Source organism: Vanessa atalanta, chromosome 4 (assembly GCF_905147765.1).
Source record: "Vanessa atalanta chromosome 4, ilVanAtal1.2, whole genome shotgun sequence".
Lineage (NCBI taxonomy): Eukaryota > Metazoa > Arthropoda > Insecta > Lepidoptera > Nymphalidae > Vanessa > Vanessa atalanta.
Window position 1 is genome coordinate 6,423,894 of NC_061874.1, and position 54,270 is coordinate 6,478,163.

Below are 54,270 nucleotides of genomic sequence, written 5' to 3' on the forward strand. Positions count from 1 at the left end.
AACAATATTAAAAAAAAAAAATAGTTATATTCTTTGTAAAAAACAAATGTCTATAATTCGATCTGAAGCTGGAAGCAAATGAACATGTAAGATTTATTTCTTCATTTTCATTATATATATAATTGATTATATGAGATATATAAACAAATATTAATATGAAATATCGAGCGAAATCCAATATTTCCACTAAATTAGTTACTTTTCACCCTTTTATTAATAAGTACCTCTATTCTATATCAACTTATGCATTGTTTTTTTTTTATAAACAATTATATAATGCATAAATTAAGTTTAGTATTAATTCTAGTAGGGTTAGTATTTTGTGAGAAAAAGGTCACTGCAATATCTATAAAACGATATAGCCTTGGCGAGCTTTGCTTGCTTCTAATAGTTTTTAAATCAATAAACTTAAGAAGTAATACTTTATCTAAACAAATAATAAGAGACTACTCTTATTAAGAACAAGCATAGGTAAGCATAGGTAAGCATATATATATATATAGATTTTCAAAACGACTACTGAAAATTCCACGACAGAAATCTCAGGTACAAGCATTGGTAAGCATAGGTAAGCATATATATATATACCTGAGATTTCTGTCGTGGAATTTTCAGTAGTCGTTTTGAAATTCTAAAATATAAGATGCAGTCTTGTATTCTGAGCAATATTGCGACGCACACTCTATCACTTAAAAACAAGTATAAACTTGTTAACCCGATTTTATTAAATGTATATTTTTAATTCACTCTCTTTTATAACAGTCGCAGAAAACTGTTAAATATTTTAAAACCTTTTTAGGTCTAAAGACTTTCTTATATTATTTTTGTATTAATAATTTTTATTTGGTACGTTTTACATACACATATTACCTAAATTGATGTTATAATATTCATTCTATAACAATGTAAATATTCACGTATAAATTATATATTCTTTTCTTATTTGGTTCTTGGGTTTCCAACATTGGGTTTTTATTCTTCTTTGGTTTCTCTTCGCTTTGGTCGGCAACTTAAGATATATTAAAATAATAAAATGTAAACCGAGCTCATTTTCGCTTTTATTCTTTGTATTGTTTTAGCTTTATGTTGCTTGATGGTTAGAACAATAGAGACCCAGGGGGCGGCACCGGGCGGGGCCATTGAGGTAAGCGCAACGTTAGCACGTGATCATTTTGCGAAAAAGCGAAAAAAAGTCGGTTTAACTCAAAGACATAATTCTGAAAAGGCGTTCAAGTCAAAATATATACAAACGCTGACCGTAATGGCCTAAACAATAAAAAAATGGAGATCTTATTTAAGTCTTAACAATAAGCGCGGTGCATTTCGTGCGGGGCTGCCTCGTACAATAGTTACTTTTATGGTGCCATAAAAGCCAGCGTCTTTGTCCACGACTCGGTCAATAAACGTGCTTCGAAGTTACCCTCTCACCGAAATGCAAACTGATCGCCTAAAATGTTCTCGAATAGTAGGTCCTTATAACCCAATTAAAATTTATTGAGATTTTTATTTTAGCTATTTACTATTCCTGAAGAGTTAAAAAAATACTGTTAAAATTAAGTAAGAAGTTAAAAAATACAATAATTAAGTTTAGTATGTAATCATGTTTATATCATGTTTAACCACTTATTATACACATTGTAGACATATTTACGTTTTCTATAAATCAAACTAATATTGCCGTCAAAACTTTTCTGTTATCCTTAAAAATTATTGAATTCCAGAAGGTATTCCCCGCTGGTACAAAAAATGCAGCTTCTCATTAGAAATAATAAACAAAACAATATTGTCAATGGGTTCAAAAGACACCGACGTTATCTTTAAGAAATCCGTTATTGCTAAGCTTCATTATACTACATAATTGTATTACATGAAAATATTTTAAATAACAATGGAATTTATTTGTTTTTAGCAGAGATAATGTCATTAGTAAGACGAGTATTTTTATTTTAAATGCTTTCTTAACTTTCAGTAGAAGCTGCAATATAAATAAGTATAAATAGAAAAAGTTATTAACTTTTTATTCAACTATTAGGTTAAAATAAATTATGCATATTTTTCAATTTGTATCCTACTTAAATAAAGTATAATGATTTTGATTTAAAACAGTTTTTGTATGAAAATTAATTTGACAAGTTACAAAGACACAAACATATTTTTCTTATGTATTGTAGTTGGACATACAATTATAATTATTTATTAACATTAAAATTATTAACATTAATGCCTTAATCGCATACCACAAAAAATAAAAACAGTTCAGTACAAATAAGGACCGTATGGAATGTTTGCAAGAGAAGTTTTTTAGATATTTACGGCTTTGACTTTAATTTGGTGGTAGGGTTTTGTGCAGTCTGGGTAGCTGGGTACCACCTACTCCTCAGATATTCTACCGCCACACAGCAATTGTATATTTATATTATTGTGTTCCGATTTGAATGACGCAATTAAGGTTAAGGTAAGGAATGTTTAATATTTCCTACAGTGTCAGTTTCTCTGGGCTGTAGTAACGACTTAACATCAGATGGCCCATTTGCCAGACCGCCTACCTATATCATAAAAAAAAAACTTTCAATTTCCATGACCACACAGTCGCGTGATCAGCGAATAACGGACCCTTTAATTGTCTTAAAAAATCCGTAATTAATTGTTATTAAAACCCTTTCAATATCAATTTAGAATCCCGCGACAAGAGTGGCTCTAGGGAATTTTATTTTAATTTCCGTTGCGAATCGTCATATAATCATATAATCGACATAACTTGAAGCAGTGTTGGAATTAAGAGAAACCGATATTTTCATTTACGAGCACAGGTTCAAATATTATGTATGATTAAGAAGTTCAAATCATTCATGGTATTATAAGTAGTGAACATTACTGTAATTTCATTATAACCAGTCATATCGCAGTCAAGTAGCCTTATCATTACCAGTCTAGGAATTTTACTTAACGACGCCGTTCAACAAGCCGCATGGATGACAGTTAGACCAGTAGCTCCCAGACGTTTTTCTCTCATAGACCACTTTCAAAATTGAGCTGATTCCGGTGGACCCCCTGCAGCTACATTTCTATCATATTCCCAGAACTCGACTAAAAATGTGAAGGTTAGATCTAACCATGGAAATTTGCGTTGGGGCTAACTTCCAACCAAGCATTAATAGTTTTTGAACGTTGCCCTGAATATAGAATATGTAAGTTTTTACAAGTAACAGTCGCTGAGCTTCTTAAAACGTATCTTCTTAAATTGATAGGTTAAGTCAAGCCAACTTTTAATCTCTTTATTTACGAAAGTCGATAAATTTTCGTATACCATTTACCCCACCGTTTATATATTATGAACTCCCATTTTTTTGTCACGTCAACGTAGACCCATTCGAGTCTCCCGTGGGACCCTGGGAGTCCAGCTGGACCACTTTGGGAACTAAGACTAGACTTAGACTCTTCTGAAAGTAGATATATTTATACTAAAATGTGCTGAAAGTATAATTTATAAAATATTATTGAACCGATTAATTATATACGTTATTACCTAAACTAATATTATTTAACAGTTAAGTTACAAAAAACAGTGGTAATTGGCCGTATTTGCTTCCACGATATCCGTTTAAAATTCTTGCAATAATGTCTTGTATTGATGCTTGTGTATTGAATGAGCCTGCCCGCTTCGCTGGACATTAAATAAACCTGAAAAAAGGGGAAATATCAACAAAATATCCGTCATAGTCTCATACGTTCTCTCGATAAGTTCAGTTATTTTCGTGTGATTGACGCACAAAGAAAAAAGAAAAATAAATAACAGTATATATTAGGATTTCTTGTCTACATAAAGTCCACAGGAAACTTTTAATTGGTATTATATAATATGAAAACGCCTACCGTTCGCAGGAACATAATTACATAACTGAATACTGTAAATGCACGTAAGGTTTCGTTATCGACTAACCAAGAAAAGGAAATGATTTAAATTTTAATAAGAACAGCGATTATGTATCATAAAATGTTATAAATGTGTAGTTAGTGGGGCTCCCTTACGGCGCGGCGGGTAATTTGCGACGATCGCGTTTTCTGCATAGCTTATAGTATATTTAAGTACATCAATCGTAATTTGTTCGACTTATATATATAAATATATAGCAAACCTGTACGTGCATAAGTACTTGAAGTCTCCTCTGAAACGTATACTCAACAATAAACGTATACAAAAAAACGTATATTCATTATTTATACCAATTTCACTTGTAACTTTTTGTAGTACTTACTATGCAGTAACAATTTTATTATAAGTACGTACATAAGGTTGTATTTTAGGATAATTATGTTTCCCTTAATATATTACAGTTTAGATCATCTTGAACTTAATCAAAATGCGTTACAGGCTATAGTTGGGCAGACCAGACCACGCCTCGTACCATTTTGTTGCAGTTCTTACTTAAATACTCGGCTATGAAAGTTATGTCACACTTTTACCGTTACTATGTGTAAACAATAAATAATTACAATTAATATCTTAGACATAAAGTAGTGGAATTTTAGGTATGACGCGACCACAAAGGAATGTAAAATAATATTTTATCGAACATTCTCTGGATAATGGAAGCACTCGGCTAATGGAATCCTGCGGAGCTATGCTACGAACAAATTTGAAACCGACAAAGAATTTGGTTCTATTTTAAAGTTTAATATTTATAAGATACATGTATCGAAATAGCATAGCACCGTGACTTTTTCAACAGTTTATGAACGGGTCGAGCGCCGAGCTTCAATGTTACATAATAATTATACTAAAAGTAGTATATGTAACTATACTCTATTCTAATCATAAGAGGAGAAATGCCGAAAAAACAACGTTTGAGATTAAATTGTCATCTTGAATTATCTTTGATATTCGAAATGAATTTGCGAATAAATGGCGTATACCGGAGTTTTGCAATTGAAATTAAATTGAATATAAGTATCGAAGTGGAATACTTATGTATTTTATTTAACGATATATTAATCTAGAACTCTTTGTAGTGCATAATAGTAGCAGAGTTAAAAGCAAATCACTTTGAATATATTAATGTGAGGTTTATTTATGTTTACTCCTTCGATTGGAATAGAGTACTTGGCAAAATATGTATACTTATAAAGAATAAAAATATCAAACTTAATACCGAATTTTTAAATGAATTGCAGGCTCATACCTATTTAAAATCTTTACATAGCAGCGCAAATACATATAACGAAATATAAAGTATTGGATAAATATTACTAAAACATTTCTTGCAAAATTAAGTTGCTAATCAATGTCAGATAGCAAGTATTGTTATTGTCCGACCAATAAAAAAAGAAAATTTTCTATTTTAAATCGCAAAACAAAATAAATTCATTAATTTCTAGTTTAAATTATTATGTCTGTGTTCGTGATACGTAAGAGAGACACATTAAAGTTTGTTTACTAAGTTTATTTTTTTTTAAATATATATATTTTAGCGGATAATTATTACCTAAGCTATTTTTTATCAAAAAAACAAACATGGCTAATTTAATTTATTCGTTTTCGTTATAGTTATCATCAGCACACATGTCCACGAGGATAATATATAGAGGGCATTATTAGCGGGCTCGGGACAATCAAACGTAGTGATAGCGGATTTGTCGGCGCGTTTCATGTCCGCCTTTGTCCATTGTAATCCGCCGCCCGGGCCTTCTAAACGTACCACCATTGACTCCGCCTATGTTATCTGAAACTGAATTAAATCTTATTTAAGCCCACTTTATATACAATATAAGGATCGAAATTTTAAATAATTTCAAAATATGAAATGAATTAATAAGGAAAGATACAAAGCTTAAGACTATGTTATGGTAAGTAACCATATTTTATTATTTTTTTAATGTAGAATAACAAACTTTATTTACTGAATTAAAGAAAAGCGTCATGTGTTTATTTTGCGAAGCGTCTTTTATATTCATACTAGCTTCTTATCCCGGATTCACACGAATATAATAATGATCTATACACAACTTTTGCATTGAAGAATACCTAAACATAAAAAGAAAAAATATTAGTTTTTACTGATTAGGAAAGTTGAACATTTTCTAGGCTATTTTCTACTATGATATGTATAAATTATACACATAAACCTTGCTTTTGAATTTTTTGAAAATTATTGATGAAAACCCCATTAAATCATCCGTTGCGTGGTTAAAAACATCTAAGCGTACAAACGGAGGGAAGCGAATTTGTTTTATACTACGTATAGATACACATAAGTAGACAGATCTTACTTATTTTATAATTAAATATGATAAATATTAATATCAACTGTTTTGATTTGTGGCAAAGAAATCTTTATCGAATTATTTGAAAGGCTTTTTGATTTTTACATTTGTACTTGTTGCGTTGAATACATCTATCTACCTAAGTTATAAAACAAGTCAGAAGAAACTAATAACAGAACAAGGCGTGGGTAGTGCGATAAATACATTAGCGTTCTCTAAATAGACTTACCTTTAGCCATACAATGAGTTCGTATGGCATAATGCTGAATGTATAAAAATATTAATAAGGATGTATCTATGCTAACTCAGGATGGGTAGCTAGGACATAACTATACAGAAAATGGTTACCTATCAATCGCGTTTTATATGTGAATGTAATACCTATATAAAACATTGAAGCATAAATAAAGCATTTAGACTATAGAGGTAAGTACTCGACAATTTTCTTTTCGAAAGAGCAAAAGTCAAAAATGTAGCTAGTATTTTAAGGAACTTAAATTAAACTTTTCTTTTTTTCTGGTTATTTTACATGAAGATTGTAGGGCCGTGGGAGGTGTCGTTTACCCGGGCCCCTCTGTAGAAGCTACACCCATGCTTAAGTTAATGTATACGTAGATTTAATTTCTACGATATAATTTTAAAGAGGACCGAAAAAAGCAATATTAATTAAGGTCTAAACGTCAAATAAAAATGATGTATTCATATAAATTCACCTAGTGTTAATTATTTTATTACCCACAAGTTTTAATACCGCTTTGATTTACTGAACATTTCATCAAACAATTTATTTACGTATACAATTTTATGGAGTAGGTATTTTGGCGTCAATTAATTCGTGGTCGCATTCAATTAAAATTTTATATGTATTTAATTAGCATAAGTCTATTAACTGGCTTCAGATATTAAACGGAAAGCGACTCATTAATGTCAAGGTGAATCTTTGTTTACCAACTAGGTAATCGGGCACATTTAGAGTCGCTAAACCTAATAGTCTCTTATTCAGAAATTTCACGGCAATCATCGCTGAGTCGTCGAAAGAATATGATGGCTAGGCAATTATGTGTCCAAAGAACAATGTGAAGGCGCGCGTGGTGCGTAAGGAAGTTCATAAAACGAGGCGACGCCGTTTTGTTTCCAAGCACCATTTTTATTGTGCACTATATAAATTTATGGAATCATCATCGAGTTGTATGGACTCCTCTATCCGTTCGCAGCGGGTCCATAACCATTACGGATTGTATTTAGATAAAAGTTTATAAAACCTCGTTTGCACGGTCATTTTTAAGGTCATGATCATTCGTTATGATATTACTTTCTAGGAATTTAATGTAGTACATTAACTATTTCATCTTTTACTCTTTTATATAACTTTTGACATCACTCTTTATGAATGTAAAGATAAAATATAAGTATTACGTATTAATAAGTACACCTATATGTAATTCTTAATATATTTAATTCTTGAATTTTTGCGAGTTGCGAGACTTATGAAATCTAATATCAAGTTTAGAATAGTACTTCCTTTATTTAATATTTATTATTCAAGTTATTAAAATATATATATATATTGACAATTTGTTATGCTAATTCGACCATTTTGCAGCGCTATGTAAAAGTAAATATAATTTAAGGTTAAAATGATAGTATATATGCCCAGTTATAATTAAAAAGTAAATATTTTAGAATAATATAACTTCTCAACACCCGGCAGCTGTAAAAAGGAGGCATGTGTGTAGTATATATCGAACTGCGAGCGAGGGCTCGTTATTTTCTGGTCAATTGCCGCTTTACTGCGCCCGCGCATCCTCACTTCCAATTACTACCCAGCCGCCAACGCTATAAAATAAGATTCTATCGAGATATGCCATAAATATATTTATATTCCATTCAATTTTAATCTTATTTCACACGTATTAGGGATCGTTTTTCAACGGAACGAATTATGTAAATACGTCTCGATATCATAGCAGATGCAAATTATACTTAGGTAAAACGTGTTTGTTGTCCGTCTTGAGTTTTATTTTTTACAATTATATCGGATCGGTTACTTGGAAATGCATTCAAAGAAATCGAGGACGGTTCGGTGATGTTTAATAGGCTTAGATTAGAAGTTAAAAGCCGGGCCGTGGGCTGGCATCAAGGAACCATTAAAGTGTTCTCAGGACTTGGGCTATGTAACGTTGTAATAAATAATATACGGTCTATGTAGAGCTAATAAAATATAAAGCATTTTATTGTATGTACTAATGAAAAAATAAAAGTTAGTTTTTAAGATTGTGCATAAGAATATAATTATTATTAAAACAAATTTTCTAGTTATATATAGGTACAGTTACTTTCAAACTTTAAATAAAACAGTTATTTCTTTAAAATGCTGCACACAAATGTGCGAAAGGTTTTCAATTCAACGGCGATTTAATTGTTTTAGAACTTTGTGTCCTTTTTGCTGATATCTCAGGTTCGTAATGGGATAATAAACAATTAGTTTTGCAAGCGCAATTAAGCTGGGATGCCGACAAAGGGCTCGAATACTTTGAAGACGCCGATTTCAGCATCCGCTTTCTCTCCATAGATAATACCGGATATGACGTGGCCTTGCTGTGAGAGCTTTTCACGATTACGTGATAAATTCCAGTTTTCGGATAAAAAGCTTCAACTGTTTGCGTAACGACCCCGCTTTGTGATTCAGACAATTAATGGTTGTTGCTTAGAGCAAATAATGGATGAGATACAATATAAAACACTTATTTACATTTAACTTTTTTCACAGCGGTATTTAATTACGATCACTGATTATTTTAGTTCTACGTACAAGTTATAGAAAAAAATTAAATCTTTACATCAGCAGTCACAGAATAATTAATTGATTAAGAATTATTTCTGTTATCTCATGAGTATAAAATATTAAGTACCTATATACTGGGGCCGTCGGCTTATTAGTTAGTTATTCAGAACTTATGTAAAATTCAGTTGATTTTTTTTTATACATAAACTCATAAATATATACTTTTAAACAGGTTGGTAACTTACTAATATATAAAAAATAAGGATTTTGCTTCATATTACCTACTATAATAATTTTCTGTTGACAATTATTTTCTTTATAGCTTTTTTACGACTAAATCCGTTAAAATTACGAGGCACTATCTTTTGCATAGAACTTTAATGTAGTTTATTAGTGATGCATTTTCTATTTATTTTCCCAAATAAAAGGAGGGAAAGGCTAAAAGTGGGGGACGAAGGGCGGAGAGTGGGGTACGTACGTAGCGGGCCAATAAAGGCGCGCAGTAAATCTACGTAATTTAGAGCGGTCGTAAATTAAAGTTCCGCTATAAACGTGGCCCGGCCGCGTACCTGCCGCGCCCGCGCCGCGCCGCCGCCGCTGCGTCACGCCATCGCGTATAAATCAACCGACTGCCGCGTCCTAAGAACTTACTGCATAACCTGCCTTTTATATATAATATTATATTTATTGTACTACTGAATATGTCTCTGATATGTGTCCTATTAATTATAAGAGCGTATATTCACAGCGAAATTATAGGTACTACTTATATTTCTTTTGCAAATTCCTTGTTATATTTGATATTTGAATTATTACTAACGTATGTACGATGCCAATAATATTCTTACACATACTTTTGTAAGTTTTCTTGTGATGGTAAGTAAAAAATCAGTTTATTATATAATTTGGCTTATTAGAAAATATTTTTTCACATATTAAACATTCTCAGAAATGTTTCTATGCGACGCGACCTAATGGCGACTTGTAGCTATGATGCACGAAAATGTCACGGTCGTATTTTTAAAAATAATGGACTGTTGTAGTTGTTTGTTGTTGCATGCTGATTGTTGTAAGGAATATATTGTAATGTGTAAAATACTAGGTATAGGTAAGTAAGTAACCATATTTATTTAATTATCCTTTCTGGCGAGATAAACTGTTTCAATGTAAAGTGAGTAGAATATAAGTTAAGATTGAAAAGTAACGAGACATTTACAAGTTATATAAGTAGATATTTATTAAAAAATACTCGAACATCTTAACATTTAAAGTCATATACTATTCGAATGATATACAATCATACTCAAAACAATCTCGATGTGTATTCTTAAGTACATTTGAAATTTAAAAAATATCTAGAATATTTCGAACAATAAAACGAGTTGAGGGACATTTGGAATCAGTTATCTCTTTATATAGATGTAGGGTTATAAAATCCTTCTAACACGTGATGCTGAGTGATTTACTACGCGTTCGGGACATAATATATCTTAGGTTTACTTTAGACAATCCGAGGGAACGATACACAATACTTTGAATAATTTATTTACACACGTAAACTAGGAACCCTTTATCTCTTTGTTGGGTTTTAGGTTAGATAAAATAGATAATGTGTTTCTTTATGGGCGAAATCGTAAAACGGAACGGCCGCGTTACGGCACCATGGGGTTGGATTTGTGTGTACCTTAGGGGTAATCTACGGGATGAGGAAATGAAAATCGTTGCTAATTTAGTTACTTATTAGCTACTAATTTGGGATGTGACTTTTTTCTATTTCATATCTACTATGATTGTACTGTATTAGGGTATAATAATTATGTACCCGTATAAGCAGGATATACCTACGTCTACATACCTACTTAGTTCAGGGACTTCATTAGTAGGTTTGATTATTCAATTTACTATTATTATTAAGTACATACTACCATGAATAATTTCATGCTCAAAGATATACAGGATAGAAGCGACAGAATGTTTTTTCAGTTTTGTTAAAAATATATTAAGATTGTAGTCACTTAAAAGGAAAAGTACCTATAAGTATATAAATACATCGGCCTTGTATATATTTAAAGTGTAATATGTACTTAGGTTACAAGTTATTATTATATAATAACACAGTACATGAGGTCTTCATAAATATCAACCTCCATAATGTATATAGGTATAATATATTGCATATAGGTACCTATATAATTTAAGAAAATATCAACTTAATGAAATGAAAATATTATTTAATTTTAAACTGAAAAATAAAATCTTAGGACAGTAGGAATGTACTAAATAACATAATAATTATATAAAAAATATTTTGAATGATAAAATGTGCAGGTAATTAAGACTAATAATTTATCTTTGGTATTTTATTTTAGCACCTCATTAAAAAGATACAAGAAAAGAAGGAATGAATTATCAATGTGTAAAATCCCAGAAAGGTCATGCATCAAAGAGCCGTCAAATCGTGCAACGCCTTTCAATATCTCCAAAGGATATATTAGGTAAAAACATTGACGGATAAGAGGCAGGTAGAAGGCGGTGGCCGGTGTTGCAGGGAGCAACATAGCGAGCTTCGAGCCTTTGTTATCTGTGGCCCCGCCCTGGCGGCGACTCTACCGCGCTCGCATTCAACATGGCGGCACGACCGGCGCGCCGACGTATATAGACCTAATGAAAACCACTTTTAATTAATTCACAGCAATCACATGCGTCGCGCACGCCGCTGCTTTTATGTTTATTGTTTCCATATCATTTTAAAGCTTCACATTTGATTTCTCTAGAGTGTCACTGTTGTGATGTTTTGTTTGGTAAATTTTGGTAATAAATAGGACGTACCTACGTTGTTTTGTCATTATTAAGTCATAACGCGCCTCCTCAATTAATGTGATTGCAGTATTGTACTAATACGATGTTATGTGTATGCTCTATTTTTTTATATTTTTTTATTTTACTACATACTATTCCAGGAGATTTTAATTAATGCTCGTATTTGCTCGTAAGTTACTTATAAAATAAACAATATGGTTGTACTGACTAATTTTGGACTTGATTTTAATAAGAATATCTATAGGTTGGTAGTATCGACTTTCTTTGAGGTTCATTTATCAATAGCAATGAAATAATTAAAAATTACCAGTCATATAAAAATCGAAGGTAGGTATTACGGAATATATTAGCTAGATTACTTTATAATAGTATCTGGATAGGTACCATTAATTATAGATTAGAATGTATATTGCCATTAGTACTTAATTTTTTTATGCAAACAGTCATTAAAGTTCGTTAGACAGGCAACGATTTAAGCTTTTACAACCGACTGCAATGTCAATGTATAAAATCAAAATTCAATTTTGACTCCTTGTTGGTACTTTACGTCATTATAAAATGTTCTTTAGAGTAAAAGTAGTAGAGAAATGTAGATTTTATTGAGATAAAAGTCTATAAACATATTATTTTACGTTAGTTCCATGATAACAAAGAGTCAGCAACACTCGTGTGTTGCAATATATAGTTTCATTTATTACATTTAAAAATATATTAGAGACGTGTATAATGTATACAAAAAGTTATTTAACGATAATTAATTTATCGGTGACAACACACCTCGTTAATGATTTAATAAACGATCATGATTTTTTTTTAAAAGCCGTTAAGTATTTTTTGTTTGGTTATTTTTGGATGTTTTCTTTTAAGGAGATCACTTATATTTTTATGAAATATTCAAGTTCTAAAGTCAAACGGATATTTAAAAAGACCATTTTCGGTTTCGTATAAGAAGGATACCAGTTTTACAACTTTCTATTATTTATTTTGGGTTAGTTCTCCGAATGACGAATGTCAACAATTTTATCTGTCAAACATAAGTGCTATTTTTCTGTAATGAATCTTTGCGAATAGTTAATTGAAGTGTATTAAATTAAATGTTAATTAAAAAATATCAACGAATAGATTTGAAATAATATTTGGAGGCGAATAGAAATAAATTACAAAATGAGTTACAAGTTTCAAATGTCATTGAGTTGACTATCATGTAAATCTTGAAATGATAAAAAAAAACGTAACTGAGAAATTAGATTAATTTAACGTTAATTACGAATATCATTTTATTAAACCTTTTTTGATACGAAAATTGCGAAAAATGTTAACTTATATGTTGATACAAAATCAATAGATGCGTTTTACAACAACATACATCGAGCAAAATACAACTAACTATACAACGAGCAAAATTACGCTTTCAACGAGATTTAAGCAAATACTAAGCCATGCGATGTCTGTCCCCCTGTTCGGTGCCGATGTATAAGTATAGCCTAGTTCTAGTTTGGCTTGTCTTTCCTACGCATTAAATTACGTTAAATAATCTTGTAATGTTTTTATAAGAACTGGTTGAAATTTCAAAATGTAGAAGTAAATTTTTGCTTACATTAATAGCCTGTTTTATATAGGTACTTATTTAAGTTTTCATTATTCATCACTTACATATTCGGACTTGCAAATGATGGTAAGTGGTCACATGCCCATAGAATAGGCACCGTAATACATTTTAACCTTTCTTTACATCTGCAATGCGCTATTAACTCATCTTTCTAATCGGAACACAACAATACAAAAAAATGCTGCTTGGTGGTAGAAAATTTGACGGAACTTACCTACTTTCTTACTTACCCCAGAAGGGCTTGCACAAAGCCTCACCATGAAGAAAATTTACTTTTACGTAGTTTCAATATTGCATGACAGATAGTTTTAATCATAAAATGTACACTTATCTATGAGCGCTACCAAAATATTTATTTTCGCAGCCTTTTCTAATGGACATTGGAGAGATCGACAGGACTTAGCTATTATAGTTAAGCCGGCAGCTTTTGGAAATGTAAGTAATTATTATTCTAACCTTGTCCCTTGATAATTTTATATCTTTGCGACTTAGTATTAGATACATTGCAGTTTCTGTTCAACACTATACCACAATAATAAACTATCACATTAATCGAAAAAGACTAACAAAACTTACGCATTCTTAGAATTATTATTGCTACTAGTAAATACCTAGTACTAGGCAATTACTAAAATAATTATAACTGTACTTTAAATATTGCAATGCTTAAGCGAACTATGTAGTTTCTATTCGTATACCTTCCTGTTACTATGCCGACTTTAGTTGGCAAATCATACATAAGATATGAGATTATGCAAAATATAAAGGTAGTATAAACCACATTTATAAATAATTATTATACTTATTTCACAAGACAATTTGACTGGTAAAGGATAGTTTGAATATTGTGTGTAGTGTGTGAGTGTAGTGGTACTTAGTAAGTTGTTATATTGCAGTAAGGGTAAGTACCCTAAACTTAAGGTTCCACTGATAGCTTAAGGCTTATTTCACCACCAAGATTTGCTCCAATGCGTGTCGGTGGCTACACGTGTGCCATGTGAATGTGCTGAAAGAAAGTTAACACCTAGCACATACAGAATTCCTTACGATATTTCTTTATATTTTCATTGTCGGTAACGAAATGGGTTATACCCTCAAATTAAATAGGTACAAACAATTTTAGTGATTCTTACTCTAAAAATACATTTAAAAAAAAGAAACAAGTGGTTTCGACGTAATTGCTAGGCTATCTGGGCTCAGGGGTATCCTGTATAATTGCAGACACAAAGCCTATAATAGGTATCATATTATTAGATATAGATTTCAGGTTTGGTGACACATTGATTGTGTAAGGATTGGATCATACTTCTAAATCCTAACATTGACATGGTGGTTCATTTGCTCGTCTATCTTTTTTAAATAAGTAAATAAAAAGGAAAAAAGGTGACACATAAATGTCAACTTGTTTGGTTATCGGTATAATCTGTGGCGCGAGGCGTGACGTTTTTTGAATAAAAAGCAATGTAAGCACAAATAAATTAAGAATGTTACAAAATGGTCTAAGATTTAGTAGTAAGATCGCCCTTTGCCTTTGGGTTTAAATCTATTCTGCATCTATTTATTTACGTTGTATTTTATTTTTATACCTGGATTTTAGTGCCAATTCTGTTGTAAATTATTTTTTTTAAAAGTTAAATAAGGAAGTTTCTGCTATAATCTACGTTGATTACGAAGCTTAGATAAGTATTTTTATCTAGGGTTCGAGCTAATAGATAATTATTTAAGACGTTTTTTTTTTTATAATGTAAGGAAACTCTTAAGTTTTCTTCATACAAATGTAACTGAATATTTGACATAATCACAGATAATAAGGATAAATAAACATTTAAAATAAATTTCTTAATTTAAGACACCAATGTAATTTAAGATAATGAAAAATATACATATTTAACTCGAAATAACATTTGTTTTGAATACAACAAGAGTATTAAATTTCTAACTTTCAAATTGGTTTTGCATTCATATTGCGGTCGCGGTTATCCCCCGCGGCCATTTGTCGCGAGTCCCAGAGGTGCCGTTAGCGACATCTCACGTTAACTTGATTTATCCCCGTGCATATCCCGCGACACAACTGACACATAAATGTCGCTTTTGTTTCTCTTTACTGGGTGATTTAGGAATAGAGAATAATATTTATGAATATAAGTGTTCTTTAGATGGTAAGCAAAACTCCCAATACAAATATACCTTCCAAAAGTAGGCCATTACATCTAAATCGGTCAATTTAAATAAAATTGGTGGATTTGCCTCCTAATTTTTACTTTACTACTAAAAGTAAGATATAGTTACGAAAGGGTCCTGCATTTGGGGTCCACCTTGTAAAATCTTAAAAAAGTAAACTCAATAAAAAAAATCCGTAAATCACCCGTTTTTCCGAGATTACTTACGAAACACGAAATATTTAATGTTTCGGGGAAGCTGTATGTATGGTTATGTGATGGACATAACCATACATACAGCTTTCTTAACACGCTTAGTTATAGGTATCATTCATGTATGGTTTCCGTGATATCAAAGATATGGAAGGCTTGGTATTTATTATTTCTAGCTTTGTTTGGTGGCTATACGAAAAAAATTAATCTAAGCCTACAAAACTTAAATAATTTACGGAAAACCTGAGAACATTAAAAAAATACAAACTAAAAATAATATACACATAAGGCATGTACAATGTGTTTGTAAATATAACACTAAAAAAAATGCATTACATAAATGAAATGAAAGAACTTAGATATTATTAATAGGGTTGAATACTTACATATTTTATTTATTTTATCATTATCACCACAAACATTTAAGTGCATTTAGTTGCATCTTTATTTTTAATTTTGCTCTGTATTTAAAATAACAATTTTATTAATCATTGATTTAAATACGATTAACGCACACATTTAAGTGCCTTTAGTTGCATCTTTATTTTTAATTTTGCTCTGTATTTAAAACAAACATTTTATTAATCATTGATTTAAATACGCTTAACGTACATGGGCAAACTTGTATAAAATTTATTCAGAATTAATCAACATGTTTTCATACACTTACCAATAGTCTATTCAAATAGCAGGAGTAAAGATAAATAAAGAAGTTTGAACCTTGAATTGACTTGATATCATTGGTCGAGATCGAAAAAAATATGGTATTCATATGGAAATAAAGTTTTGGATCTCGGTGAATTTGTCATCGGAATTTTGCCAGTAAAATAAACCTGAGTAGAAGTAGTTAAATAGAATAGTGTTATAAATAAATAAGGTAATTTTAATGAAGAGCTGTTGTTTGTTAAATCGCGTAGAATACGTATATCTAAGGTTTTATTTTATATCTACTCATTCTACCATTGAATTACACACCTTACATTTGATACCTTAAACAAACAGTTTATTTACGCGACACCACAAAATTTATATTATGTACATATATAGTGAAATTGAAGTTTTATTTTTGGGCTAGCGATTAAAATGACTTGATTGAATATTTAAGGCCTAAGGAGAGAAATTGGGTTAACATTCCGTATACAGGTTCGTCTGGAAGTCTGTTATTTTTTTAAGTTAGAAGCAGGAAACTTTATTTTGGGGCTACTGATTAAAAATGAGTAGATACGTATCTGAGCGTTTCTTGATATTTTACGCCTTAAGAGAAAAATAGGAATTGACATTTCTTATACAGGTTAGTCTGGAAGTCCGTCATTATGAAGTTGAAATTTTATTTTTGGGCTACCTATTAAAAATGAGTAGATTCGCATTTAAGCGTTTTTGGATATTTTACGTCTAAGGAGAGAAATTGGATTAACATTTCGCATATAGGATAGTCTGGAAGACCATCATTTTAGAAGTTAGAAGCATGAAACTTTATTTTTGGGCTAGCGATTAAAAATGAGTAGATACTGTTTCAGCGTTTCTGAATATTCTGCCCTAAGGACTAAAATACACACCAATGTGGTATACAAAGATGTCTTACATTAACGTAATATTATAAGTTAATTTGTAAATATATTCATATTCTACGCAGGCAAAGCCGCGGGTAACAGCTAGTAAAAAATATATTTGGTTTTATCAAGATATTCTCATAAGCATTGTAATACGATTGTGTTTGGGTGCAAAAAGTTCAACAAGTGAGTTAACCTTGGAAATGTAACAACCTCCTGGCTATTTATATACTATAAGTAAGTAATGTAATTTCTTGAGCAACTTGAAAAAAAAAAAAACTTCTACTTAGGTCGAATCATTTTCTTTTTCAAAACGTTGATAATTTCTACTTTGACTTTAAATAGTATAATGGTTCCATATTGAAGAAAGGAATCCTAATATTCATTTTAAAAAATGAGCTAGCTATTGTATATGATGATGAGCAATAATTAATATCACATTTGAAGTTTAAAATCACTGAAAACATCAGAAAATACTTCTAAAACAAACGTGTCACTTCCTTCTTTTACTTATTGATTTGAACAATGCGTTTAATATTGTGGATCATGATTTGGCGTAGTAGCTAAACAATATCTAAGATTCTACTGTTAAGTTTTATTCTACTATTGAGGTCATCGGCAGGCTATTCGTCCTGACGAGGACCATTCTTGACCATTGATGTAGTGTAGTCGGCGGCGTTCCCCAAGGCGGAATTTTATCTCATTTATTTCTTCCTCTTTTCATTTACTCAAAAACATAATTATATTGCTAGTACTATGATAAATTGTAACTTTTTATATAAACTAAACATAGATAGCCGTAGCCATTAGGTCTTTGTCTATATTGAGATCATATACTTGTTTGGGACAAACTATGGGAATTCCACAAAAGTAGCTATGTAGCTAATAATACCTACAATAATTGCTGGCTAAATGGCTATTTAGCCAGCAATTATTGTAGGTATTATTAACCTATTGTAGGTATTATTAACCTATTGTACCACCTACAATAATTGCTGGCTAGCAATTATTGTAGGTGGTACAATAGGTTCAATAGGTTTTCTATTCGAGTCTTGACCTCCAGCTATATAATTCCACTGAAATAACTATTGGTCACTATGCTGACGGATGTCATAGTGACCAAATAAGTTTCTTTCTACTATCGCGTACCTACAGTGTTAATTCTCTTTTTTGTTTGCTTTGCATAACAAAGTAGTTCACTTATCTAAGAACTTTCTACTTATAACTTAGTACTCCTCTTCATTGGTTCGGAGTTTCATACGACTCAATGGCTATATCATATGTTCATCTTCGGAAAAAATACTAGAGTCTATAAGAAAAACTCCTTTACGTCACACCATTAAATGACAAGTTATGCAATTACTTTTGGTTTATTTATTTTTTCCTCATATCATGTAATTTTAAGTTTACAACGTATGTATTAATATATGAGTATTTGTACCTATGTACGAACTACGAACACGAGTAAAATGATCTTTCCTACATTCCCTAAGGCTGACTGGTAGATGATGGTTTTAGCAACGAACAAACATACATTGTCTTTTTAAAATAAAGTATGCAAAACCTTTTGAAAAGTACACACTTGGTGAGTATTAATGATTAACAATCTGCTAATGTTAAAACTAATGGTATTTTAGTAGATAAATTCGACACTGAATTATCCAAGCACTGTGAATGATAATTAATATTTTATCATTTGTTAAAGACAAGATGCATATTATTATATAATTAAGTATTGTAACAAGTATAATAGTATAACAAGTATACCTAGATAATCTACATATACTTATTATAAAACGGCTACCCTTGTTCAATAAAATTGTAAGAAATTGCAGTTTCAAGATAGGTATGAATTACCTATGTCTATCTATTGTTGTGTATTTTCGTTCATATCGTATATTAATAATAATCATTCAATCAAAATAAATTAATTAATAAGTCACTTAGATCGGTTATTTAGAAATTATAATAATAAAACCTGAATCAAATATCAAATATATAGATATATATGTCGGAGAAGCAGGATGCCGAACAGTTGGGTTCGGGGATTGATCCGACATTTGTAAGACTATGTGGGCGTGCAATGGATATATTCACAAAATAAAACGTATTTAATATCGTCTAATCATTGTATTCATTGATTCAATAATCGTACACCACAATAATATCATAGGATTACAATAATTCATCTCGATTAAGAGCAAATGGGTTTGCAAGCAACCATCGCATTCGAGAACAAAGTTCGAGAAGCTTGTCAAAACATAACGACTCGCGTTGCCATGACACTTACAAGTCCATTCGGGGTGACCCGCTCTTATAAGTAAATCAGCCATCAAACATTATTGCCAACTACTCGATTCATTAATTATCCAAATCAACAACTAAAGTAACCACGCTCCGATATATATATCGGAGCGTGGTTACGTGGTGTGGTAGCGTGGTAATAGATTATTGTAACTACTTAGTACCTAATTAGAATTTACTGTATACATTAAACATCAACACACTTAGAATATTGTACGTATAAGTACCTATATCATTGCAATCGTAATTCGAAAATAGTTGTTAGTTACTTAGTAAAGAGTAACTTATTATTTACCACACATATGAAACATATTACTTTTTGTTACTTGAATAACAATTAGAATAAAATTTAAAGTATTATAATTAATTATATGTCAACCACCAATATTATCATCACATTTTGTGCGTAAATGTTACCTAAGTGCATATTGTAAAATTGTTTAGTTTTGCAAATTTATTTTTTATAATATTATTATTTAACGACGATGATAATGTCTATGAAATGTACTATGGCAGTCGATTTTTCGATAGAACATCGAATATAGGTAGTATATGTTTTTATTTTTATTTTAATCAATAATGGGTAATCAAAATAAATTAGGTACGTTTGGCTGGAAGTCCAGCATTTAAAGCTAGAAAAGAAAAGTTGTAGACACTAATTTGTCAAATGTTAGAAAATTTAAAAGATACCGTACCTACAAGTTAAATATTTAAGTAAGTATTATTGTCATTACTATAACAGCAGTTAGGATAAATGTGTCATTGTTATTTGAACTAATGACCTTGTGCGATAGCATTTTCATTCGATAAGAGACATTGGCCTCAGTTTCGTCTGTACTTCTGTAACATTAACGCATAGCATAATATTATAACATGGAAGGTTTAATTAGCATTTCCGAAGTAAATTCTATGAATGATGAGAGATTTGAGTGGGTGTTTAGGAATGTGATAGAACTATGCAGCGAGGCGGCGGCGCACGTAAAGCACATGCGTCCGTTTAAAGACGTTACTGACCTATGTGCTGCGTTCTCTAAATATTTGAACGAAGTGAGTTATGAAGGTAAGTAAATATTTGTATCTATAGTACAATTGTTTGAGGATCAGTGTTTACAGGACTGCTTTTGATTTAAGCTGTCACCCATGTTGGAATGTTTAAATCATCAATTTTTTACGGTCATTAGGATTGCTTATGATGTGAGATTCATTGTTTATTTTATTTTTGATATTAAGTTTTAAAATTTAGTAGAAACAAGCCAAATTAGTCCTGATATCCTAAGAACTTTGAGGATATTGTTGTAATAAATATGAGCCGTAAGTGTCAAACTACCTAGTAATAAAAGTCACTACTAATAAGTACTCGACACTCGTACCTCTTAATATTATGTAGATATACCTATATATACTGCATTCCAACCAAAATAGGAATAAAGTCAAATAAACAACATTTGACAGCAAACTGACGCGATATCTTTTGTTGAGAGCTTGATTTATCCATGATATTTGAATCACCTAATAACTGAATATTCACTGTGGATTTGCACAATTTACAAAACAATTAAAAAACAGGTAGTCTTTAATACTAAAATTTGAATTGATGGTTTATAAAGGATTTTATTTTTAGAAAAGTTAAAAGTACTAATGTCTCATCCTGATTTGGCGGGACGCTTAGCAGCGCAAGTAGAGCTGACACAAGAATCTGCGTCTGAGCAACATAGTGCCGGTCTGAGCGATCTTAGTAATGCCCAGAAAGCAATCATCGATTCAAGTAACAAAAGGTATTTATTTTAATGATATTTTAGTAAGTAGATATCAGAAATATTTGTTATTGTAACTACGTAGTTATTTCAAGAATATATATTCTTGATACTACCTACCTATATAAAATATGGTTTATTTAATAGCAAGCCAGTATATTTTTCTACTTCTCGTTCTCTGTTGCCAATACGTTGTTTGTTGTGAGAACAAGAAAATGTTTTCGATATCCAATTAAATTCTTCTGAGACTACTAGCGACATCTATGTGTACACGAGCGATTTACAATATATAATGTTTTACTGTCATGGTTTACTGTAGTCACCGCTAGATGTCAGCAATAAAAAATATTTTGTTGCTTGCGTTGCTTGTAGTATATAATTTTGTATAATTAAACTTTTATTGCTACTTTCTGCCTCGTGTCATAATACATAAACTTTTAACATTTACTGTGTATTATTAGATAAATGGTGTCTGTTTATTTTAAATATTTGTTCTTAATTACAGATATAAAGAAAAATTTGGTTTCCCTTTTATAATATGTGCAAGGGAAAACAAAGTGCAATCAATAATTGATGGTTTGAATTTACGATATGGAAATACCAGAGATGAGGAAATCAATATAGGTATAAATGAAGTAAAGAAAATATGTAAACTGCGAATACTTGATATTGTAAAGAATGAATAGGAAACATAAAGGATTCAATAACATATTTGTGTTTTACTAATATTTATTTAAAAACTTAAGTGAATAAGATGTTATTAGATAGCATCATAGCGCATTTAAAGTATGCCTAAAGATCTTTCAATCACAGCATGAGGTTGTCCGCTGACTTCACAAAATTCTGAGGTGTTGAGAATGTCTTCAAAACCTATGTCTAAATATCTGCCCGTGAATACATCATGCTGAAGGTTTGAACTGGGTAGGAAGGGAAGATGGCCAACCTGAAATAGATATAAGTAATGGTACTTGTTAACACATTTTCTCTATTTTATTGGTAATTAATTTGGAGATTATAAAATTTTTGTGAAATCCATGTGCCCCTAACAAATTCAGCTACATACAAGTTCCAGCTTGACAGCATATGCTGTTAGAAAAATCAGACAAATTACCTACTTCTTAATTAGTAATTACTTCCATACAATTTTTTTCTAAAGTCTATTTATTAATAATGTATAGTTCCATTTCGCTGTACAGGTTCTTATAGAGTTAGTCTTGATTAATATTTTTTAAAAAGGAGCTGTCCATTTTCTTTAACGCACAGTAGGAATATTTAGTGTGAATGTTTAGTGTGAAGTGACAACACCATCAATAATATAGATCATTATAATAGTATTAGTGGTATAATAGTAAACTAATAACAACCAAATTTCAAAATCCTCAAAGAAGAATACATCCATTTGAACGATAAGATTCTACAGATATTTTTAAGTTTGCCTATTAATAAATACACACATAGTATATAATTGTATGTAGTTGACAATGTATTTTTAATTAATTTTACAAAAAATAATAACTACTGAGTTTCTTGCTGGTAATAAATGTATTCAATGAAACATATAACATGCCAATTCAAAAGTGCTTATGAGCACTTACTTGACTAAAGAATATTTTAAATTGTAAAAATACAACTTTCATCTTCTATGGTTACACTGAAAAAATTCAACATTATTCCTTAGTAGGTAATAATAATGTGAGAGTGAATAGCTCAGTTATAAAAACCATTTAGACTTATGGTAGCAAGCTATGGTTCACGGCCAGTGAATAAATAAAAATGAAATTTTGTTAATAGAAATTCTCAAGAAACAATAAGTGTGTTAATTTATAATTAGTAGTGAATGTTGTTTAAAATTGAAGATAATAAGTTTGAGATCAAACAATAATAGCAAAATTAAATTTAAAAGGCACCTCAAACATCCTTGTCTTCAAGCAATATTTTAAGAACTATAAGTAGAATAGTCTGGTTCACTCGTAATTCAGAGATTCACGAGAACCTTGACATGAAAACTGTGATAGAAGTAAAACATGATTATATCTTAACTTTAAGATCTCATACTTTGTCATTTTTATGTGATGGTATCATAAGGTACTTGTTATTATTAGAGCCTAAGCAATTATTGTATCTTCATACTCTTGAAGTAAATGTTAAGGTAAACATATATTATCAAAAGTAGGAAATGACATTGTTCACTTTAATCTTTCTCTATTGATATGAGTTGAGTTCAACCACAACAGGTCTGTTATGCAGTTCTGTCTAAACTTAGGGTACTATATTTACAATGTTTACATTAAATAGATTTATTTGTACATTTCTAATATCATTATATTTTAGGAATAAAGTATCCTGTATTTGGCTAATTGCTTAGTACATCACAAATTTACTAAGAATGCATATATTGTATTTTAAATAATAAAAATTGGACATAAAGCCTGTGCAAATATTAAATGTTATGGCATAGCTTAGCCAGTTATTATAGTTGGACTTTTCTAATACTAACCTTGCTAGCAAACTTTCTCTCCATTGAAAGCTTCATAGGAGCATGAAGACCTTGGATGTTGCGAAGCATTGCCATATTCATCTTTTCTTCATTTAAATGATACTGAAGTATGAAAGTAAAAAATATATTTATCATCAGTGCATAAATAAAATTTGTTGAAGTAAACACATTTTATTGAACTTTGACCTGGAACAATATTTTTTGAATACTCAGGCAGGACTCTTCTCTTTATAATTATAATGGTAACCCTAATTGTCATATGTAATTTTATATTTTTGGGAATTTATTCACGGGTACCCATATTTTATGGGGTAACTTGACCAGTTCCAATATAGTTCAATAACTCATGATTTTACTTATCAGTTATATGACAAAACAATTTGCTATAAAATTTTGGTTTACGAATCATGTCCGATGATGATTGAGATGTTCATAAATTATTTGTTTAAAATTAACAAACAACTAATTTTTTAACAAACAGCTTAAGCCACAGTTTGATATATTTACTATAAGGCATAAGTTGACAAAACCCAAAAAGATATTCCACAATTACTACAATTACTTGGTAGATTGTAGTTGAAGATCACTGATTATCCTTCGCCAGTAAAGACAGTACAGTACAAATAAATTACATGACATCTGCATAAAACTAAAATTGTCACATTAAGTTCATACAACAATCAATTTTTAAATATTTTTTGCTGTATCTTAACTGAAATAATAGTAATGCTGTTTGGAACATATATGGTTCACACATACTTACATTTTTTTCTGACACCTGCAATGGATGTGACATGCCTAATTTATTTTTTGTAGATCCGAGTCCAGCAACCATAGGGCTTGGTACCCCAAAGGGGCCTTCTTGGATGTTGATATTACCAGCATTTTCTGGTTTAACTTTAAGAGAAGGGAGTCCAAAACTCTGAAAATTGAGAATATTTCGTTAATACAATGCCATTGTAGTTCACGATGATATTAACAATAGTGATTAAATCGAAAGCGTTATATTATAGTATTCATCAAGATACCGGTTATGTTATATTTATAATAACTAAAACATTTAAAGCTCAAAGGATGAATTGTATTTGTTATTCTTACCATTTTCAATTATTGCGTTTTTTAGGAATTATTCGATGAAAATAATTAGTTTATTTGTCGATGTATTTTAAAATTAAGTTAAGTAGTTTCTTGAATAATGCAAGGCAATACTGTCAAATTTTAAGTGTCAATATTTGTCAAATCATGTTCTGTTTTACAGATAACACAAACTAAAAGAAATAAATGGGACACAATGTAAGCAACAAAAGGACATTTTGTTATATTATAATAAGAAATATAATAAAATATTCATTGGGAATATAAGTAGTAAAGCATTTTTGAATGAATAGTACGATTTGAAAATATTTGCAAAATCTTAAGAATCTATGGCAGTACATTATATTAAATAAAAAAAACAATGTCATCACGCGCCTATTTTAAATATAATATAAAAAACTTAATTCTTTTAAGTCTTTTTTTATATAATTAACACTAATTATTTACAAATAGGATTCATTGATATTTTATGTGTTTTATGTACTATCTGCACTGTGTTTTGAATTAGAATAAAAAAGTCATAGTAAAAAGAAAAGTAGTCACTGAAATTTAGTATTGACCACTATTTAAACAGAAACTATTTAATTTAGTTTTTTTTTTTTATATCAAAGTTATATTGTTTTTATATGATTTAGATTTTCGCAATATTAATTTGAAAAATCTTGTCTTCGAAAGGCATTTTTGATAACGTGTTGTGTAACGGATATTAATAAATAATCATGGCTTCGCGAGGCGGTGCGAAGAAAGAATTGGTAAAATTATAATATCGAATGTATATTTTAATAAAATAATCCGAAAAATAATGTATGGTTAAAAATATTTTTTATTAAATGTTTGTATTCAATTATTTTTTTTGTTTCAGGATCCTGAAGAGCAAATGAAAAGAAAGTTTCGTGCAAAATGTTTGTTCCGAGCACTGGGTCGTTTAGTAATGGCTAATGCGTATTGGTTGATTGAAGGGGTTGATCATTATGAAGGTTTAGATGATGTGAGACGGAGAGTCGAACAGGCAGTTCGAGGAAAGACTAAGAAAAAGCAATTACTGAGCATAAACGTTAGTTAAAATACTCATTCATTATAACCCTTTGTAACAACAAAACATACAATACATTTTTAGATTTTCATTTACTGAACGACAATTAAACATACTTTTAAAGTATTTATTAGGTAATAGGTACCCTTTTATTAATTATAACGACACTTATGTTTATTTAATATATTTACGCGCGATTATAATATAGACAACAGTCTATAAATGACCCACTGATTCGAGCTTATTACACCACGCTGCTCCAACCCATGTTGGTGGATACAATTTCATTTAAATTAGACACAAGACGGTCACGATGTGTTCGTTCACTGAGCATTCAAATTCAGCGGTGTTTGCCAGGGTTGAACCCACAATCATCGGTTAGTAAGCACGTTCAAACCACTGGGCCATTTCGATTTAATCCATGTTGGACGGCGAGGGTCACGGTCGGCTATTTTTATAGAAAAAAAAATAAAGCTATTATTAAATAATTTTATGACAGAATAGTTTAAAGGTACGAAACAATTGAAATTTATTCGTTATACTTGAAATGTACTTTTTTCGATTAGCATTCATACACATATTTAGATTTCGTCGTTTTAGGATAAGGCACTATTGAATAAACCGGCAGAAGAAAGAACAGACCAAGAGAAAAAATACATATTTCGTATTATTGGCGGACTTAAATGTTTTAAGCGATATCCCAATGTAAGTTTAATAATAATCATAATAATATCAAAATCGTAATAAAAAGCAATCTTTACGCATTTCCTTACAATTTTATCAGCACGTCAAAAAGAAACTAGCCGCCGTAACATATTTCAAGTACTATGGTCCAGGACGTACTATAGTTCGTCAGCATCACGAGGCTCATGCTCTATATTTTATTATAAATGGTGACGTGACTGTGAGTCAGCTTGTTTATGATGAACTGCTACAGCAATATGTGTCAGTGGATGTGGGGGTGATGCACCCCGGTGATATGTTCGGGGAAGTTTCATTGCTGCACAACATTCCGAGAACCGCTACATGCACAACAAATGGTTAGACGTTAACAGACTTATAAATGGTTAGATGTATTAAGAATGCATTAACAACATTCTCTCGTTGACTTGAATACTCAGTGATTAGATATGATCCTATTCTTTTATACTTTCGTTGAATAGCAGAAACATACCTATTATAATATATTTTTTATTCTACGTAAATATTTTCAATTGTAGTGTTTATGTTAAAATTGTTGTTGTTGTTTCACTATTAGAAATGTTTAGTTAGAGATAATGCTGTACTACTCGTACAGCATTTTGCATCATTATCTACTATAGTATTAAATTTTAATATAATATAAAATAATTAGTGGACTATAATTACAATTACTTTTGTGTCGGCGTTTAACTCAGTAGATTATTTTTTTTCATTAATCATATATAAAATACTTGATTGGTTGTAAATGATTTTAATAAAATCAAACAAATCTATCCGGAGTTATACGTAACAAGGTCGCTGTTTTATCTTCATCGTAAAATGAAAACTACAATTATGTTTAAGGATTTGCAATAAACAAAGGTACAATTTGTAATCAGTGATTTTGTGTCGATCAAACACAATCGTATCATAGTAACGGGAGCTCGTAAAATGTTAAGAGCTTTGTTTGTCCTCAGTCCACGGTGTATTAAGTATTGTATTTATTATAAATCTGTTCCGACAATTAGATCATTGTGAGGTGTTGGTTCTCATGAAGGAAGACTTCAAGAATGTTCTGCAAGCGTCCATACAGAAGCAATGGGATGAAGTCAGGCGTGCTATGTCAGCTTTTACGTATTTTGATGCATTGGACGAGGTGGTTAAAAATATATATATAATATAAAACCTATTTATATTAAATAATATTTTTTTCATTACTTTTAAATTAATTGTACTAGGTAGCACGTCGTGAAGGTTGTATTGTTGCAAAGATGAAATCATATGAACCGAATGAAACACTCCTCGGGGACGGTGTGGGCGTTGCGAATTTTGTATATTTCATACTGTCAGGACGATGTCAAATGATTGAGTCTTTACAAGTGATCGTAACGACGAGACTTGGCAAACATTATTATGCCTTATATGATCCTTACGTAAGTATTATATTCAATTTAGTTATTAAACATATTCATCAGCGGTAGCTTCAATTAATATAGGTACTTAATTTTGTAAAATGACGAATCAGTAGTGCCTGTAAAAGCCTACTTGAATAAAGTATAGTTTGATTTTGATACGAGCAAGTGTTCATATTACTCATAAATAGTTTTCGCCTATGTGATCATCTGTAATGATCAGGTGGTAATATATATATCGTTGTATTAATCGGATAAAATTTTTAGAATCGTAGTATTTTCCAAACAGACAACGAACCACAACACGAACAGTTACTAATAATAATTACGACCAAGATACACCTTAACTTTTACGAACATGTTATGAGAGTTAAATAGTAAGGAACAAATACTTTCATTAATCGTATAATACAAAAATAATACAGCTTATAATATAAAACTTGAGAATTTATTGCTGTCATAAATTATGTAAATTAGTTTTTTTTTTTCGTAAAATTATAAAGTTTTATGTATCGTGACAGTTTGTAGTGTAAAGTAAAATAAGTAGTTCTATTCCAAGTGAATTTGTAGGTACCAAAACCGGAGAGCGAGCAAGACTTTGACACGAAATATTTTGGCGCATATAAGAATTTAAATAAAGGAGAAGCAGAATCGGAGACCGATGGTAAAGAACGAAGTCAAAGTGCTGAGGCCAAAAGAGATTCCGGGAAAAGCATAACGTTAGCAAGTTCCTTAAAAAGAGAAAATTCGTCGAGTGCTATGAAATTACCAACCATTAAAGCCAAGAGTGAAAGAGAGCCCGAACGATACAGCAGAGGGAGCGTTGATTTCGAAATTCCAGAACCTTCCACATCTCAAGAACTTTTGCGACCATCCTTTCACAAGGAACAGCGGGAATCAGTTAGGTAATCAAATTTTTTAATATTGACGTAGAGGAAAATTCTATACTAATTGTATATATTGTAAGACAATTAAACTTAAAATAGCGTATAGGCAAAGTAGACGTACAAGAACCAAGAGATGACCTTATCGATAAGAAAGCGACCTTTTCCAGACAAACTTTAAGCCCAGGTAGGTTGTACGTATCATAAAAATAACTATAGAATTTCTTTATAGACTAAGTATCGTACCTGAAGTGATTGGAGGGCAAGCGGGCAAGCCGGTGCCGTTGCAAAACCTCAAAACATACTTCATGCAGGTGCGTTCAGAAACTAATCAATAATGTAATATGTACCAATTCAACATTACATATATATAAACCGAGCAACCCGTTCCGGCTTCGCACAAGTAAATAATAAAAACATACTAAGAAATTTCGGCCACGGCTATCGCTGGCTTACGCGCAACACCTCACCAAAATTGAACACAATCAGATGAATAGTTTAGAAATGCAGAGAAAACTAAAATACAAACATTCATTTTTATTTATACAAAGAATGAAATGTAACGTTATTAGTCACAGCCTGACTTGCTTTTAAAACTAAAACGGAGAAAGGTTAAATGTTGTAATAAACTCAAACTCAAACTCAAATTCCTTTATTCAATATAGAAGCATTACACTTACTTGTTGATAGTCAAATTAATCACTACCACCGGTTCGGAAAAGGAAACAGCCTGACCTGAGAATAACCGGCGAAAGAAACTTAGCGGGTCATACTTTTTTTTGGTCAATCTAATAAATATACCACGTTACAACTTTGAATCTTTATCCTTTTTAGTTCCTATCTGCTATGGTGTCACGTAATATTGAGGCCAAGCTAGTATTTTTACGCGTTCATGTATTTTAATGTAGATTCAAGTACTGGTTGAAAGACAATTTAAAACATGTTTTCATTGAATACAGGTTTGCCAACTAAATCCAGGTTCTAGTTTTGGCTTTGGTGAGAACATGCGCGATCGACGTATAGTGGCCCTAACTCCCGTCAGTTGTATGCTACTACCAAAGATATGGCTTCTTCAACGAAATACTGCCAATATTTGGTCGAGAATACAACACTATTTAGAGAAAAAGGTAACTGACAATTATAATTATATTTGCTAAGTTATGATTTCAACGTATAAATTACATACATCCTAAAGGATAGATTGCGCTCTAGAAAAGATAAGTACTTTATTTTATAGATAATAGTTATGTACCGACTGAAAAACAGACTGACGATAGAGTATATATTCGTAAATGGCTTGAATTGCAACAACGCAGTATTTTGTACGCTAAATTAACTCAATCCAATTTTATTAACGTTAATGGTTAATTAAACATAAACGTCTTTGTCTTGCTGTGTTTCGGTTTGAAGGAGCAGGGAAAGATCAATAAGATGAATATACATAACATATTATATCAACAATTAGTGGTTCGTTGCCAATGTAACGAACGAAGCGAAATGTATTCGTTGATTTTCGTGCAGGATTCATAACAATTAAATATTGTATTTAAATAATATTCCAAATACCCTCTGTAATTGAACTTCTGTTGGAAAATAGTTACTACTGAGTTTTATGTCGGTTCTTCTCGGTAGAATTCTATGGCCACTTTTCACCGCCGCTGTTATATTCTACCGCCAAACAACAGTACTCTGTATAGTTGTTCCGGTTTGAAGGGTGAGTGAGCCAATGTCACTACAGGTTCCAGGGATATAACATCTTAGTTCCCTAGGTTGGTGGCGCATTGGAGATGTAAGGAATGGTTAATATGTCTTCAGTGCCAATGTTTATAGGCGGTGGTGACCACTTACCATCAGGTGGCCCATTTGCTCGTTCGCCAACCTATATCATTAAAAAATCTGTATTATGTTTGGGTTTTAAGAGAAACCCCATGGTTAGTGGCGCTTGATAGTATCTATCAGCCGCGGTGACTACTTACATACGATTGTCAAATTAACTATATGTGTATATTTGCATTAAAAATGGATGTTTTAATATATGAGATATTATAATTGTTGTGAATACTACCTACCTATACCATACCTACTATTTTAACTAAACGAGGAATGAACATCTTACCATTTAAAACAGATACCGACAAAGAAACAACTCTTCAAAGAATTTGTATCTGCAAGGAGATGGCAAGAATTTCGAGATCAGCTCGTAGAAGATGTCATTTCTCGCTCCAACACTGTGAACTGGACCTCGGTGCATGACGTTCCGTACTCCATACGTATGGAAGAAATGCTTGATATTTAAATTTATGTTGTAAATTGGTTAATAAAGGAATTTGTTTTTGATATTTTCGTTTATTTTTTTTAAATATTTTTGCTTTTTATAGAAGATATTTTAATTTATTTAATAAATAGTTTTTTTGTAGACTTTCTATTCTGACACAATACCAAAATCTGTTAAAATTTTATATTTACATAAATTTGATATGAGAATAATTGTTTTTGATATCGTCTTGCTTGTTTGACATTTTTCGATACTATATTGGCAATTGTTTTGAGAAAATAGTACAATCATTTGTTGTAACGGGCTCAGATATTATATTTTTTTAATTATTTGTAATAAAAATTCACAGCTTTAAAGCCAAACTTAGGCCAATTTCGGATTTACATTATTTATGTTTAACAGTTAAGTCAAATTAAATGCACGTAAGAAAGCGAAAAAAATACATAGATAATAATATACAGCATCAAAATAATATCTAGAAAGTAAATATATATTTATGGGAGTGTTATTACAATATACCAGGTATATTATATTAATTCGTTGTTTTATTTGTTATAAAATATTCTATATTTCGAACTAATTTTCTTTTAATCAATCATCAAAATATCAACATTGGTATTCCTTTTATGGTGCTGTGATTCATAAGTCTTAACAGTTATTTACTTCCTATAATTCAATAAATAATAAGCGGGGGTGGAGACCTCGGCAACTTACTAGTTTGCAAATCGTAATCAAGGTTGTATTGTTTTTCTTGTAATTAATATTGCACATTAAACCATTACTTTATGAAATTTTTAAACATATGTTTTAAAATTCTAATAGTTATTTATATTATATAAAATCAATAATAACAAACTTTCGTATATAACGAAAAAAAAGTATATATAGAAAGTGCGCAGAAAAATGCTGGCTGGTAGGAAGAGTAATGAAAACACGCGATGATGACATTATGGCGCGTCGCGTAACCAAGGTGACCGGTTTTGGCGGGAAGCGCCCACGGTACTTCGGCTCTAGTATTCAGCCTGAGGAGCAAAGCGGTAAATTACCAAGCATTCGACCGCAGTGCACCGCGACGAACCGAGCGCGATACGTATTTCGACGACAGCCTATGCTGATCGAATTTTTTAATAAGTACCTATATATTGATATAAAATTACAATATATATAACATTTTTTTTAATTTTAATAACGAATAACGAGTTACAAGTGTGTATTAAGTTACCAGTCGTAACTTTGATCGTACGACACATAATAAAAGGTAAGTGCTTTTTAAATAAAACATAAAATTATTGTCATATTGCGGCTTTTTTGAAAATAAAATAGAAACAAATGTGAATTAAATCATTCAGTTCTTAATATATGTATATTACATATTCACGAAGGATCACCAGTCACACAATCCAAGCGCTTGTGTTATTTTAAAGATTTTATGGATTTTGATTTGGTAAAGGCAATATAAATATATATATATATATCTATTTTCATTACCAAATTCGTTCATTCAAGAATCGTCGAGTCCTAAGATATACATATGTATAACTTAGTTCTAGAATGTGCAAAACAAGCGACAGATTCTAAAGTCCGTGAGTGTAAAACCGCCTACAACCCTGAGTATAAATATAAAACGAATAATTACGTTAATGATGTCACTTTTAACATCTCACGTTGAATGTATGCAATTCGTACTGTATTGCATGTATCTATATAACTTCATACTAAAACTAACTCACTGACCAATATCATCTTCAAGTTGAGGAGCTCTTGTGGTTTATTAATAAATTCCTTGTGGGCTGCAATGGAGACATAATGACAGTGTCACATCGGTATTGTCGATGTACAATCATGCAAGATTACTTTTAGCCGTCTATTTGAACGAGCAACTATGATTTATGGTGCAATGTTCTTCTTTATTAACATCACGATCTGTGACAACGGAGGCCACGGTGTTCAATAATATTTACATACATTTGTGAATTAGCACGGGTCAGTGTATTTATCTTATTAACACGATCACTGCTAATGCTATTTTAATTAAATATTCTATGTTTTATTTATTCAGCTTTCGGATATTAGAAAATATTGATGCGAATATTTAACTAGGAGAAATCTAATTAAATGTGATTTATTCACTTTTTAAATAGAACAATATTATTAATAAATGCTTGTTTATTTACACAATATTTGGTTTTCTTTTATCGAATGTCAAATTACTTACAGAAAGAGTGTAACTATTCGTCGCTATATATATTTGAGACCGTTAGTTCATAATAAAATAAGCAAAATTATTTATGAATGTTTCCGCATCTGAAACAATAAACGTTATCTTGGTGAATCATTATTGCAAAACATGGTTGTTTTTTTGAATATACAAAGATAAATAATACCTAAAATGTTGACGTAATATTAAATCTAACCAAGGTCGGGTTTGAAATTTTTCTTTGAAATATTTAACTTGTGGTAAATCCTTCTATTATCATTATTTATTATAACTATGCACTTGTTTCTTAATATTCAATTTGTGCGTTTATAATAAGTATGGATTTTAATAGAAATTTGCACATGGTAGTAAAAGTACAGCGTGTTAATGTCCCCCTGCTAAACAAGGGCCTCCTCTCTTCTAACGGCTTTCTGTTCAATTGACCGATCTGTTTGAAGATACAATATATGTGGCAAAATTTCAACCCACATGCATGTTATCTTGCGATGTTTTAAATCATCGCCAAGTTCAAGATGTATAGTATTCTTAATCATTTACTATGGATACTCAGTGATGCTTGACCGGAATTGAATCTATATCTGAGCCATTTTGGTCTGCAAAATGTTTATTTTTTAATCAGAAACTCAATATGTCTTTACTTTTTTAATTTATAACACCAATGTGGTTTTACTTACTATTACTTATCTTTGAATTAATTGTTATTAATTTACATACAGAAAAAATGTAAAAATTATTTTATATCTGCATATGAAATTACGTAAACGCTAATATAGATGCAAGACCCCACTCTTTATCTAACGAATCAACTTAGATTTATAAGTTTTTGCCGTCTTCAGTTATTTAATGCAAATTACATTTGTGTTTTGTTTAAAGTGATATTTTTGTATTTGCCGAGGGCAACTCGAGCCTGTATCTACATATGCCTCTGAACATGAGCCTCTGAACAGAAAAAGTATATACAAAAGATGAACTCACAACTGTGAGTGTTAAAAATAGAAATGATATAAAAATAATTACTTAATTTTTTTCCACATTTAGTTTGAGTTGATTCTTTTTTCTTTTTAATATCGTATTCATACTGTGGTTACTTTTGTCATAATTATTTTTAAGGTTATGAATTGTCTGTGTATTCCCTTATTTTCATGATCGTTTTTTTTTTTGTTTCGTTTGATTTTTACTTATTATAGTTTCTATTAAACTTTGCGTTGACTGGAAGTGATGGCCATTGGCCTTAAGTCTACGATTCCGTATATTTTGCAATAAATAAATATTTTGGAAGACTTAATTATTGAGTTTAAATCAATTCATGTGTTTTACTACCTTGAGATTAATCGTGGTAATCTGTATTCATTGCTATTTATTTAATAAATGCCAATAGCTTTGCTAACTATGTAACAATCAACTATTGATAGATCGCAAACTGCGTTTATATGAAAAGATAACTTGATTCAATGAAATTGACTTTGGAAGGTCGATCAGTGGATGACGCTATAACATCAATTGGCTACACAGCGTGTTGTCGGTTCGACAATATTTTTTTTAATGTCACGATATTTGTAAACATTGAATATATATCTCACAACAAATGAACATCTGCAATTTATCTGACTTACAATAATTTTGTAATACAAAATAATAAATATAATAATAACTTTGTTCTTATTATTCAATCGTATTGAATGAATTATCATGAATATCCACAAAAATATATTCACTAGCCCGCCTTTGCTTTAGAAGACGTAAATATTTTTTGAAATAAAATATTATTACCAAAATAGAATTATATTACTACTGCCTTTCCGTCGTATCCAGCTTAACTAATGGGTAGGTACTACCAAATTAATAATAATACAGTTTTGATAATTAATAATACATCGTCCTATCAAGTATATTTAAATGTATCCAATATTGCAAATCCAAGTCGCACAGTTGTTGACAGCAACAAAATATTCATTAATAATAAAAAAATATCTTTAAAAGGATAAACAATACGGTTGGCTCAATAAATCTTGCTTATATTTATTTTATTTAACTTTAATTTGGTAAAATATGAATTTATTAACTATAATACGAATATATAACATGAAATCTAGTAGGTATTGCGAGTAATTTCGGTAGATTGAATTAAGAAATTACCTATCTTACATTATTAATTGTCACGCCTAAATTTTATTTGAAAAATTATTAATATAGGTAGATACATAAACAAGGTAGAGGTTGCTTCTAGCTCTCATTATAAGCTAAAGCTTGGATAAAAATAATAACATACAGGTACTTAATTGTAAAGAATGTAAATGGAGAGAATATTTAAAATTGTCGGCAAAACACTATCCTGTAGAGTGTACCGAACAGAATGATTTAAAAATATCAAAATAAAAATAAAATGATCTTATCTTTACGAACTCGGAATTGATCTAATATGAATAAATAATACGATTAAAATCTAAAATATTTTTTTTATTTAACAGAGAAATAAGTAAAGCCGTGATACCAAAACGTTAATAATATTTAAACATTTCATTGAAATTGTAATGAGGTACTTATTTGTTTTGTTGTTTTGCTTTCTCAGACTTTACACGTCTTTGATACGGGTATGTGTGATTGAGCCTATGAAAAAGTAATAACAGCGTAGTCGTTTATTCGCGAATGTACTGAAATGAATAAACGAATGGCCCAAATAGGATTTTATTCATTTTTCACGATGACAGCGACTTGCACGAACTGGTACTGAATTAACTTTTCTTTCTGTATATTATTGACGAAAATTCTTTAAGGAATGTAATTTTGTCATATTTTTTATTCAGTACAATATTTTTTTAGGCTGACTTAATATTTAAATCATACCACAAGCTGCGGTTGTAACTTTCAATAACATGACACAATTAAAGTGAGTGAAAAATTATCCTTTAAATTGTAATAAAAATAATTTCAGAATATTTTATGGTTGATATTTAAAATCAAGAACCCAATATTTGAAGAACCGAAAAAACTTGAGAAATGCTTACAAAATTTTCAATATAAGGCAGAAATAACAAGGGACTGATAATTCGATGTATGATATATCGGTAATATTTTGATAAATTGAGTCTGTCTTTGGGCACAGCACAGTTGTAAAATAGTGGTGTAAATAGACAAGCATATTCAATTCTGTATTTATATGTTTCGTTTATGAAAAAATATCTCAAATAGTAAGCCATTTTACCTACGATCTGATAGGTATTATAAATCATTTCCGTCATACGAACTGTGGGCGACATACGAAGGCGATCATACATCGAGTGGGTAGATGAAACCGGTTTGTTCCTTGTCATATAAGGATAGAAATTGATTGATTAATGTGTTTGTTAGTTTTTTCTTTATAATTCATATTATATATAAAAAAAGCGCTAGTAAATAGATTTGTAGGAAGCAGCTATAGGCAGATATGATAATAGGCCAACATACTATTAAGAAATAATAGAAAAATCGTAATATTAATTGATTAGAATTGGTTTATAACATGAGTAGGTACATATTAAAAAAAGAACAATATTCAAAGAAGTCATAAGACAGAGAATATAATGTTTTAAATTTTTGTCGTTAACCATTAAATACATGTTATTTAAATATATCTTTAGTTTAGTTTTAGTTAAATCTATATATAATCTATCAATAGAAAGACTTATTTTTCTGGACAAAAACTATTAAACTCATACTAATTATTTAGACAAACATTGTGATTGAAATATTGGCATTTTAGAACAATAAAGTCAGCTAAGCAGAATTTAGTTTTTTTTTTTTATATATACCTTCAAATTTCAGTTAACAACTATTATCAAAAAAACTAATTTGTTTATTGTTACCAGTTAATAATAATTATTACTTAAAGAACCGCTGATGTGACCAAAATAGAATCATGACGTTACGTTATTCATTTATTTAACTAAAGAGGTCGTATGCGAATAAGCGAAACGGCTTAGGTATTGCAAAGAGGTATGTCTATATTTGGCAGTCTTGAGAGGATAACATTCTACGAAACCATATGTAGGAGAGAACTTTTATCGTTGACAATTTCGTCAGTTCTTATTTGTAAATAGAAATAGCGATGGTCTTTATAAGGATTACAGGAAAATAATCGTTATGTATGACGATGACGGCCAAACTATTAATTCAGTATTTTTTTAAATATATATAATAATAAACCGTATGATTTGTAACTATACATAAAAAAGCTTTGAAGGTTGTTTACACCCTGTACACATGGTGTATATATCACATAATATACTCAGTGATTTTCATTGCTTCTTGCAAAGTTGTCAAATGGCACTGTCAATTATTGTCACTTGTCATTTTGTGTTTTACGATTTTATATTAAATTTAGGAATATTTAAACGATTCTACTATTTTCTTTAATGTTGTGATGATATTTTAATTTTATAATTTCATATAACGAATAATACTCAGATTGTATAGCTTAAGAAACTTAAATTAAATATGTACGCATCAAAATCCATGAAGTCCACAACGCATAGCGTCAGATCGGTAAAATACTTGAAGATTTTACGTTATTTTTAATATGACCACTCTCATAACAAGATTTTATGTAACTAGACTTGTCAGTATGTGCAGGTCAAATCTTGCAATTGAATTTTAAATCAGTTCCACTCAACCAATAGAGTTGAAATTGGTTGCACACACTTAGCGCTGGTGATAATAAAATTTAATATTAAAATCAAATTCAAATTCTTTATTTAATGCTGCTACACGACTGCTACTCGACTTCGCTGGGCATTACGTAGAAAGGGGGAAGGGTCACGAAATTCAAAAAATGAATAGCTTATATATAGGTAACCATCTATGGATGATTCCGCGTCAACTAAACAGTCTTACACCAATACGTTCAAATATTTTAATTTATTTTATTTATTCATTTAATCTTTTTTGCACACTATTAACATCAACATATATAAAAGTTGAACACGTATATTATACAGTATGCAAAGACGTTTCATTATATATATACATACATAGACATATAAATATAGATTTAACGTACATTGTATTGATAATCATTAATCTGGTAATTACTTTAGTAGTGCGCCATCACCTCTAATGAGACAGTTTTTTTTAATTCATCCGTAATGACAGACACGTCATAACTGCCGTGTTATGTTGGTGCATCTTTTTGAGCGTAAAAAGTAGATTAAAAGATACATTTTAGGTACATTAACACAACTATAATAAATATTCAGCCTCAATATACAAAGGTGTTGGCGTGATACTAAATATTTACCTATCTTCATTTCCACAAATATATTTTAAAAGCTGAAAAGTTATCATTACATTTACAAAACTTGTTATCACCAATGGTCACTGGTCACATGACCACTACAATAAATTGTATTCAGTAAATTAATGAAATAAAAGTTTGTTTTTAAACAGTTTTAATTTTTTTTCTATTGTTTTGTAGGCTTTAACACAAAGCATTCGAAAGTCAGGTGTCAGATTACGCGGAACAGATTCATCGGTGACGAAAAGATCTTATTCCTGTGATACTTCGATGGGCGTTCGCCAGAATCCCTGGACACCGACTAAGAGACGTGGACCCATCGCTGCAGAAGCTGCTAGCCCAGGACCTGCTGTTGTGTCTCTGCCATCTTTGATAGGTAAATACTTATCTACATATTTACCGGTCATTTGACGCTAAAATATTGTGATTTGTTAGCGCTGTGACGAAGAATTAATACTTACTACTTGGTGGTAGGGCTTTGTGCCCGTCTGGATAGGTACCATCCACTCATCAGATATTCTACCTCCAAACAGCAGTACCTACTCAGTATTGTTGTGGTGAGAGTCATTTTCATCAGTCAGGAATGGTTAATATTTCTTACAGCGCCCTTTTCTATGGGCGGTGATGACCACTTACATAAAAACGTATGTCGCGTTTGCATTGTTTTTGTTATAATGGTGTATAATATAAGACTACCCACATAATTATTTATTGTATGAAACTATACTATATACCATTGCAAAAATGTTAAATATAATTTTACAAATTACCAAGTAAGTTCATTTCATAGAAAATATGGAACTTTTATAATATTAAAAAAAAAAAACACAACAAAATATGTAAAGCTGCGACCGTGATTATCTGTGAATGTTATTAGGTAACAAAACTAAAGGTAAAATGGATCAATAACTGCTCATTACTCTTGTCACGTCATCAGTCTTCATAAATTGACGCTTAGCATCTATATTTTCGTTATTTCGTTTTGGTTTTAAATATTTAATTAATTCTTTTGATGTAAAATGGCTGCATTTGAAATTGAAAATGGACACTATCATATTTTATATATACTCATTTACATAATGACACAAGTAAATAAAGATAGATAGACGATGACCCCAGTAAAAGAACTGGTTTGAATGCCGTCATCGGCTTAATTCGTTTTGACTAATTAATGCCCACGTTTATTTTTTTGGCATTTTATTATTAATGAATATTTGTTTAAAATGGATCATATATTATTCAAAATAGTAGTTACGTGTTTAACTATACATAAGTTACTTTGTTTCACTGTTATGTCGCAGAAATGTATTTAAGTTTTAAAACAAACAATTACGTAATATCCAAAAGTATCATGCAAATACTGTTATACTTTGATGTATCAAAATTCGAATATATTTGTATGGATAAAACACATTTAGATAGTTTTAAACGTGTTTATCACAAATGTAAGTAAAAAATTTTTGTTACGGTCACTGATTTCTTTCATGCACGGTTCGTGGCCATCAGTTTCGGCACTACGGCAGTATTGTTCGGAGAGCTCGCTGACATCATCCGGAGGTTGAGTGAGATTATCGCGTGCTCCGCAAACACCGACCTTGCCCGTGTTCGTACACAACGTGACATCATTTAGTTAATGTTCACCAATAACACCGTATAGATCATAACAAGAACGAGTTTTTATTTAACTTTTAAATCAGTGTCTTCGCTTCCTTACATTTGGAATGTTTGATATAAATTTATTTTGAAATAAAACTAAGAAATTGTTATTATTTACATAGATTACCTGACACGTTTAATCAAAGTTTATTTGGTGAAAGTCAGTACCGATTACAGGCAATTAACACTGACCGTGATCAAGGTGAGTCTTGTTTGCAATAAAGAAGTTAACGTGTTTATCAAAAATATAAAACAACCGACTGTTTATATCTTTTAATAATGTTCCCCTTAACCTACTTTGTTTTGATACATTACTTAGTGTTTGTATATTCAGGGATCTCGATTCGTATTTGCAATATTTACTCAAATGTTTTTTAGAATTATTACAATACATATTTATAACAATGACGAATTTACTTATAAAATTTGAAGGATGTTTTAAATTATAATTGATTCATTGTTTTATTCGTTGCATGGATGTATTTTTATTAAAGTACCATGAAGATTTATATGAAATTAATATTAAAGACAGAAAAAGCAAAGCAAAAAAAATCAAATAATTGATAGTTCACCGAAAATTCTATGTATTTTACTTTTATCAGTATTCTTATCCTAAAATCTTTGATGACAGCATTATGCAAATTATTTGAACAATCCGTGTCAGGGCACTTAAAAAGTGAGATCCCGTAATTATATCCAATTGTAGGATCGTTTAGCTTGTATTTGCACAATGGGTACAATTGCATCGGCTTGGAACTGTATTTATAAAATTTTACAAAACTTTTTATTAAAATGTTTACCTACTATAAAAAAAATTTGCATTATTTAATTTCTAGGAAGGCGCGAAATAAATATTTTTTTTTAACAAAGACTATTAATTATTTGATGGACGAATATCAATAAATAGTATACTTTTTATAAGGAAATAAAAAGAATAAAACGACATTGAAACATCAAGTAATGTAAACGGGATTTTATAAATATACATATGATAATAATGATGATACATCTAAAAGTCAAACATTTATTTTTATACATTATGACTGACCAATTTCAATGACAAGTACGCAGAATATGTTATAAGACTCAGGTGCCTTGTATTTTTCTTTCTCTCTCACAATTATATAGAATTTGAATTCATCATGACCAGAGAGCGATGTCTTGAAAAAAATAAATGATTTTTCCTTGATATTGTATTCGAATTCAGTACCTCAGGACTTCTAACTATAATTTAATTATATTGTGTGTGTTTGTATTCAAAGTATCGTTTCTTTTGTCCCTAGGTAAACCTCCTCCGGAATCTCGGAAAGCCCGCGCCCCAGCCTTTACGTTTGGTCATAAATTAGATACTTCTGGCAAAGACAAAGCTGGTCCTGGTCCCGCTTCCTACAACACTGAAGGCATGACATCTAAAGGTTAGATCATTTATTTTTATTAGCATTATTTGTGGTATTTTTTTTTTACATTATTAAACTGAAAATAATCCTCGTATGATAATGTATAAGCGATAATTTACGTTAATATCTAAGTATCGATGAAGCCAGCTTGAATTAAATGTATAACATTGGAAAGTTTAAAATTTATTTATTTTAAATCATCGACCCACGAGTGTAGACTGAAAATAAAAATAAATTCACTAACAATAGAAGTATCGTATCTTAATGGTAATCAATTACCTGACTACAATTGCTAGGATTGGCAATCGATCTTCATTTGATCTAATAGTCCTGCCCACGATAAAACAAATTGCTAAAATGCAACTTCAATTGACTTCTGCAAATTTATTGAGTAATCGATTTAAGTGGATTTGTTTTGAATTACCTTTAGTGAAGCCGAATACTAATACCTTCGTGAATAAAATCATAATATTGGTAACAAAGCCACGTGACCAACTTAAAAAGTAATTCTATATTTCGCCAAAAGATGGCTATAATAATATTTATAAATGTTTGTCCTCATTTTCCGTTTAAATAAATACAAGTGTGACACTAATTGTAATTTATAATTATTTTTATAGGATTAAAAGTTTTTGAAAAAATCGTTCTAATTAAATTGTTTTTATTCGTGTTTTATTCCTAGACTAATTAAGGTGAATAATAGTTTTCCTTACTACATTTAAAGGAATTCTACTTAAGTAGTTGACGACATTTTTACTCGAATAGGTAACTTAAAGTAGGTCAAGACTTCATGGCTGCAGTATGATTAACATAAACGATGTCGTCTGCATCGCTCATTTTGTTCCTGCTCCTGGGGTGTGTTTTAAAGTTAGTTATACTCTAGTTACAACGATTATTGCCGCGGTATTATGATTCAGTGTCCTTGACACGAACACAATAATATTATGGTTATTAATATTTCGATCCAAGCCATCTTTCTCGAATAAATGATTTATTTATTTAATATAGCAATATATAAGTATAATGTGATAAAATAAATAGGATTATACAGACTGTATATATATACAATTTACATTATAATAAAAATAGCCCAAAGTTTAGACGTGGATCTTAAACGATTATCACAGTTTAGATGTTTATAAGTCATTTTGTGCTCGGTTGTGTTATAAAATATCGCACGATAAGCCTTCCTTTCCCAGTAGTGGCACATAAATTGTCTGTTACTGCTAATGATAGTTTATGCACCAGATGCAGAAAACATAGACATTTTTTTTAAAACCTTGTCTCGATGTTAATGTAATATAAAATAGTAGGTAATGTTATTACCTAAAAATAAATTTGCTCTTTTAGAATTAATAAATTAATACTTTTATGCAAACGTCTAAGCTGACGTACTAGCCGTATCAGATTATTGAATACATTTAATTTAAAAATATCCATTCGAGTAAACTCATTCAACTTTTAATTGACCTATATATGGTAGTGACCTTTCATTCAAAAGTATATATTCTGAGATTATTGTGGCACTGGAATTGAATATTTGCAATATTAACTGAATGCATTTGTTCGTTGTCTCCAAATAAGTACGTATAAATGAAGGTGATCGAGTTCGAGGCAGTGACTCAGCGATCGTGTGGGTGCCAGGGGACCATGAATGGATTGTTTGATCTGGTTCGGTCGATTGCAGCTCAGTCTTACATCTACATCGTCTAGTACCACTGCTGGTGTGAAATATTTTTATTTTGTTAAACTGCTGTGTAATGAGTTTAGTGCAGCGTGTTCACCATATTAAAATAATAGGATATTTAGTGGAGTGCTAAGGTATATAATTTTTTTTTTATACTTTGAATTAATTATTATCATCAAAGCAAAACCACAGCATTATTTATTCAGTTATGCAGAATTATATTAAATTGAAAGTGGTAATTTCGTTACACTTTGAATCAGAACCTGGTTCAAAACAAATGTTGTAGTTTAGAAGTAACTTCGTTTTTACGTTAGTTTCGTCAATAATAAAATATTATATACATGTAAAATAGTTACTAGGAATTATTTCTGTTATATTTTGCGATACATATAATTTAAAAAGCGTCAAAAGATTTTTGACACCAGTTTCGTGTTACCCAACTGGTCACAAGTATGTTGTTTTAATTTAATTGGTGTTATACATCAGTGTTTCTGTATACATGTGAGAGATGTAAGATTAAGTCGTTGTTTTATGTTTTTTTCGTTTATAATTGAATATTATTCAATTCAAAATAATTATTGTTAGATAGATATATAAGTAGTTAGATTGTAAGCTTTGTGAATAATTTTCTTGGGATTTGACGTACATGCAATTATAATTGCATAAGCTATACGACGTAACTAATGTATTAACTTTATATAACAAGTTTTTAATGTATTTATACAGATTGACTAAATTATAATAAATTGAAATCTTGTATAAAATTCCATGTTATATAATTTGACGGATTAATAGTGATGATAACATAATTGAGATCGCAACACAGGCCGAGCTATGGGTCCGGCGGCGTCATTACACGGACGGTGGCCACCACCTCGCGTGACTCCCACTCCAGCTCCTTGTGACTATGAACCGAGTAAAGCTGCCCGAGCTGTCTTAGATCATGCTCCAGCTTTCTCTATAGGCCTTCGCGTCAGCCTGCCTCAAGCAGGAAGCAAAACACCAGGTGGAATAGATCACACGCATCGAGCATCTTCAACTTTCTATACTTTAGTTTCATGCTATTTGTGTTGTTAGTTGTAGTAATAGTGTTTGTTTTGGACTTGTGTTCTATTTCTTTACGCCTTCGTTGTTTATGCTTTGATTTGTAATTTTTCGTAAATGAATATATTCCTTTCTACGTCTTTTTTGTTTTCATAGTGTATTCTAAATTCGTTTCACAATTCTAGTTTTTTTTTTCCATACAAATAAATCAGTTACATATAGTGCACGATTTCATCAACATTTTCATCGTATTGAGTTACTGCAGCTAATTATGTTTCTTTTTCAGTGACCATTTCTAGTTTATTATTATTTATTTTATCGTAATTGTATGTCATTCCTTGGCCATCGGTTTAATATATATATTTTTTATTAATTAGTCTCAAATAGTTTTTAAAAGAGTTTCTTATTTTTCCAGCGCCGAATATTTATTCAATGCCCCCGGTTCTCGGCGAGGCACGAGAGGGAAGCAAGCGAGCTGCACCAGCCTTTAGTATCACGGGTCGTGGTAAGACAATCGAATCGAAGACGCCGATGCCTGGCCCTGGGACCTACACCACGGACAGAGCAGCTTCTGTTATCACAAAGCGGCCTCCAGCGTACACAATGGCTCCGAGACGTGAAATGAAACATCCGACTTCTGCCGTTCCTGGCCCGGGAGTCTATTGTCCTGAAAAAGTAAATATTTTTCAATTGCTTCTCACGATATAAATAATTTCCTTAATATAAACTAATATAATGTCAAAACTTATCATGTTATTAAAAACAGTGGCTTTAACACGATAAAATTAAACACCGTGCATAATAAACATAAACTGATTTTGCTAAACATGTTTAGCTAATATGCAGGGAATTTTGGGTGAGAATCGTATGAGGCGAATTTAACGACAAAACACAAATTTCACCTCTATATTCTTTATTATAAATACAAATACGAGGAGACCGTGTAACATTTACAGTTATAAAAAAATCTTTCAGGAAAGTCCGGAATGAAATAATTTATATCCATGATATTGCACGCCTTATATTATTAACTTAACTCTAAGACTTAAAACGTTAACTCTAAATTTTTTTATTACTATGATTAAAAAAGCGAACCAAAATTCATTAAAAAGGTGATCAATACAAATTATTAGTCCTTATCACACAATATACTAATAATTTAAACGTTGAATGTAAGAAAATAGTAGAGCTTATGAAAAACATAATAAAGGTCAGTAGCTTGTCATCACAAATATGGTTTTGGACATGTGTTGGGTGCGAATCAAAGTCATAGATGCCTCATGGGCGAGAATTAAACAATAAGGATCAAATATGACTAGGCTAGAATTTCATTAGTAATATATGTATAGTATTATATATAATTACTATCAACAATTTTGTAACATATGATCGAATGTTATTTAAAAATAATATAACGCTATTTAAACTAGTGAATGGTGTTATAATAAAATTCTGATAACGCTGTCTAATTACATTTTTAAAGTATGTAAAGTAGGTGTCAACATACGTTTGGTAAAATAAACTGAAGATTTTTTTTAACCTTATTCTTTTGTGTTTGGTGTCATCACAGTACTTTTCATAGATTTATTTATCTTATTGGAATCTTAAACTTTGCAATTTCATAGCTGTTATTAATGATAACATGACTAACATCAAGGGAGGGTATATAACAACATGTTATAATATAGGTATGCGTGAATCTTCCTTGGGCGCCTGCACATACATTTGGAATACGTCATTCACCGTTCATCGGCCAATCAGTTCCCTATCCAGCGCCAGAAGAATTAACTGCTGCCTAACCATCTGTCTGTACTTACTTCTTTAAAAATTACTTAAAACTTATTTTCATTCATTGCTGCTTTGCTAAATGCTAAATGATTTTATAATAGCTTAAATGTGGACATCATCATAAGAATTGGACATAGTATGTTGTGTACTCTAATAGAAATTTATTTTTAACATATTTGTAGCGCACAGTTTTTTTTATTGAAATTAAATATTTCTTAGTTAGAATTTTACATTTTTGTAGTAAATTAGATTACCTAATAAGTATGAGTAAAGTAGTTGTAGGTTTTAATTTTCGGTACTGTAATTATTTAACTTGAGATACTTTGTTGTGCATTCCAGGCTGATGCCATTCTGCGTGCAAAATCTCCAAAATATAGCCTATCTTCAAAAACAAAATCTGAAAAGTTTGAGCATGTACCTGCTCCCAATGCATATAATCCGCAAAAAGCAGATAGACTCTTGAGAGAAAAATCACCAGCTTTTACATTTAGAACGAAATCTGAAATTATAAAAGTTCACGACGCACCTGCACCAAATATATATTCACCCGAAAAATCTCTGCATGCCCTTAAAAATGGGCCTAAATACACACTTGCTGGCAAAGGCTCTTCCGAAAAACATGAAATAACGCCAGCCCCTAACTCTTATAATCCACAAAAAGCTGATAAATTATTGCACGAGAGCTCACCTGCATATACGCTCAAATCTAAAGACATACATGTCAAATTCGAGGAGACTCCAGCTCCGAACGTATACTCTCCAGAAAAATCATTGCGTATGTTAAATGGAGGGCCGAAGTATACTATTTCAGGTAAAGGCCATAATGTAAAAAAAGAAGAAACACCGGCTCCTAACAGTTATAGTCCAGAAAAAGCTGACAAAATTTTACACGAAAGTACTCCAGCATATACTTTTAGAATAAAAGAGGAACATTCTATAAGAAGTGAATCTCCAGGACCTAATGTTTATTCACCTGAGAAATCAATTCATTTACTAGATAGTGCACCTAAATTTACGATGAGTGGAAAAGGACCCACCGAAAAGATTATTAATACTCCTGGTCCAAATGCCTATTGCCCAGATAAAGCAGATAAACTTTTACGTGAATCATCACCGGCATATACCTTTCGTACAAGAGATCAGGTAATCAAAACAGATTACGTACCTGCACCAAACGTATATGCCCCTGAGAAGTCTATGCACATGTTAGATAGTGCCCCAAAATTTACAATTGCCGGAAAGGGAGCATCACCGAAGATTGAAAATTTACCTGCACCAAACGCTTACTCTCTCGATAAAGCTGATAAATTACTTCATGAATCTTCGCCATCATACACGTTTAGACCTAAATTTGGTGATGAAAAACAGTTTGAAACACCAGGTCCAAACGTTTATGACCCTAGATTATTAGATGGAACTCCAAAATTTAGTATGTATGGAAAAGGTCCAGATACCAAACCATTTAATACCCCAGCTCCAAATGCATATGATCCTCACTTATTAGATGGATCACCGAAATATACGATGACGGGTAAACCCCATACAGATAAACCCTCGGATGTACCCGCTCCAAATGCCTATGATCCTCATTTACCAGACGATGCTCCTAAATATTCATTAGCTGGTAAGGGAAGAGTAGAGAAGCTGTTTGATACTCCAGGTCCTACAAGTTATGATCCTCATTTGCTTAATTATTCCCCAAAATATAGTATGTCAGGTAAAGGTCACGATGAGAAAATTCCTGACGTTCCTGCTCCAAATGCTTACCATCCTCATTTACCCGATGATGCCCCTAAATATTCACTAGGTGGTAAAGCTCAACCAGGAAAACCATCAGATGTTCCCGCTCCGAATGCTTACCATCCTCATTTACCCGATGATGCTCCTAAATATTCACTAGGTGGTAAAGGAAGAGATCAAAAGATATGGGAAACTCCAGGTCCTACTAGTTATGATCCTCATTTGCCTAATGATTCCCCAAAATATACTTTCTCAGGTAAAGGTCATGATGGGAAAATTCCTGATGTCCCAGCTCCTAATGCTTACGATCCTTGCTTGCCTAGTGGAAATCCTAAATATACAATTGCCGGTAAAGGTTATACTCCAAAATTAGAAAACACTCCTGGCCCATGCGCTTATGATCCTCATTTATCTCAAGACAGCCCCAAATACACAATTGGTGGAAAAGGATATGACCCTAAATTACCTGATGTTCCGGCTCCTAATGCCTATGATCCTCGATTGTTAGATGATACACCTAAGTTTACAATATCAGGTAAAGGTCAACCCGGAAAAATATCTGACACTCCGGCACCTAATGCCTATGAACCTAGTAAATATTTATTAAATGGAGTGCCTAAATATAGTTTCGGTATAAAGGGACCATCAGATAAACCTTCAAATAATCCCGCTCCTAATGCCTACAATCCATCAGACAAAATTCTCCACGAAATATCGCCAGCCTACACATTCCGGCCTAGGCTTGGCAACGATAAAATTCCGGACACGCCGGGGCCTAACGCATATAACCCAGAAAAGGCTGATAAAGTTATTTTAGAAACAACTCCTGCTTATACTTTATCACCAAAAGGAAAGGATGCCAAAATAAATGACACACCCGCCCCTAATGTCTATAGCCCAGAGAAGGCCGATAAGATACTACTAGATAACGCTCCTCGATATTCGTTTAGAATAAAGACAAATCCTTTCAAACCGGATAATGTTCCCGCTCCGAACAATTACAACCCAGATAAAGCCGATAAAGTACTGTTGCGCAGTTCACCTCAATATACTTTTAGGATTAAACCCGATACCTTAAAAGTGGTGGACACTCCCGGTAATATAAATTATCACTTTTTGAAATAATTGCATTGTTTATACTTTATATGTTTTTTATTTAATAATTTCCAATTTATTTCAGCTCCAAACTGTTATACAATTCCGAATCTAAACAGAACACCATTGTACACGATTTCGGGGAGACATAAGGAACCAATCGACGAGCGTTTAAAAGTACCAGCTCCAGGAACATATAACCCAGAGAAAGGATATAACTTTGTTTTAACTTACTCACCTCAATATACATTCGGTGTGAAAATACACACAGAAAAATATGCCGAAACACCAGGTAAATTATTTAATATTTACATAGTTAAAGTAATTACCTGTCATATAAAAGGCTGATTTGATATAGTAGAAAAATATGTACACCATTATAATGGGGACGTTTATCCTAATGAAACAAACTTTATTATACAATTACCCTAAATTTAAAAAAAAAGGTTTTTTAATGCAAATGTAATAAGCACATGATTGTTTAATATTATAATTATATGTAGGAATAAAAAAAATATTTGTTTGAGTTTAATAGACCTTGGCACTATTTGCTGATGACCAAGAAATATTTCATATTATATACTATATATTTTTTCATAGAAAAGATTTTTTTTAATTAATGTAGTAACTCTCCGCCGGCTCCACAGTACATTAACTAACTTCTTTACTAATCAACTGATCGATTGACTATTATTGTATACAAATAGGCAAGTCAACGTCGTGTCAGGTTTTAATATTATATTCTTTATATAAACTAATTATGAATTTGAATTCGTATCCAAAAAAATAAAACAAACTTACAATTCGACCAAGAAGTACTTATTAAAGGATATATATTTTTATTTTAGTTAATAGTTGTGGTAGTTCTTATCCTTGTGGTAACTAGAATTTCGGCTGTGTTGTGAATGTTTATACATATATTAAATCCTCTTATAAATATGTAGATTTCAGTTTCTTAACTAATCGCGTAAAACATAGACAAGTAAAACATTTTTATAGTTTTTATACTTTTCTCTGTCACATCGGCTTATTTTAAATTTTATTAAATTATTTCAGCTCCGAATACTTACCGTATTCCATCAGTTCTTGATGCCCCCGTATATACGATGTCTGGTCGCCACAAGTTGCCGGTTGACGATCGCGCCAAAGTACCTGCTCCGGGCACCTACTCACCTGAAAAGGTAATTTATATTTTGAATATAAAAAAACAGTTTTTCTTCATTATTTTAATTTTTCAGATCCAGAATATTTAAATTGGTATTTTGTATTTTTTTTTTTATTCTAACTTAATGTTTTCAGGTGCTTAATAGAACTCCACAGATAACATTTGGAATAAAACATTCACCACTCTTAGGACAGTTAAAGCCAATTCAACAATTAAGTCACGTTGAACAAAAAGTCACAAAAATAACCAGTGAAAGAACAGAAAAAGTCGCATCTCCGCAAGTAGGAAGAGACGAAATCGTTCAAAATTATAACGATACGGACGTACGATTCGTCAACGAGTCGTCAGATTCTAATATCAATCTCAGCAATACACGTACAAACGTGACTCATGTTAGAACGCACGATGAAGTGCGGAGTACGACGGCTACACCTGAGCCGATACAAGAAACGCTAAGTCAGGAAATAGTGTGGATCCCCGAAAAGCCAACGCGCCGAGGATCATACACTATCGAAAAAAACGATGGTAACGGATTTATCGAACGATATGAGAATGACGAAGTTATACCCGTCCATAATGGAGCTGTCCGAGTCTCGAGCAGCGGAGAGAGAGGCGCTTCCTGCACTGAAGAACGGAGTAGCGAAGTTATAAGAAATGAGGGTTACGTTCAGAACATCGATAAAAGTGTCAACAGTTCGAAAGCGCACGAGAAAAGCCAGAAAGCGACGGAAGAGGTCCGCGTTGGAGTCGATGTCCAGCAATTAGCTAACGGTGGAACTTCGACTAAAACGACAACGACAACAATCAAAAAAGTCGGAACGGCGGCCAAAAGTGCTAACGCTACAACAACTGTGACACGCACGAAAACAGCCGTTACTTCGCGTGATGTTGGAGTTAAATGATTTGCTTTATAGTTTGTAACGAATAAATATAATATAAATAATATATTTAAATAAGCTTACCTACTTGTTACGCTTAGATCGCTTCATCGTATTAAATGAGTCATAGCTTTATGCGATATCGAGCGAGCTTGTTAGAGTGAATTATCAATTTCACAGTTTGCCGTTAAGATAAATGTACTAGTTAAAACATTTAAATGTTGCATGTTGACTAAATCCTTGTTATTTATTAAGCCTCAATCGTTTTTATTGTCAGTTGTTTTATTAAAATCTCTAAATTAACGATATTAATTATACTAATGTATACTTTAACTTATACATTAAACTCTCTATTTTTGATCTTTGTCTTTTATTTTTTGAAAATATTCGATTTATAAATAAAATTCGTAAGATAACCTTATTTCTCTTCCTAGAGTTGAAAAATATTTTGCTATTTTCATGATAGTCTATCTTGTAATACAGAATATTTACTCGAAGTTTTGAGTACACAAGTAACTATTTATTAACAACACTAAGAGCCTATCAGCAAGAGCGTTACGGAAAAGTATTTTACGATGCAATGCTACTAGCTGATAGTTTATAAAATGGCGATTGCTAACGTCAAATCTTGTGGCAAAAGTAACACTTATCTATATAATATAAAATTATAGTTATTATAGTAATATTTGTCTAAAATAGCAGGCCTTATTTTACAAAAATTGTATTGGATATTATTTATCAGCCTATTAAAATTCTTGACTAAATGGCATGTGCCATTGATGTATGAATATCCGCTTAGCAACGTTTTTGGTAAGTAGATTATGGTGTATAAAAAAATTTAAGTAAAAGTTAAAATATTAAAATTAAATATATTAAATTTAATTAGACCTCTATTGTTTTTATCTTTGTATTTTTCCATAATGGGACAGGCGGATGTTTTTGTGCGATAAATTGAGCCCGAGTTTTGTTTGAAACGGATATTTAATAGCATGGCCATTGGATAAGTGGGCAGTGAACCACATTGTTGCACCCACGCAGTTGGAGAGCATTGTCACGAGACTATCAGAGAGATGATAAAGAAAATAATGCAAAGATTTTTAAAGGATTTCTATTGTTTCGCGAACACGACTGGATAAGTTGAAATGCAAAAATATACATACATAAATTGAAAAATTAATCATAGATACATAATCCATATAAGATAAAAAAAAAACCTATTTCTGCAGTGAAAGTTCTAAAGAATTGTTGTGATTTAAAAGTCGAAGAAACGAAAATGCGTCACGACTAGACAAACAAAAACAAATTAATTTACTACCGTTTGTGAATTGTACACTCACACACTCACTCGTTTTGAGATTTGTTTTTTAAAATGGTTATATATTTCGTTTAATTATTTCGTTATATTATTTCGTTTAATTTAAATCTTTGCCCAAAGTATTATATTGAAACGAAGTTTAAAATATTAGGTTATTATCTATAAAATTCTTGTTCAAAAGGCTAAATCATTTTTTCAAATGAAATATATCAAATTTAATGGATCGAAGTTTTGGCTATTTTTTGTTTTTGAACTTTTGCGCCATTCATCACTCTCTTTTATGGAAATCCAGGAGAAAGATGTAATCGATAAACTCTTCAAATCTGACGTCTTTTGACTAAATTTACATTCAGGCCTCAGATGAGTTCGAATTTCAAAATCATATCAAGGTATGCTATAAAATTAATTTGAATTTAGAATATTGAGTACGATATAAAATATATCGATCATAACACGTGCCAGTAAGTCCTCATAAAGTATTAAATTATTACAACATATTAATTATCTGTAATCTATTTTCCTTCCAATATTTTATTTTCGCTACATGAAATATATTTGATACATGAGTTACCATATGTATAAAGTTATAATGATTTGTATGATTTTAAAAACAGAAAAAGAGAGAGATAAAATGCTAAGGTTAAAGAAAGAGAAAGAGCGTTAGAGTAAATATGAAGCTCGAAGAAGTAATAGATAAAATGACAATGATTTAATGACAGTGTATCTGATATTAAATTAAAACAATGTTTGAAAATGACCATAGACTTAAAACATATAAAATATAAACCTGTGTATTTATTTTATTTCATTTTGTTTATCATTTTAATACCTAGAATTTTGATCGGAAATCCGGTTCACAAACAATAAAGAAAAATAATAATTGTTTATTATGTATTATTGTTTATTATATATATATATTGTATATAATATGCTATTTCATATTATATGATATTGCTACTACGACAGATTAAAATTAAGAATAGAGCAATCGAGTTGACCTTTGACCTTTTAAAGTGTTACTGCAAATATGGCTTACACGTGTATTATTTCCTCACCAAAATAATATTATAATAAAGTCGATGATTTTTTTGGACTACATTTATTGCTTATACGATAAGAATTATTAACAGAAAACTGTTACAGCTTATTTAAAATTAAATATATATATTTTTTTATTAATAAATCACATAACTATTATAATTTATTATCATAATCGGTAAGTAAGATACAATATTTAATAAACAATCCATATATAATCATAAAAGTAAAACGAGTAGTGACCTCCTGTGCCTTTTAAGAAATAGAAGAAATTACTAAAAATAACTAACTAACTACATATTGTGCAATGTGATAGTGCATGGTGAGACTGCCTGTAAATAGTAGAACATTTGCCAAGATAATTTTGAAATGTTTTTTTTATTATTTGATGTGATATTGTATCTAATGTTGGTTGTCCTATTGAAAATAAAATAAAACTAAAGCCTTAATCACAGAAAAGACGTCGAGACATCATTTTCAACCCAAAGTTCTGGGTCAGATCCAAATTACGATAATTGTATACCTACTACAAATATTGTTTCTTGATTTATTATTTATAAAACAATTGTTCGTGTTACTTAAACACATCAATAACAATCTCATTTGAATTATATGCGCTACTTTAAAATGTAAAAAGTAAACAAAAAG

General features: G+C 30.9%; 4 protein-coding genes across 7 annotated transcripts; 3 read left to right on the forward strand and 1 right to left on the reverse strand.

Moving 5' to 3' along the window:
- The first annotated feature begins 20,521 nt into the window (after nt 1–20,521).
- Nucleotides 20,522–22,164, forward strand: LOC125077610 (2-oxo-4-hydroxy-4-carboxy-5-ureidoimidazoline decarboxylase-like). 3 transcript variants are annotated; one of them, XM_047689583.1, is made up of 3 exons: nt 20,522–20,761; nt 21,323–21,476; nt 21,961–22,164. In XM_047689583.1, the coding sequence occupies exons 1-3, from the start codon at nt 20,575–20,577 to the stop codon at nt 22,139–22,141; spliced, it is 522 nt and encodes a 173-aa protein (XP_047545539.1). In that variant the 5' UTR covers nt 20,522–20,574; the 3' UTR covers nt 22,142–22,164. The 3 variants fall into 3 exon arrangements, with proteins under 3 accessions (XP_047545539.1, XP_047545540.1, XP_047545542.1); XM_047689584.1 differs by having other exon boundaries at nt 21,335–21,476; XM_047689586.1 differs by having other exon boundaries at nt 21,371–21,476.
- Nucleotides 22,165–22,166: 2 nt separating this feature from the next.
- Nucleotides 22,167–25,156, reverse strand: LOC125077611 (proteasome maturation protein). The gene is made up of 4 exons (XM_047689587.1): nt 25,051–25,156; nt 24,716–24,874; nt 23,953–24,054; nt 22,167–22,398 (listed from the first exon to the last, which is right to left on the reverse strand). Exons 1-4 carry the CDS (start codon nt 25,051–25,053, stop codon nt 22,237–22,239), a joined length of 426 nt encoding a protein of 141 aa, XP_047545543.1. The 5' UTR covers nt 25,054–25,156; the 3' UTR covers nt 22,167–22,236.
- A 574-nt stretch (nt 25,157–25,730) lies between these two features.
- Nucleotides 25,731–31,353, forward strand: LOC125077817. The gene is made up of 10 exons (XM_047689889.1): nt 25,731–25,799; nt 25,910–26,101; nt 26,681–26,785; nt 26,865–27,120; nt 27,790–27,917; nt 28,000–28,194; nt 28,744–29,078; nt 29,290–29,371; nt 30,017–30,184; nt 31,186–31,353. Exons 1-10 carry the CDS (start codon nt 25,767–25,769, stop codon nt 31,351–31,353), a joined length of 1,662 nt encoding a protein of 553 aa, XP_047545845.1. The 5' UTR covers nt 25,731–25,766.
- A 1,031-nt stretch (nt 31,354–32,384) lies between these two features.
- Nucleotides 32,385–51,584, forward strand: LOC125063840. 2 transcript variants are annotated; one of them, XM_047670490.1, is made up of 9 exons: nt 32,385–32,590; nt 39,000–39,195; nt 41,759–41,890; nt 44,386–44,565; nt 45,019–45,278; nt 46,731–49,227; nt 49,312–49,518; nt 50,283–50,407; nt 50,526–51,584. In XM_047670490.1, the coding sequence occupies exons 2-9, from the start codon at nt 39,090–39,092 to the stop codon at nt 51,291–51,293; spliced, it is 4,275 nt and encodes a 1,424-aa protein (XP_047526446.1). In that variant the 5' UTR covers nt 32,385–32,590; nt 39,000–39,089; the 3' UTR covers nt 51,294–51,584. The 2 variants fall into 2 exon arrangements, with proteins under 2 accessions (XP_047526446.1, XP_047526447.1); XM_047670491.1 differs by lacking the exons at nt 32,385–32,590; nt 44,386–44,565 and having other exon boundaries at nt 50,526–51,582.
- The last annotated feature ends 2,686 nt before the right edge of the window (nt 51,585–54,270 follow it).

Bases quoted from the DNA above. Each gene is read 5' to 3' on its own strand.
- LOC125077610 (XM_047689583.1), top strand. From the start codon at position 20,575: ATGGAAGGTTTAATTAGCATTTCCGAAGTAAATTCTATGAATGATGAG. The intron at 20,762-21,322 runs GTAAGTAAATAT...TTTTATTTTTAG, and splicing joins GAACGAAGTGAGTTATGAAG to AAAAGTTAAAAGTACTAATG. The intron at 21,477-21,960 runs GTATTTATTTTA...TCTTAATTACAG, and splicing joins ATCGATTCAAGTAACAAAAG to ATATAAAGAAAAATTTGGTT.
- LOC125077611 (XM_047689587.1), bottom strand. The intron at 24,055-24,715 runs GTAAGTATGTGT...TTCATACTTCAG, and splicing joins TGCAGGTGTCAGAAAAAAAT to TATCATTTAAATGAAGAAAA. The intron at 22,399-23,952 runs GTTAGTATTAGA...TATCTATTTCAG, and splicing joins AGAGAAAGTTTGCTAGCAAG to GTTGGCCATCTTCCCTTCCT.
- LOC125077817 (XM_047689889.1), top strand. From the start codon at position 25,767: ATGGCTTCGCGAGGCGGTGCGAAGAAAGAATTG. The intron at 26,786-26,864 runs GTAAGTTTAATA...CAATTTTATCAG, and splicing joins GTTTTAAGCGATATCCCAAT to CACGTCAAAAAGAAACTAGC. The intron at 27,121-27,789 runs GTTAGACGTTAA...TCCGACAATTAG, and splicing joins CGCTACATGCACAACAAATG to ATCATTGTGAGGTGTTGGTT.
- LOC125063840 (XM_047670490.1), top strand. From the start codon at position 39,090: ATGGGCGTTCGCCAGAATCCCTGGACACCGACTAAGAGACGTGGACCC. The intron at 49,228-49,311 runs GTAATATAAATT...AATTTATTTCAG, and splicing joins AAAAGTGGTGGACACTCCCG to CTCCAAACTGTTATACAATT. The intron at 49,519-50,282 runs GTAAATTATTTA...AAATTATTTCAG, and splicing joins AAAATATGCCGAAACACCAG to CTCCGAATACTTACCGTATT.